Source organism: Pararge aegeria, chromosome 14 (assembly GCF_905163445.1).
Source record: "Pararge aegeria chromosome 14, ilParAegt1.1, whole genome shotgun sequence".
Lineage (NCBI taxonomy): Eukaryota > Metazoa > Arthropoda > Insecta > Lepidoptera > Nymphalidae > Pararge > Pararge aegeria.
The window spans coordinates 470,473-542,561 of NC_053193.1; the positions used below are offsets into that span (position 1 = coordinate 470,473).

At 35.2% G+C, this 72,089-nt stretch overlaps 3 protein-coding genes across 3 annotated transcripts; all 3 read left to right on the forward strand.

The window, feature by feature from the left end:
- The first annotated feature begins 2,121 nt into the window (after positions 1-2,121).
- Positions 2,122-27,478, forward strand: LOC120629162. The gene is made up of 21 exons (XM_039897987.1): positions 2,122-2,269; positions 5,171-5,376; positions 5,911-6,074; positions 6,333-6,470; positions 7,303-7,505; positions 9,574-9,709; positions 13,919-14,029; positions 14,792-15,013; positions 15,296-15,396; positions 15,869-16,037; positions 17,043-17,201; positions 19,347-19,548; positions 19,793-19,947; positions 20,255-20,392; positions 20,981-21,183; positions 21,810-21,945; positions 22,310-22,411; positions 22,797-23,018; positions 23,296-23,396; positions 24,803-24,971; positions 27,161-27,478. The coding sequence occupies exons 2-21, from the start codon at positions 5,174-5,176 to the stop codon at positions 27,328-27,330; spliced, it is 3,204 nt and encodes a 1,067-aa protein (XP_039753921.1). The 5' UTR covers positions 2,122-2,269; positions 5,171-5,173; the 3' UTR covers positions 27,331-27,478.
- An 8,571-nt stretch (positions 27,479-36,049) lies between these two features.
- On the forward strand, positions 36,050-41,945 carry LOC120629247 (15-hydroxyprostaglandin dehydrogenase [NAD(+)]-like). Its single transcript, XM_039898122.1, has 2 exons — positions 36,050-36,141; positions 40,859-41,945. Exon 2 carries the CDS (start codon positions 40,884-40,886, stop codon positions 41,637-41,639), a length of 756 nt encoding a protein of 251 aa, XP_039754056.1. The 5' UTR covers positions 36,050-36,141; positions 40,859-40,883; the 3' UTR covers positions 41,640-41,945.
- Positions 41,946-46,559: 4,614 nt separating this feature from the next.
- LOC120629564 (15-hydroxyprostaglandin dehydrogenase [NAD(+)]-like) lies at positions 46,560-47,457 on the forward strand. The gene has a single exon (XM_039898528.1). The coding sequence runs from the start codon at positions 46,632-46,634 to the stop codon at positions 47,382-47,384; it is 753 nt and encodes a 250-aa protein (XP_039754462.1). The 5' UTR covers positions 46,560-46,631; the 3' UTR covers positions 47,385-47,457.
- The last annotated feature ends 24,632 nt before the right edge of the window (positions 47,458-72,089 follow it).

The following is a 72,089-nucleotide window of genomic DNA, read 5'->3' on the forward strand; positions in this document are numbered from 1 at the left end:
TTGATGTCTGTCTATAGGTGAAAATCCTTAAAACCGTTGCTGGAGAAAGCTTATAATAACGTAAATGACTTCCTAAATAACGCCTTTTGATCTGGTAACAGCGCCCTCACATGGTTCCTACATTTAGATTTTAATGTAAACTTGAAATTGACACTCTCTTTTTGAAATTAAAATAATTATGTAATCTATATGATATTATTATAGAATTGCGATTGAATAAATAAATAAAAAATGGTTGAAATCGGTCCAGTACTTCTGGAGACTATTCGTTACAAACAAACAAAAAATATTTCCTCTTTATGATAGCTGGGGACTCGTTTGATATCAATTATCTATCTTTTCAGGGGTCAACCATCGCTACATTTACTTTTACGCCTATAGGCCAATTTTTATAACTTACGCTAATTATTGGCGAAAATTAAAGAAATGTTGCGCAAACGAATTGCACAATTTCAATCCCAATAATATGTGATTGTTTACCACAATAGTAAATCAAAAAACAACAGCATTTCTAAGTAAATTTACATAGAATAGGTATTAGACTGATAAGAGATAAGTCGCAATTTGATAATTACCACACTTGTGTTCGCTAACATCCTGGTCAAGCATATCAGCTGGCTCACATGTTTCCAGTAGGATTTCTGTCCTACGGTCTAAACCAGGATTCATCATTAACCGCAGTTCTTACATATAATCTTACATATTTGTCTGGTATCTTTGTCGGATGTTGCGTATCAAAAAAAAATAACAAATTGTAAAAACAATTTTTTTACTCCCAAAAGTTCATCCTTTGATAGAAGCAGGCGCTACTTTGCTGAAATCCATGATTTATTATGTAAATTAAGCTTAATTTGCTATACTCCGCGAAAAACAGGAAATGAACAAAGCAGTGAATTTCCTGCTTTTCTCGGAGTATAGAAAATTAAGCTTAATTTTCATAATACAGTCCTTTCTGCCATATAACCAGATAAGTTTAATTTATGACGCAGTTTATGATGGTAACGCCTGACAGGCTAACCTGTAAGGGATAAGACAGTTATATTAAACCCATATCCCTTATCGGTTGCTACTCCACATTGTACCAGATCGTAGGGTAGCAACTTGTCACGGCCGAAGCCTCCCACCATACCATAAAATAATAATAGGTTTTGAAACTTATCTTTGAAGTGGCAAAGTCAAATTTCAATGGATTTGACATAACAAAACGTTTAGGTTTGGTCCTTGATATAGAATAAGAGACTTACGCTAATTTGTTTTTTCTAGGAATAACGTTAAATTTAAATTACAACTACAATAAACTACCCATTGAAATCTTTGGGATGTCTCTTAAAAAGTTCAAAGTTTGTATAAAACGTAAGCTTTTAGAAAAGACCTATTATAGTATAATGATGCTTGGGTTTGAATTGTTGCTCCAACAGGGTTGCTCCTCTAATAATTATGAATGACAATGTGAGAAGGTGAAAACAATAAACTAAACACGCGGCTAAGTTTGTTGGGGGCTTCTTCTAAGACCAGGATGCACGTAGCTTCGTAGCTAGTGCATCGTAGTTTTAAGTTTACGAATATGGATATCGCCATCATCTCACTGTCGTGTAATTCTCATGTAATGTACGCTTCAAAAGTGCCACCTATGGGCCTACTTGAATAAAGTTATTTTTGACTTTCACTTTGACAAACATCTGTAGTGATCGAATGAATGAGTATAGTTTTATTGTACACCAAAAAAAGGATATAAAACGGGAAGACTATCGCAACACAACGTTTACAATTTGGCGGCCTTATCGCTACATAGCAATCTCTTCCAGGCAACCAATGTAATTTTATATAAACAAACTAATGTTATGATCTTGTTTAGAAAAATTTATTTATCTTCACAATAAAAAAATCTAAATCGAAAGAGTAACTTTACTCTGAAATAACGTTTAATGACTAAAATCAGTCGTGTCATGAAGGATTTGCAACCGTGCTCTGAGCTCCTGAACGACTGTCAAGAACAACGTAGATGACTTATAACATTCGAGCACTGGATTACCTTACTGGAATCGTGTGAATCGGTCTTGTGAGATATAGGTACAACAGCGTAGTATGTCGATGAATTGATATAAAATATCAGCCTCCGTTCTGAAGAGACGTATTCAACAGTGGTTGCATGCTTGGTAAACTCTGTTACGATTTGGCATTACAGGTTACTAGTCCTATTTATTTACGACATATACTCTTAGTGCAAATATAAATATTGACAACATTACAGGAGAATTATAATATCGATGTAAGTTTTTTTTAATTTTTTATTTTTAGTAGCTTTTCAGTGGCTTTGCTCGTGTGAGGCTCGTAGAACATGTTATTTACCGGTTTTGTATTATTATGTTTATGCAATAACAATAACATTGCGTCGGTCCTTTTCTCAACCTATACAAAAATATTTAAACGAATCAAAAATATTATCACTACTAGTGGTACCCACTAAACCTTAAAAAAAACATAGATAATTGAAGAAACATATGGATAGGTAAGCAGTGAGCGGTTGAAAGGTAATAACCTTTTTTGTAAAAAACTCTTTGTATTCGTTACTTACCATCCTTACTAGTGGACTGTTATATGCTTCGATGATGACAGTATACTTCCGGATCCTTAAAAACCTAATATTATTTTTTGTAACATACTTTATGCACCATCCACTTTCCACTTTTTTATCGGCTTCGTACGCTCAGGTTGCCTTTAAAAGATCACTTTTAGTGAAAGGCCGCCTTTGCACCCTAGCACTTATTACTATTACTGTTTTCCTTGTATTTGTCCTATTGTGTTGGGTTGCAATAAAGTTTTTCTATTCTATTATATTCTATTATAAATGTGCAACACAAGCGAGCAAAGCCATGGACATTACATTATATTTGATATCAGTGCCTGCTATGCATTTAAGTCATATTTAAATATATGTTTTTGTATGATCACTTAATAACATAATAACAGTATGACAGTTACTTCATTAATATAACAGTTGACAGTCATTATTTTACCTTCTAATGTTTTATACGTTTACCATAAAATATAGAAAATGGGAAAAGTTTGTGAGCTAAAAACATTCCGTGGGTGTGAAGTAAGACGTGCTCGCGGCATGTTCGCTGTTTTTGGACACAATACCTTTTGCAATAATGGCTGAATGAGGATTCTGTATATTCTTATTTGTGTGCTTGTCACCATGTATGCTGAATACCTCACTAGTATAATAAACAATGCAGGTTATATATATAGGTAAAATGTAGTTGTAGGATTCCAAACTACAAATAAACGATCAATCAAACATATGCAAAACATGGATTTCTTAATTAAATAGAAGAGAAAACAGAAGGCTGTTTATCACTACTCTTGAAAATCTCATTTTCAGAAATGAGATTAAGAAGAGAGAAGACTTTGTTTTTAAATTGGCACATAGTATATACACATACTATATTACATCGTTGACTGACATGATATGTGGTTGAGTTGAAATGGAAGTAAGGTCTTCACGTTGACGCTATTATTCAATGAACTGATACAATTGTGGTTGAATGCTTCCGTAGAAATAACCATGTGCGAATTAGAATGAACTTTCATTATTATTGTTTTGTTTTTTAAAATATTTTTTTTTTTGTCCTATTGTATGTAAGGGCAATAAAGTCGTTCTTGATAAACTTAATTTATATAGCATTCATCATCATCTTTATGAACCCATACCCGGCCACTGTAGAGTATGGGTCTCCTTATAGAAGGGTATAGGGTGTTGCCCATCACGCTAGCAAGGTGCGGATTGCTAGACTTCACAGACCTTTGTAAAACATAACGGATAACTCTCAGATATGCAGATTTCCTCACGAACATATCTTCGGTAATGTACCCCCTACGCACGTTTCGCTCCGAGACCGGAGCATCCTCAGGAGACGTTGACTTTACAATTAACATTACCGACTGTACATTGCAGAAGATCTGTTTGGTATGGATTATTAATTACACTATACAGATTCTCCTGCTTTTCACGGAGTACAGCAAATTAAGCTTAATTTCAAAATATATAAAATAATCTAATAAAAATACTATAAGTGGCACTGGTAATGGCAACTTGACCTCTTCCAGATCTCTATTTAAAAAATTTATTAACACAAGGTCAGGTTCATTATAGCCAATTTAGACCTATTAGATCTGAACAATGTTTGATCTCTGCGACTTATAAATTATCTCCATGCGGTTTTTAGATAATGAACAACAAAATATAACAATAACAATTTACACAATTTTAAACAATTTTTAGATAATGATTACAAATTACCAAATTTGCAAATATTCTTATTACTGAAACTGCAACTAAACAAATACGCAAGTTATATTAATATTAATAATATTCAGGACAGTAAAATTTAAATCGGATTATGATAGTCCTCTGCTGGACTAAAGGCCTTGTACGATACCAGCGGGAAAAAGAGGGGTGCTATAATCTAACCTGCCGCTATGCAGCATTGTTGCAATACTGTGTTCCGGTAGGTTGTGGTAGCCGGAATAATTACAGGCTCATGAGAGCACTGGGTGGCAAGTTGCAGGACATGCTTCTTGCACACCCGTGGAGAGTTGCTTTACTTATAGGCTATGGTTTTCTTACTAGCAGTTACCATCCACACCATCTGCTTAGTCTGTCATGTTCTTCGTCGACATTCAATTAGATTTTTTCGAATCCCGTGGGAACAGTCCGTTTTCCTTGGTGGGATAAAAAGTAGCTTATGTTACTCTCCGGCCTTTTAATTTACTCTATGCCAAAAATCAAGTCATTTTGTCACGCGTAAAAGAAGGATCCAATTTAGTTTATTTACTTATTCGCTTATATCATATTTGTTTATATTATACACCACCTAACTGTCTGTCTATTTTTCAATATGTCCTACCTAAACCTAAAGGTCGTCTGGAAGAGATCGCTCTTTAGCGATAAGACCAACTTTTTGTGCAAACCTAGATTTAAGTTTAATATATCTATATCATAATTGTAAGTGTCTGTGGTGTACAATTAAGGATTTACATACACATATAAATAAAAAAAACACAAATTTGCAGGATTTAGGTCTCCTAACAAATCGTCAATATCGATGTTCACACGTTAAATACTTAATTATTAATTTCCTAAGTATGCGTTCCATTTTTGTTGCAGAAAATGATACTGTTAATGATATGGGCAGTGGTGCTAGTTGTGGTGATATTGTTATACTTCCGTCAAACTTACTCAAGATTCAGTGACAATGGTGTGAAGCATTTCAAACCTATACCGTTTCTGGGTAACATGACCAGGATTCTCTTTCGTTTGGAAACCTTCAATGTCGACTTGGACAGGATGTACAATGGATTTCCGGAAGAGAGGTTCGTTTATTTGTTTTTAGGCGCTTTTTTTAGCTTTATACATTGTGCTTCCAGTTCAAAATATTTTAATGTTACAGAGTTTGTTTTGGAAGATAAGGGTAGCATTGAGAAAAATTGATTTTGAGGTGGATTTTACGTACTCGTATGTAATGTCCTCACGAGTAAAGAGTGAAATAATATAAACACAATTTACTTTACAATATATTCTATTAAACGTATCATTAGAATGTCGTGGTAATCACTAAAATAAAAAGTATTCTTCTACGTGCTAAACAGTTTCCTTACTACACAAGCACTTCTTTTACATAAGCTTGCAAACATACTTGGGTCAAGTATGTTTGCAAAAGTGGATACTGCATCTTCCTTGCGATAAACGCTAGGACTGTCAACTTGGGATCCATTAGTTTGATAGGCAAAAGCACTAACATTTTAAAAAGAATAAAGAAGAAATATGTTTACACTACTGCTACAATATACACTAAGCTATAAAGCTGCAATACGTTGTTATTCTGGAATATCAATATTTTCTTAAAGGTTTATCGGCCGATACGAGTTTATCAAGCCAATCATATTGGTTCGAGACCTTGAACTGGTGAAGAAGATTGCCATCAAGGACTTTGAACACTTTCTTGATCATCGCAGTTTTACTGATGACTTGATTGAGCCGCTTTTTGCACGAAATCTGTTCTCTTTGAAAGGTAAGTGAGAGAAGTATAAAGTACTATATGCAGCGACCATGGTGAATGTTCACACTGGTCTACAAAGGAATGCAAAAAGCAGGGAGTTTCACTCTTTGTAGAGTGAAACTCTCTCCTTCTTTCATCCCGCCCAGTAAATTTTAATGAGAAAAATTAAGTTTAATTGTTTCCAACTTACTGCATAAACTACCTGCTCACTAAATAAAGCATCTTTTACCAAATAGCTTAACCTGTAACTTTACTATTCCGAATCATTAGGTCAAGAGTGGAAGGACATGAGATCAACTTTAAGCCCGGCGTTCACCAGCTCAAAGATAAAGTTAATGGTCCCATTCATGGAAGAAGTTGGAGAGCAAATGATTCAAGCTCTCAAGAAGAAAATTAAGGAGTCCAAACGTAAGCAGGTTCTAATTGTTATATTTAAATAATTATTAGAATATATAGCAAAGGCAATTCAAATTTTTGAGGTTTGTGTATTTATTACTATGAAGGTAATATAATTTATAGTATTACTTTTTATTATAAACTATTACTTTTATCTTTTCATTTCATTAACATTTCCTAAAAAAGTTAATTTATCTAGAAATTTATGAGATTAAAAGATCACATAGTATCAATATTTTGATCAAAATTGGAAGAAATAGATCACTTTTATCAAGTTTAATTAGGCGCAGCTTTAAGACTAATAAATAAGCAAACATACCGTATATACATACCTAATATATATTATTATTTGTATAAATTAAGTTCATTCTCGGTTGCGATTAGTGAATGACTCCGCTATTTATCAAGTTGTTGTGATCATTTTTTGTTTTTTTTTTCGTCTCTAGAGGTGTTATCAACTTATTCTTCTTTGAAATGTTAGAGTAGTCATTAAGTATAATTTAATATTTTTTGTTTGTTTACACCTTAGTGACCCCTCAGAACCGATTAACTTAGTATAAAGGGAAAAATGTTTTAAAATGCATATTGCGGAATCAGACAGTTTACGATAATATTATTCACCTCCGAATTGTTAAAGGCAGCAATTTAATCAAATGAATGTCATACAAATACTTGAATTGCCTTTAAGTTTATTAATAAAAACATTCTAAAAGATAAGAAATGATTTGATGTAAAGCTCTTCATTTTAAAGATAAACATGAAGAGCTATGACATCAAAACGTGGTAATAATAGATGGTACTTTTGTAGAAGTGGTTCAAGTGCTTTGTGCTTTTAATTCCATAGATGGGGCCATTGACGTTGATTGCAAAGATTTGACGTCACGGTATGCAAACGACGTGATCGCCTCGTGCGCTTTTGGTCTGAAGGTGGACTCTCACACTGATGAAAATAACCAGTTCTTTGAAATGGGGAAGACAGCTGCCACTTTCAAGTTCAAACAGATGCTAATGTTCTTTGCTATGTCTGCCTGTCCATCGCTCGTGAAGGTTAGTGATGACATAATGAATAATAAAGTTTGAAATTATGCAATAACCCCTTTATACTGCTATTTTAAGCTTAAATCAATCGACTGATAAAATTTAGCAAAGAGATAGATTGTAAGTAAGACGGAAATACTGACGACAATTCCCGCGGCATTTACCATATTATTATGAAATATATATACAAAATTTGATAAATGTTATAACAACTGAAAATAAAATAAATGTTTATATAAATCAAGTTTGAATACTACGTGCTACTAATAACTTTTATAGACAATGCGGATGTAGCCCGATAAACCGAATACGATGCGTAACTCTAGCTGGTGAACAGACTTGACATTGTGTAGCGTGTATGAGTTAACTATACATAAGTATGCGATAACAGCAATCTCGATAGATTTGCTTGAATTTTTTAAAGGGTTCAGTGGTCTGCCTCCGAGACTGATCATCAGATCTGTATGACATTGGTCCGTTTCGGAAAAAAACCACTTTCGAATAAAATATAATTTAGCTAATCCGTTTCGAATAAAATAAATAACGGAATTATGCCCGAACGTAAAAAAAACCTCTGATGTGATAACCCCATCTTTTTTGAAGTTGCTTAAAAATAAACACCAATCTGATAAAATAAAAACAGAAAAGAACTTTTTTTGGTTCGTATAATTTATAAGAAATACATAGCATAATGCCTAAGCTGTAAGAAATTAATTATCATAAATCGTGATTATACTTCAAAATGGCCAGATAATGAGAACACCATAAATTATAGTGCGTCCACTGATAAGAACAACGACCTGCCTGGCGTAGCGTGAACGCTGTAGTTTAAGTCGGTGGTCCCGGGTTCGAACCCCGGCAGGGGAAATTAGGGAATTTATAATTTGGTATGTTGGGTGGCTTCAGCTGTGGCTATATACCACCCAACCCACAATGACGTGCCGCTAAATGATTAAGCATTGCAGTACGATGTTGCATAGAAACCGTACAGCACTTTCCAATGGAAATTTTTAAAATTAATTATTAAAAAATTATTTTTTAATTTAAAATTTAGTTTTTCCTTTGGATATCACCAGTATCGTACTTTAATCACGAAATTATTCGTTTTTGTTGCTCTCATAGTGTTTTTTTGTAGTTACAAGCTCAAATGTCGTTGTAATTTTTACTAAACGGGCTCTCAATGTCAGTTTAAGGCCACTTGGTTATTACTCTCAGTGGACAATTGGTGTCAATGGGTGATTCTTGACTCGAAGAAGCACAATCGAGCCAAAATAAGACTCATAAGTGTGAGCTGTAAACTAAATTGGACGAAACGACGACAATGATTAATAAATAATTGGTCAAGGATTTTCTTATATTATATTATTTGTTTTTGCTGTTTTACGCACCAATGGAGTAACGGACTCACTTGATTGTATGGACAAAAAAGTGAGATGGTTTAATTTTTTATTCCACTACAAGTTAGCCCTTGACAGCAATATCTCTTGGTGATAAGTACCTAATGATGCAGTCTAAGATGGCAGCCAGCTATCCTATTGGCAGTTATATTACATCCATTCCTCTACTCGGTTTGTATCGTACCGGAACAGTGCACCACTTAGCAGTACGCCTTTTAGGTGGGTTGGTAACTAGCCAAGGCCGAAGCCTCCTACCAGAACATATTAAATTTTCACGCCGGAAGAACTCACAGCTAAAGTGATTTTCTGTTCTAATCTCATAATACAGAACATGCAAAGTCAGTCAGTACAAACAGTTGTCACTTTCTTTCAGAGCGAGTATTCAGATTGCTAAGAAGCTTAATCTTATATCTTATATCTTTAAACGACCAATCCTTGTATATATATAATTGGAATCTCGGAATTGGCTCCAACAATTTTCATGAAATTTAGTATACAGGGGGTTTCGGGGGCGATAAATCGATCTAGCTAGGATGTATTTTTAGAAAATGTTATTTTATTAGTGTTTTCCGGTAATAACCGATTTGGTGAAGAAGTGCGAAGTTGCAGTGCGAAGTTGCACGGGTCAGATAGTTTCTATAATATAAGGTGTTTTACTAAATTTTAAATCTTATGTTTAGAGACTGAAACTGCAACTATTCACGAACCAGACCAAGGAGTTCTTCATCGACCTGGTGATGAACACAATGAAGGACAGAGAAGCAAGAAAGATCATCAGACCAGACATGATCCATCTTCTCATGGAAGCTAAAAAAGGTTTTGTTTTTTTTTATAAATATAAAAGTCTGTACGCTTCCCACGGTATTTGTAAAAAACCGTAATAAACGCAGACAAAGAATACGGGCAACAGCCAGTAAGTAAATAAAATTTTGATTTGATTTTCAAGGCACAAGGCCTGTCATAGGAGAGGGAGTCTCTTGCTTATACTCCTCTACGCTGCTACGTATGGTTTGGAGGGTTGACTCTTAATTACACATTGATATCATATCATTGAAGTGGTGATGTGTGGGGGGCCGAGTTCGAATCCCAGCACGCTCTAACTTTTCTAAGTTGTGTGCGATCTAAGAAATTAAAATATGAATATATATATTATTTCCTTGCTTCAAGGAAAAAATCGTGAATAAACCTGCATCCCTGAGAGTTCTACATAATGTTCTCAAAGGTCTGTGGAGTCCACCAATTCGCAATGGGACATCGTGGTGGGCCGGTAATGGGTTGATATGATGAAGATTATAATCATATAATTGTAGTAATTTACGATCTGATAGCGTCGCTAAGTGTTGTTGTTACACATTGTTTACAGATTTTATAACTTACTGGTAACAATGACTTGCGCTTATACTGTTTGTGATGCCATTTAGTTCTATTTACTATTCCATTTACGTTTATTTACTTTCACAAAACGTAAATACTCGATGTCGAGTTAAGAATGTATTGAGCTCACAAAGACTAAGCAATGAACCTGGCGATGTGTTGCGGTTGTAAGTTAGAAGTCCCGGGTTTGATTCCTGGTCGGGGCTATTTGGCATTTCATAATAGGAATAATAATAATAAACTATATTTAGTTTACATAAGTAAACTAATGAAAACTAACTAACTAACTAAATGCATTAAAATTAATCATACATACCAACTGAATACGTTATCGAAAGGCTACTACCTCAGCATGATGCTGCAGTATTAGACAACTGCAGCGCTGATTTTCAGGTATAGCCTTCACTGGCGTCACGGATTTGCTGGGAAAAGTTTAAGAAGATGCGTAGTGAACTTGACAAGGAGAGGGTGTATAATTTCGTTATTTTCTCTGCGTACGATGTTGCGTACAAACCGATTCGGGATATAGGTATATTATAACTGCCATACTCCCTAACAGGTTAGCCTGCTACCATCTTAGACTTTATCATCACTTACCAACATCTTGGCTATCTTGTAGTAGAAAAAATCATTAAAAAAAACGCGCTTCGAACGCGCTATAGTACTGGCATTGGTATTAAAAAAAAAAAAAAAACAGTTGCAGCGCTATTGGGTTCGTCTGGTGCAAAAAAACTGTACGATCAACTATTATGTTTAATTGACATTAAAAAAACGTGAGACTTCGAAACGATTCGTAACTAAGCTCGATAACTTTATGAATAGCAAAACTACTCGCTAGTGGTTAGGACTTCAGCTACACTTTCGGGGGGCCGAGTTCGAATCCCAGCACGCACCTCTAACTTTTCAAAGTGTGCTGTTTAAGCAATTAAATATCGCTTGCTTTAACGGTGAAGGAAAATATCGTAAGGAAACCTGCATGCGAGTTCACCCGAGGCCTGTAATGGGCTGTTGAGACGATCATAATCTCAAAAACAAGTGCAGTTTCGATATAATGAAAATAGAAAGAACATCCAGTAGTAAATACCGTGGATCTACCCATCCTAGCTCGTAATATGTACCTACGTGTCGTTGCGCGGTGCTTATCTATAACCTTGAAACCCTCGGTAGGTATTGTTTTTGTTATCTAATGTATTTTAAATTTGAACAGCTAATTCCGTAACCCCTGGAAGGAAATTTGAAGCCTTACCCATTGGGCTATCACCGCTACGTATTTAATTATTAATCTCAATTGCTGAGGGATGGGAAAAACGGCATGTTTTGAACCTGTCTTCGTAAAATTGTAGATAGCTTCATCGTAGCGTTTTCAGGTTCACATAAAGTAGTACGTAATCACCGAACTCCTTCGTGACGGGCCGCATTATTTATTATAATATTATCACTATAAAATTTGACCGTGAAAACGAAAAGTTCGAAGCATTATAATTCTGCTGATTATTACTTATCGATAATATTTCTGTTTTTATTTGTCGGTTGCCTATGCAAGGCTAAGCTACTGCTTAAATTATAAGTATTTTTGGCACATATATAGCTTAAATAACGAATTTCCTTTAAGACGGCCTATTGGCGCCGTAACGACTCTGCTTTCTGAGCCCAAAGCTCGTGTTCAATTCCCACAACTGGAAAATGTCTGTGTGATGAACAAACATTTATAAGTATTTTATCATAAAAATATTCATCAGTTATTTTTGTACCCATAACACAAGCTACGCTCACTTTGGGGCTAGATGGCGATATATGTATTGTCGTAGTATATTTATTATTAATATTTGTCGGAATTCGAACTCCTCCAAAAGTGAAACTGAAGTCCTAACCACTAGGATATTACTTTTTTTTTTTTAAATAATCACAATTTATGGTAAAGCTTATCTTCAACAAGATTGCTGGTACATGATTGTAGTTTGGTCACTACCGGAACTAAATTCTACATAAATTGAGGCATATTTCAGGTCTCCAATTCAGAAATAACGACACCAGAGCAAAATCTGTGATTAACACGAAATAGCGGAGCATTTACAGCAGCATTGTAACGTACGGTCAGGTCTTACCGGATTGAGCTAGTAATTGCGACCGCAAACGTGTAGGCCAAGTGACCATCGACAAAAACACATTCCCGAAGCGTTCTGGACACGGACATAGTATATTTACTAGCCAGGACACAAAAAAAGATTTAAATGCGGACAGTGTCGCGAGCAATATCAAGTGAATCATAATATATTTTGAGTTACCAATAAAACAAAAGAAGAGCTTTCAAATAACTTCGTTTTCTCGTTAAAAAAATCAAAAAAAACTCTTTAAAAACGCTGTTTTGCCTTTTATGTCAAATTCGCATAAATAGACAATATATGAACATAGAGTCGCTAAAATTGCTCAACAATATGATTTCTAATAGCGTGTTTGGTCGGGTAACTTAAAAGCGATTGTAAAGTTTCTTAAAATATTTCAACGTTGAAATATTTAAAAAAAAAGCCAAAAATTGGACATGGCTAAAAATTTGAGAATCAGATTGAGAATAATGCAGATTAATTGATTAATTAAGTGTAATTGCATTATGCTACTTTGTTTATTTGGATAACACACACTTTCGCATTTACGCCAAGTTTACAATGTTCCCCTGTACGTAAGAAATTACATTTTGTAACGGTGGTCTCTTGAACAAACGAATTCGTAGAGTTCAGCGATATTTTGGAATTTCTGTTTTGTCAGGATGCATTTAGTGAACTGTGGTATCGGCATGTCATTAGTTTCCAGCCTTGCAATTATCTGATGGACTATAACGATATAACTGGTGTCTGGTACCAAAACTGTCCTATTTGTAACACGGGTTGTAGGAACTTACTTATCATGCACAAGAAATAAGTTTCAAGGCAATTTTATTGTGAATAAAAAACATGAGAATTCTTATAATCATTGCAGGACTCGGGTCTCCTCTCAAAATGAGAAGGGTTTAGACCGCAGTCTACCACGCTGGCAAAGTGCGGATTGTAAACTTAATATTGTACTTCATAAATCGGAAAATTATATTTTTCGTTTGTAGATAGATCACCATAATAACCAAAACTGCTATATGTTTTTGGTGTATTGTCATTTTTAAACATTTCAACATATGATTGATTGCTCGATTTATGACCTCTTCATCAATTTCCATATCCAAACTCAATCATATTTTTTAAGAAATTAATCGACTCTGCTTTATCATTTGTATACCAAAATTATACCAACCAAATCGTCATCATATTTACGCAGAAAGAAGATTGATAAATGAACATACATGAATCGAAACACGAGTCACTAAGTAATGCTGTATTATGGTATTACTTATGCATTAAGTTAATAATATTCATAATTATAATGAATTCATTAAAAGCCTACACTCCACTGCTGGACTGGAGGCTTCTACCACCAAGAAGGTTTGCCCATACTGACCACGCTGGGCAGACGAGTAGGTGATAGGTGGTAGCACAGAGTACGCTGCTGCCCGTTTACCGTTATACTTACCCTCGAAAAGAGTAGGCCCGTCATCACACGGCAAAAACGTAAAAATAATTTAAATTCTAAAAACTATGGGTGAACAATATATTTATTTTTTAACAGGTCAACTATCTCATGATGACAAACTAACAACAGAAAATGGACATGGTGAGCGAGATGCTGGATTTGCGACCGTTGAAGAGTCTACAGTGGGCAAGAAGAATACAGATAGAGGTAAGGGTTATTTCATTTTCTCACGTTCCATTTCTCAGTAACTCATCCAGAATATGCTAACATAGTTGTTAAACCATATAATATGAGAAGTTAATAGAATTTACGGAATCGTATACTTTGATTAATCAATAAAAGGCGTATTGCTCACAATATGTTTCAATTGTAACAAAGAATGAGACGGGCTTGCTTTATAGATGCATATTTACTAAAAAAAAACAAGTCGTATTCTCACACATAATGAAAGCAAAGATATAGGTTTTATCGGAGCGTTTCTATTGAGGCTAAAGTAAGTAAGGTGGAAATAAGCAGGAATATAGTATTAGTAGTATACCATTTTTATAATTGAAACCTAAATGAAAACACTTCGACGCACTCAAATTTGTTACATATTAATGTCACGGATAACTGAATAATAAATAAATAAATATACTACGACAATACACACATCGCCACCTAGCCCCAAAGTAAGCGTAGCTTGTGTTATGGGTACTAAGATGACTGATGGATATTTTTATGAATTATATATACATAAATACTTAGAAAATACATATAAACACCCAGACACTGAAAAACACTTAATGTTCATCACACAAACATTTTCCAGTTGTGGGAATCGAACCCACGGCCTTGGACTCAGAAAGCAGGGTCGCTGCCTACTGCGCCAGTCGGCCGTCAATAATGATGTAATTAAATTATGTATAATGAACGTAATTAATTATCAACTAATCAGGTTTTTGAAATATATTGTTTTATTTACCGCAGTTTGGTCAGACACCGATCTCATCGCCCAAGCAGTCCTCTTCTTCATCGCTGGCTTCGACACCATTTCAACAGCCATGGCCTTCGCCTTACACGAGCTGGCTGTAAACCCAGACATCCAGGATCGCTTGTTTGAAGAAATTAAGGAATATAATGAGAAACACAATGGAAAGCTCAGTTTTACTGCTATTCAGAACATGACTTATATGGATATGGTGGTTTCAGGTAAAAATGAATATGTTTTAGGCTATTTGCTTTTTTTACAGTTCTGGGTCGGCTTACCCTAAGCCTGCTAGTTTTAATTAATAATTATTTGTCTAGAAATTTTCCATAAATTAATACGAATAAGTTATACGACATGTAAAGAGTTAATTAGTAACGCTTGCAGTGTTACTAATTAAAAAAAAAACAATATTAATATTTGTAAGTCTTTAACATTCTATGCAAGACCAAATGACGTGATTTGTAATGTATTTCTTACTATTCAACTTTGTTTTGCACTTGCAGAAGTCCTCAGACTGTGGCCTCCAGCGATGGCCTTGGACAGAATCTGCGTAAAAGACTACAACATGGGCAAGCCCAATAGCAAAGCTACCAAGGACTATATTGTAAGTACTTATACCATATCCTGTTTATTTGTTTAATAATTGCAGCCAGTTTTATCGTTAAACCAAGCGTAACAAGAGTGTAAAATCTGGGCAATAACTACACAGATAAAATTATAGTGCTTACAGTAAGTTACTTTTGTCTCGTGCGGATTGCCAGATACTTTGATAAAGATTATTACCAGGTGATAGTGATATGACCAAACTTCGGTCCTTAACGTGCACTAGCTGAATGGACTCACTAAGACCACGAGAAAATGTTATGGACAAATGTGAACTTAAAAAATACATCAATCAACTAAACCAGTTCTTAACTAAACCTATAATAACCATGTACCTATTAGGAAATGTCCAAAATAGAAGCTTTCACAAGTATAGTACAGTTTTTAGAATTGTAAAATAGTGTTGTTTGCTAGAATAATCTTCGGAAGTAGAGTTTAAAAAATGATTACGAAACAATTCTTCGTCTTCACAGATACGCAAAGGAGAGCTCGTGTCAATCCCGTCGTGGTGCTTCCATCATGATCCTGAATTCTTCCCAAATCCCCAGAAGTTCGAACCTGAACGCTTTTCAGACGAGAACAAGCATCTTATCAACCCCATGGCATATATGCCTTTTGGTCTTGGACCCAGGAATTGTATTGGTAAGTTTTCATTATGTATTGATTTATACGTTGATAGCTTATTAAACATTGATAGCCTAGTGATTAGGGCTTCGGCTTCTATTATGAGCTGACCGAGTTTGAACCGCGGCACGCTCCTCTTACTTTTTGGAGTTTTGTGCGTTTATAATTTAAACTATTTAAGGACCACTTGCTTTTATGGTGAAGGTCAAAACGTGAAATAACCAGCATACCTGAGATTTCTTCATAACGTTCTCAAAGGCTTGCGAAGTCTACTATTTAGCCAGCGTAAGTAGTGGTAGTCTACGGCCTAAGCCTCTGTGAAAAGATCTAGATAATGATAATGATGCTTCAATTAATAAATAAAAAAAAACGTAGAATAGCTGCATAAATAAATACGTGAGGTAATGTTGTTTAAATCATGCAATTTTTGATTCAAATTAAGTGGCAATTTTGAATATCATGTAAAATTATAGCTTGTGATAACAAGACGATAAATAAGGTAGTTCACACGATACCGAACTTCAATTACACCTCATAACTGATACTCATGCATGACTATCTGTCATCAATTAGAGAGTTGCCTACACTTTGATAATTTTAATGAGCTCAATTATTGACTTATTATGCTTGAGACATTTTTATGTTTAAAATATTTGACATTTTCAAAAATGAATGCAAAAACAACACGGTATTTCTTAAAGAATACTAAAACCTTTTTAAACATCTTATACTCACTAGTAAAAGAGCTTTTTGTGACTGAGCCAGATCCAGGGAATATCGCAATGCTCAATAAGCTTATTTCTGCCAAGAACCTGTTATCCGCACCATTGTTGCAATGCTGTGTGCCGGTCTGAAGGGAATTATAGGTGCAATTACGGGTATATCTACGCCTCACGATAATGTGCATAGGGTGGAACGTTTCAACTCGCGGTCCTAGCATGCCCAGGGTCAAATGCATGGACCGTCAATTATCACGATAAAATAAACTATTCTGAAAATCATGATTTATTCCTTCATCTCCAGGATCCAGATTTGCTCTCTGCGAGCTCAAGTTCCTTCTGTACCATATCCTGCTGCATAATGAGGTGTCGCCTTCAGAGAAGACGCGTCTACCCGCTAAGTTGTCGACTGAGTCTTTCAACCCTCGCCTCGAAGGCGGTCATTGGTTGACGTTTAAACTACGCGCCTAAGTTTTTAAAGTAAAAAAACACTCTATTTAATAAACTATCTCTATGGGCGCACTTCGGAGCAGCTCGACCGATTTTTATAGAATAGTTTATGTATAATTAGTAGATATGAAATTGGTCGTTAAGTATCTCAATTTCATATCACAAGTTTATTAGGTTGTCTATTTACAGACTTTACTATTTAAAGTTATTTAACAAAACGTTATGTTATTTTTTTTTATTGTAATTAAAAAGACCTTTAACCCTATTGGATATTCTACAAAGAACCAGCCAACCAACCAAAAATTAATAATGTAATTTTATATAGGGAAAAAAAATCTTGAAAAATGGCATATCGAACAATAATTTATGTTACAGTATTACAGGAGATATTTTATAATGACAGAAAACACTTTAGAGGCTTAATATTATACAGAGGTAATCAGAACTTAGGCTGTTATGTATTTCATAAAGATTTACTTCTTAACACGATATTAACAGTGACTTTAAGTGCAACTAGAAGTCCTCGTGTGTTGTTTGTTATTTAAGCGAAGAGTTCAGTTACCGATTTATTAGAGGTAAAGTGGACTTAACTGAGAAAGTTTACAGCTTAACTCGCTAGCTAATGTGTTTGTACATAGGTTAGATATCAGTTTCTTTGAGAATCAGTATCGGATTAAATTTATCAGTCGGTGTTTAAAGGGCTTTTTTAGTTTAGTTTTAAGTTACTTTTTAGAAACAGTATGTCTTCTAATGAAAAAATGTTAGTTTTAAATGGATTTGTATTCATAAAATTTTATTTATTATGGTATTGTATTTATTTATATACCTACCTTTAATTAAAGTAAAGCTAATACTATTTAAGCTATTAAAATTATACAATAAATATATATAGCCTAAATAAAGAGTACCTAAAGTTATTATCACATGCAGATAAAATGTACTGATAACAAAAAATATTTCCGTGGAAATCGTTAGTTTCTAGGAATAGAAAACAATGTTTATATGGAAAATTCAGGGTCGTCAAGAGGTTAAAACGTCCACAAGGAACAATTTTTAAATGCTCTATCCCACGGGATTGATGCTCATTTGAATTTCCGGGATTAAAAGTATTCTATAAACTTCTCCAGCGTGCCAGCATCTCTCTGCTAAATTTTATCAGGATCCGTGCAGTACTTGAGTAGAACAAACAAATAAATAAACAAACAGACACATTTTCGTATTTATAATAAGAATTGGCATCTTTAAATATATTATACAAATCTGAAATATATTATACAATATTAAAAACATACTTATTTAAGGCATAGCGTTACCTTGAATTCTAGCGCTGGCATAAACTTATTGGATTTAACAAATAGAGTCGTATGAACTGGCCACGTACGATAGAGGCACAAACATAATATGTTGATAAATTGATATCAAACATCAGCTTCCGCTGTGAGGTGACGTATTCAGCATTGTATATATGTAAAAGCTACAATCATTTAAACGGAACTATAACTGAGCATTCTAAGCATATTTTTGGTGCCATAATTTTTTACGAACGGAACAGTTTAATCGAGGTACGTTTAGTGTTATAGTTTAATCCTTACCTACTTATTTATGTTGCAAATGCAAAATTGAGTTCCATTTTCTTAACTTCCGCTTCACTTGCCTATCTTGGCGAAATAACATAACCTTTAAACTATTCATCGTTACACAATCAATATTGTGTTTTGGTGTGGTGTTATAATAATATGGCATTTTGAAAAGCAGCTATAACGCTTTGAAGGGCAGTACAGTCCAGTTTAGTGCCATCAAGTACAACAAATAGTACAAAATAGAGACAATAACAATTCCTCTCTCGATGTTAGCCCTAGCTAGTGATTACTGTATGTAGTTGTGCCTAATGTAACATTACAGAGAGGCATATTCGCCCAGCGAATCATCTCTTACAATTATGATTCAAAATAACACATTAAAGAAAGGAGTCACATTCAATACTGTTTCTAATGCAATCCGGAGACATTCCGCTAACATATGATAAATTTCTCTGATAATGTTGCAGTCTGAGCCCAAGGTTCGCGAATTTATTCGTAGAACGTACCTACAACTAACGTGTATGAAACAATAAGAACTATCAATTCCTAAGCGGAATCTTGTATTCTTCCACAGAAAGTGTTTCTGCTAATGCTTTGGGTCGCGTTGCTTATACTGGTTGTTCTGCTATACTTCCGTCAGACTTACTCCAAATTCACCGTCGATGGCGTTGCGCATTTCAAACCTGTTCCATTACTTGGTAACATGTCCAGAATCTTCTTTTGTGTTGACAACTTTAGTAATGATCTGGATCGGATGTACTACAATTTTCCGGAAGAGAGGTTCGTCAATTTTAATATACTTGTTCATGATTTTTGATCTGATTGTTGATCTTAATATAAGCTTTATTTTAATCTAGCTTAGCTATAAAAAATAAGGATATATTATTAACTACTTCATAGATATCAAGCCACTGGAAAGCTATTTCAGATCTAAGAAATGCAAGGTGTTTATCTTTAATGATAGTATTTGCTGTGGACCGCTCATATTAAAAATAGCTTTCTTTGAATAAAGTTGTTCTTAAAGGTTCGTCGGCCAATATGAGTTCGTCAAGCCAATCATATTGGTTCGAGATCTCGAACTGGTGAAGAAGATCACCATCAAGGACTTTGATCACTTTCTTGATCATCGCCATTTTACTGATGATGTGCTCTTTGCAAGAAGTCTGTTCTCCTTAAAAGGTACGTGAGTTATCTTATGAAAACTTCCACTTCATTATATTGAGCCTGTAATAAGTTTATGCCATTCATAAAATATCATTCCATTAACTTTAACATGAAGTGATTTACGTAATTCCAACTAAAATCTACAGTTTACATCCGGACTTTTACAGCGAAAAGCGAAAATTGATTTTAGATTTTGACAGGGACAGTTCAAGATGTAATTTCATATCAGAGGCACAAACTGCCAAATATAAATTTAACTTTCTTCTTTAATGTTTTTACTAACCTATTTAAACTAGCTACAAATAAATATTTCTGAACCTAGGTCAGGAATGGAAGGACATGAGATCAACTTTAAGTCCAGCATTTACCAGCTCTAAGATAAAGCTTATGGTTCCGTTTATGGAAGAAGTTGGAGAGCAAATGATTCAATCGCTGAGGAAACAAATAAAGGATTCAGAACGTAAGTGGGGTTCAAATATGCGACTTTGCAAATGCATCATAAATCGACATGGAATATAGAAATATCAGCAGTTGTTGGTGTATCAAGACTTTTGTAAATAGTTTTGTACTGAATCTGTCTCTTTTAAATCTCCTCAACTTTTTTTTGTTTTTTGTGTTAGTTTGCTTGAAAGTTTCCAGTTAAACATTGATTTAATGTTTTACTTTAACCTCATTGATTTGAAGACCCACTAATACACTATAAATTTTGATCTTATTTAGTTTGGTGGAATCTTTCAACTTGACTCAAACTTCACACTGCTTTTGAAAAAGCTTGCATCTTTTTAATGAATGAGAATGTAGTCTATACTAAAAGTGCGCAATTCAGTTTTATCTTTAAATTATATTCTAGCATTGTGATAACAAAAGGATTTATTTGTCGTCATTTTGTTTATTCATGACTTTAAAGACGAATGATATATTGTAAATAATTATTAAGTTAAAACAATATCGAAACGGTCTTCTTGATTTCTTTAACTTTTGATCGATCCCAATAATAGTTGACTAATGCTTTATTTGGGCGATACTTTAAGTGATTAAAATGCCGTAGATGGTGCAATAGACGTTGATTGCAAAGATTTGACGTCACGGTATGCAAACGACGTCATCGCCTCATGCGCTTTTGGTCTGAAGGTGGACTCTCACACTGATGAAAATAACCAGTTCTTTGAAATGGGGAAGACAGCTGCTGTTTTCAAGTCTAGACAGAAACTAGTGTTGTTTGCTATGTACGCATGCCCATCGCTAGCAAAAGTAAGTCATAGTATAGTGTTATAAGGAAAGGCAGTCTCAAATGGTAGCGTTGTAGCCTATTAGGGTTTAATGCAGCTACATTAAACCCATACGCGTTAAATCGCTTAATGGTACGTCTTTGTCAATTTTTAGATATTTTAATTTTATTTACAAATTATAAATTCACAAAATTTCCCTACTGGGAATCGCCTAGGACCTTATGAGGTGCCAGCGATTATAACTGCTACAGGAAGTGAACAAAAAGGATCAAATCATCTAAAGGTTAGGGATCTTTAGATGATATAAAATACAAAATGGGCTAGTCTAGACAATTCCAAAAGTAAGGCTTACTTTAGGAATTGTCTGACTTAATAAATGATTTAGCTAAGCGATACTGAGAGAGACTGACTGTTAAAAACGACACCGGATCGGTCTAATCTACTTCTCTTTATCAGAAAATATACTCAGCTAAGTACTAAAATTTTATTTGGAATTTTTATTGAACAGATGTCAGTAGTATCTAAAAAGCACTAACTTTATCTTGATTTTTACAAAAGAGTGTTAAATAAGTAAGCATTTACGATTAAAGTGTACAAAAAATTAGTAAAATTACCTAACAAATTAATAATTTTCTTTAATTTTTGTAGAGACTAAAATTAAAACTATTCTCAAACGAAACGAAGGAATTCTTCGTCAATTTGGTTATGAGCACCATAAAGGACAGAGAAGCAAAGCATATCATCAGACCAGACATGATCCATCTTCTTATGGAAGCCAGAAAAGGTTAAAATTATTTTCTTCAATTTAACCCCTTCCCAATTTTGCGTCATTAAAGTTTTTGTTATAATATCTGTATCACTATCCGCGAAACTCAACACGGAAGATTTCTGGTATATTGCGATATGTTATCCGACTCGCATTAAGGTTTATGTACATTTCGGCTCTCCAAAGGCACAAATAAAATCAGCAGGAGCGTTGTAATGTAGAACAAGTATTACTGAATTCCACTAATTGGGCCCGCAAATATGCTGACCGAGAAAGGTAATAAAGAAAAGTATCATGCAAACATTTCTAAATATTTGTTATAATAGGCACAATCTCGTCACTTAAAAAAATGTATGCATTAAGAGAAAATATTTTTTAACAGGTCAACTATATCACGATGATAAACTGACTACGGAAAATGAACGTGACACTGGATTTGCAACCGTCGAAGAATTTACTGTGGGCAAGAAGACTACAGATAGAGGTCAAGTTTATAAATTTATCTTTACTGCTATTTATGTTTTAAAAGCTTGTAGTCAAGTTTTACAAGGTGCTAGAACATCAATTGACTTTATTTTTCTTCATCAATTGCTTTACAGTCCACATTAACTTAAGGCTTCTAACGGCTGATGGGTCTGATAGATTGTAGTAGTAAGAGAGAGGGCGCTAGTGTCCATTAATTTCTCGTCTCGTATCATACCCGCAGGAAGATTAGGCGTTGTGATTACTGTTTTCTTAGTTGTCTGTGTTACTTTTCTTAGCAAATTTTAATAGAAAGAGGTATTATAGATATGTATTGTAAAAAAAACATATAATTGATTTATTTTAAAGTTTAAGCATTTTTAGTGAATATTCTATCATTAACGCAGTTTGGTCAGACACCGATCTCATCGCTCAAGCAGTCCTCTTCTTTATCGCTGGCTTCGACACCATTTCAACGGCGATGTCTTTTGCTTTGCACGAGCTGGCTATACACTCAGACATTCAGGATCGACTGTACAAGGAAATTAAAGAATATGACGAGAAACATAACGGAAGGCTCAACTTTACTTCTATTCAGAACATGACTTACATGGATATGGTGGTTTCAGGTAAGAAAAAATCTGTATAGAATAATATGATAAAGCAAGATTTGCTAATCCAGCTTTTCAGTTTCAATTCAACTGTCGTCAAGATTTTGTAATTGTTTACAGTTTGATAACCAATAATTTCCATTAATAATTTGTAGACACAGAAAAAACAGTATACGAACAGTTTAGAGGTTTACGTTGAAGTATAAAAGTTGTACCACAATATGCCTCGCTTTAAAGCCATAAACAAAAAGTGGCATAACATGGGATTATGTGATGATTTTTTTGATACTTCCAGAAGTCCTAAGACTGTGGCCTCCAGTAATGGTCTTTGACAGGGTATGTGTAAAAGACTACAACATGGGCAGACCAAATAACAAAGCTACAAAGGATTATATTGTGAGTTTTGTTCTCTTTTTAAATTTAAATTCAAATATAAAATTCATTTGTTTCAAGTAGATCTAATATAAGAACTTTTGAAACGACAAGTCAGTCTGTTTGTAGTGACTCTACCACCGGTTCGAAAGGCAGCTCCACCTTGAAAAGCCGGCAAGAAATTCAACAGATTGCTCTTTATCAACATCATTTTACAGTTTAAAATTTTTAAACTTTCCATCTTGTGATGGAATACGAAGAGATGAGAGTGGAGCCTGCTTTAGCACATTATTAAAACTAATGCATTGGTAGGTCCAAAATTACCTTGGGAATCATATTATAAAAGCATATACTCAATGGCACAAATGACTTCTACACCATTCGCAAACGATATGCAGATGTCACTAAATTATGTCCATTTCGAGTAAGGCGGTTGTTTACATCCACTTTTCGTTTATAAAGAGTAATGTTTGGTCTCACAAATACTATATTGTTATAAATACATTGTGAAGCTACCGAAGTATACATATTTCCTTAAATTTTTCGAGGAGAGGTTGACGTGTTTTAAGTTTATAATGTATTGACCGTCTGGCTCTTTTCTGCAACAGGAATATTGTTTCATTATTTTTATAGCAGCTTAGCAGCAACAGCATAGCAGCTTTGCCCCATAAAAAATCCTGTAAGGCATCACAATAAACGTACGTACGCAAAGTAAACAAGCCTAGCTGTTTCTACGTCAGTAATCTGGCTAATTTTTCAAGCCGAGCTTAGCTTAACCACTGTGTATCTATATATATATATATATTCTATACCATAGTTTTATTGAATAATGCGTAATAAGAGTTAAAAATTTGGACAGTTTACTGCATATAAGATAAATTAAAACTTCTGCGCGTAGCGTTTTGAAGGTTAAAATCAGCCCTTAAACGTCATCAGCCTAATAAAAGTCAATTATAGATTTATTAGACGTTCATAATCTGCTATAGCTATTACTCTGTACGTATGCGGGTTGGTGGGCTTAAGAAAATAACATTGACAAGTCACCTTCGTTTCAACCGAAAGACTTGCACTACTAGACATAGATGGTGATAGCAAAAAGAACACCCGGCTAAGTTTGTTGCGGGCTTCTTAAACCAGGGCGTGCTTGGAACCCTCGTAGCTTTAGTTTTAAGTTTACGAATGTAGTTATCGCCATCACTACTCACTGGTATGTACACATTTTGTATGTAATCAACGCATCAAAAGTGCCATCTATGTGCCTATTTGAATAAAGAAATATTTGCTTTTACTTTGACTACATTATTTGTATCTAGCAACTATAGTGCTATATATATATACTCAATGCGCTACCACATAAAAGCATTTCCTTTAATTTCGCAAATTGTTATACAATTTAAAAAATTAAACCTCAGTTCCATTACACTTTACAGATACGCAAAGGAGAGCTCGTGTCAATCCCGTCGTGGTGCTTTCATCATGATCCTGAATTCTTTCCGAATCCCCAGAAGTTCGAACCTGAACGCTTTTCCGACGAGAACAAGCATCTCATCAATGCCATGGCATACATGCCTTTTGGCCTTGGACCTAGGAACTGTATTGGTAAGATACTGTATTCGTATATCAATTAAATAATACCTCGGCATGACAGATAATTTATCAGGAATTAGGTATTACTTAGAAACAAAGGCGTGTCTATGAATTTTAATTTAGTAATTTTTCTCAGACCAAGGCTACGATTTCTTTATATTTATATCTTGACACAAAATATATTTTATATATTATAGTACGAATTGTTTCTTATTGAAGTAAAAATTCGATAATAAATTAAACGGACAGAATTAATTCGCGCAAAATCGTGCATTTGTGCGTATCCGTGTAACGAACTTCTACACAGCATAAAAATCGAGTATTGGTCAACATAATATACTATTTTCTAGAAAAAACTAGCAAATATTATTTGATATTAAGAGGCCAAACTCTGTAGAATCTTTTTTTAATGTCCCCTTTTTATAGGAATTGAAAACCTAAACTTAACTTAAAGTATTTGAAATACATAAAATGGGTATTTAATTACTAGCGAACCCGCGCGACTTCGTCCGCGAATGAGTCGACTTAAAAAATTGTCGTAAGTTGTCACAGACTGTTTTATAGAACTTTAAAGAAACAACAATTCCGAATAGATTATCATCATAAAGAATCAAGCCTCATGATATGAAGCAATTCGAAGTAGCTCATGATAAAGAAATTAAATTTTACTGTTGTTACAGTAGATAAGGTAGTTCCCCGTTAGTTCATTGACACAGAATACGTCACAAACCGACTATCAGTTGTTATCCGATTTTAATCAGAGTGGTACGCCTTTTGCGACAATGAAGTCCCAAAGCATCGTCAACCAGTCATTGGATGGCTGACTAAGATGTGAGGTTTATATTTGACCTTTACTTTAAGGTTTTCTGGTTATGTGTGGGGATAGAACTCTACAGTACATCTTTCAGTACGCGGTTGACATTCCAAACGTCTTGGGACCCAGAAGGCTATGCAAATTTACCGAAAGTAGCAGAGAGGGCGACCGTTTGACGAACCGCGTAGGTAACATTAAGGTGCCAACTATGCCAGTGCATTACAAACGCAGTCACGATGGCAGCGTATGCGCTCAATTCTCCTAGTTTTGTCTCGCTTTTGTATCCCTTATAGACTCCAGATGTTAAGGTTTCTCTGAGTTGTATCCTGCCTGTTGCCACTTCCCTTTTAAAACCCGTTAAACTATCTCGATAAGTCAGGTTCTTCAAAGATTGCTTTAATTTGTTTGGTAAACAAATGCAACTTATGAATTATTATTATATACATTCTGATAGTATACCTGAGGAGTTTCCACACAAGTCATACTCTGGGACCAAACGAATTGTCAAGAATTAATTGCTGAGAATTGCGGTTTCAAAGGTTCGCATAATTTTTTTTTCTGTGGTGTAGACTCTAGGTCTAGGCGGAACTATTGTCATTGGTCTTGTTAAACAAACCACAACCATGGTTTATCCTAAGTTGACATGGTCGAACCTAATCAATGAATCTATGCAATTTAATTTATTATTATTGTTATGACAAATTTTATAAGTACTCCTATCTGTTTTAACTACGAGCCTTTTCAATGGTAATAAAGCTGGAAACATACAGATTATACTCGTATTATGTAATGCACTGCGAGTACGATATTGTCATATATTTCGGCTTCGTGCTATGTAGTAGAGGCAGTAGAGGCGTCAAAATACATATTTGGTTAGGGGCCTGATTTATTGCTGCAGATAAATTTCACAAGTAAAAACCGGTTGGCGTGTAGGATTTATGTGTATGAAGAATTTATTTTAGTTTAGACAAGTTTTGTAGGTTTAACAAAGCTAGGATGCAAAAACTACTTTAATTTAACTGGGTATCGGAGTACAAAATATGTAGGGCTTACTACTATCCCTATTACAGGATTCACTGCATATAAATTATCATTTAGATCGCTAAGTTGTTCATCTATATAAGAAAAGGTTATAAAGGATATTTTATTTCATATCCCGTGATAATGGTTTCTTGAATCTATTCCAGAACAAAAATTGTCTATAAAACAAGATATCAGTCATATCTTGTTTTGTGTTCTGCTTCTTTAGGATAAAAGCTATCTTTATGCCAAATTTGATCGAAATTAGTTCAGTTGGTGAGCCAAATTTAGGCAAAAAATAAACACGAACATAATTACGCATTAAATATTATTTTTGTTTGAAGAAAATAATTCTTTCTGCCTTCAGGATCCAGATTCGCTCTCTGCGAGCTGAAATTTCTGCTGTACCATATCCTGCTGCATATTGAGGTGTCACCTTCAGAAAAGACGCGTCTACCCGCTAAGTTGTCGACTGAGTCTTTCAACCCTCGCCTCGAAGGGGGTCACTGGCTGAAGTTTAGACTACGCGCATCTTGATACAAAAAATATATTTTCTAAAATATTCACTGGATTTTGATCACATCATACATTGTATTTTTTTCGGGTAAATCCTCGTGATCGTCACTCGGTGAGGGGCAGAGGTCATGTCAGACTCCCACTGACTTAAACCCCTCACTTGTTCTGCTCATCGCCTGACGACAGAGCCAGCGTTCCTAGGGTTTTGAATTTGAGCAAGCCCAGTTACCTAAAGGACAAATTTAACTCGTCATGATCTCTAAGTCACCATTCTTGTTGTGCTAAATGACAAACCATATCAACAAATCTTTGAAAAACACTACAGTTAGGGTCAGCACGCGAATTATGATAAAGAAGTTTCTAGGCAATGTTTGCCAAAATTAAAAAAAAATCATAGTAATCCCAAGTGTTTCTTTGAGTTCTGCTCTCTTTAATTCTTATGATGCCTGGTAATTTATGTCGTAACCAGCCGCGTTCCAATCATTATTTTCATTAGAAAAAAATATGCAAAAATTTACCTGTTATTCGCCAATTATTTTTTGATTTCGCCACAGAAACAATTTGCACACAAATTGAGCTCATATTTAACAATATTTACTATAATTTTTAAGAAAAAAAAACCAGTAAAATGCACTATTCAACTCAAAAAAACAATAATAAACTCCTAACTAAGTCGTTACTAATCAATAATAATGAATCTGTCAAGTGTCAACTAGTTGTAACGCAAACAACACCACGCGTGAAGATGTTTCAATTCGCTCGCTAGTCATCTTCACTAACTTCAACTCGCAATCTGGCATTTGATCTCCATACTAAATTATTAAATAATCTAGATTGTCTCTGCTAAATACATTGAAATTTCAATGAGAGAGAGCAGTAAAATAAAAGCCCCATATAAGCAAATGAGTCTGAGCGAGACAAAGCGGGGCCTCCGATCGCGTACGAATACACGCGAAGAGCGCGATAGTGATAGTTCGGCGCGACGCCGCGCCGTTCGGCTGGTTGCTACCACAGACACTACCTGCCAGAGTAACGTAGTGCTTGCAGTAAAGTAGACAAAGAGTATATAAATTATTAAGCAAAAGTTAAACCATTGTATTTATATCCTCATTGCTATCAAGTTTGAATTATTTTGTTAATTTCATTTCGGAATAGTCGAGAAAAATTTAAAAGCGATATTTATTGTAACGCAAGCCCGGCTTTTCGGCTTGTATGGTAGTACCGCCACTGGACAGAGCCACGGTTGTCTTCTGAAGCAGATTCACCTCGAGTACTTTGAGCCCAGTCAAAATAACAGCACACCAGCCAAATCCAGAACCAGGAGTAGTAGAGTAAGAGGAGAAACAGTCTCCCGCCCCCATAACCAACGGGAAATGTAGTAAATTCTTTTGCACACAACGGACATCCAGCCAGCTGCGTTCACTGATGAGATCCTCTTCCAGCACCTACTGGTACCCTACGAATCGCTGAAGACACACAGGTAGTGCCACCCAGAACTCATTTTTAACAGGCGAAAGATTCTCCTCATCCATCGGCCGTAATCCTCATGAAAGGTACGGTTGTTGATTACTAGTGAGCGAGTCGCCTGAAACAGATTCTCTTACAACGGATCAGTTAAAAGTCCGCTCCGCTTATTTATGTGACGTTACTCGTGCTTAGAAAGGTACCTTCTAAGAATCCACCAGATGCAGAAAAAAGTTTGCTGATGCTTGATGCAGTACCTAATCCAATTTAAACTTATTAAATTCAGTTTAAGTTGGTATAATGACCAAAACTGTCTCCTGCCAATTTAAATTGAAATTAAAAACTATACAATCCCAACTTGACAGGAGCCGAAAGCTAAAACCATACATCCTCACTTATAAGGCTACTCAAGCTACGCTAGGATGAGCTAGGTATCGATTGCGAGTGGTGAATGGCAATCGCACCGGAGGCGTAGAGAGCTTTCTTCTCCTTCAAGAGCACAACAGGCGCAGGCACTGGTAATACGACGAATAAAGATCAGCCCAGAATGTTTGCCTTGCCAGCCGCCAATATTGCAAACATTCACATTGTTTGTATCGGAGCATATTAAACAGGTTACAAAAGCAAGAGTTATTACGGAAATTAAGCTTAATTTGCTATACTCCGGGAAAAGCAGGAGAATCTGTATGATGTAATTTATAATTTCTTCAATCCTTATACTCCACACCAAACAAATCTTCGGCAATGTACCCTCTACGCACGTTTCGCTCCGAAACCGGAGCATCCTAAGGAGATGTTGACTTTACAATGAATTATTCTTAAGTCAACAAGTCATTGTAAAGTCAAGATCTCCTATTAGGTCAAGTAATTGTTAAGTCAGGAGTTACTAGTTATTTTTCTGAATTTGTAATATTCATTAAACCAACATATGTAGGTTCTGTGCAGTGTAACTCATCTAAAGCTTTTGTTTAGATGGTGTAAGCGATCGGAACTCCTAACCTATACCATAATTTACAAGATATTTTGCATTCACATTTATTGGGAAAGCTGTCACAGATTCTTCTTTTAATGGCTTTTAAAAGTAAAAGTTTTTGTCATTAACAGTTTCCTAGACTTTTTGACTTTTAGTTTTAAGCAAATATCAGGTTGTGCGTTTGGCTGTAACTTTTATATCAGGATAAATTGTACAATATTTGGTAATACAATAAATTGTAAATAAATGGAAGTTGGTATTTTGTCATACGATATAATGATTGATCATCAAGCTAATCGTTACCTTTAAATAGTTAGGTATAGTATCAAGAACCAATGTGAATGAAAAATATCGTTTGAATTTTATATTTACAGCAAGCTTTAAGAAAAATAAAGTTAATAGAAAATATAATTTTCTGCATGTTGCTATTACTCTCACTGCAGATGTATTTTATCTTTCATCATCATCATAATGTAAACCCATTACCATCGAAGCAAGTGATATTTTTAATTACTTAAAACTTCTCAAGTTAGAAGTGCGTGCTGGGATTCGAACTTGGTCCCCCGAAAGTGTATGAGGGATCCTACCCACTGCGCTATCACCGCTTCACTATAATATTACTTACATGCAAATAAAACATTTATGTAAAGCGTATTTGTAATGTGTTAGGAAGAATATACAATTTTGCGCTAAAATCGAAGAAGTGAAAAAACTAATTGCAAAAACTTCATTTTAAAAAAATTTGGCGGCTGACTGGCGCAGTGGGCAGCGACCCTGCTTTCTGAGTCCAAGGCCGTGGGTTCGATTACCACAACTGGTAAATGTTTGTGTGATGAGCATGTTTTTCAGTGTCTGGGTGTTTATATGTACATTCTAAGTATTTATGTATATAATTCATAAAAATATTCATCAGTCATCTTAGTACCCATAACATAAGCTACGCTTACTTTGGGGCTAGATGGCGATGTGTGTATTGTCGCAGTATATTTATTTATTTTATTTTTATAAAAAAAATACATGCTTTATAAAATTTACATAACTTAACTTTATCATCACCATCATAAACAACAGCTTATACAGTCCACTGCTGGACTAAAGGCCTTTCCCGACAGGAGGGTTTTCCCATAACCACCACGCCATCAGTTATATTTCCTTAGTCGGCTCCTACGACGGCCACGGGGGGAGTTGGGAATGTGACAGCTGTATTTTGAACTGCCGTCACTCACACGGCAAACGTATCACACGTCTTGTAACTGTGAACACTCTTTCTGTCTGTATGTGTTCAATAACATTGCATTATCCGAAGTGATTAAGCTATTAAAAGCGTGAGAGTCTTGACCATTAGTTTTCCAATATCCAATATGGTAATAGGCAATTATTTATGCATTATTTCTTCGTAATCCTTAATGATTTCTGACTCTGTATTAAATAAATTTTATATGTATTCCAAAGTGTTTATAACTTAATTTTAAGTAAATATCACTATAAATAAGTAATAAAAAAATATTTAAAACATTTTGGAAATAAAATAAAGCCTTTGACTTCGTGATAGCTTCCTTTTGCCGATAAAATGGTTAAAATCGGTCCACTACTTTCGGAGCTTATTGGCTACAAACAAACAAAAGCATCTTTCTTCATTAAAATATTTGTATAGATATAACTCAGTAATCTCTACATATATATGTTTCTTTCATAATTTTTCTTTATTATAAAAAAAACAAAATCGGTTCATCAGTTCGGGATATACGATGCCACACACACATGCACACATGCACACACACACACACACGTACACACACACACGCAAACACGTCACAGTAATAACATTCCGTCGTTTTTGCGTGTGGGGTTAAAAAAGGGCAAGAATAACATACTCGTATCTTTGTCATCATAGAGAACAACTTATATTTTAATTGGTTTAAATTATTTCAACCTCAGTATACAGCATCTTAACGGATTACTAATTAAAATACGTTTATCCAATTAAGATGGAGTTGCTTAGAATGGTATTCGATCCACAATCATTTGCTAAGTAGGTACAAGGTAGTTGTTGTTGTTATGTTAAAGAAAAAAAGTACAGTATAGAATGAGGCCATTAGTTTTTTCTTATGTAAACGTCATACATGCTTTGCCGTAGGGCTGCTGTAGAGCAGTAATTTCATTTCATCATTAAAAAGATGAGCAAACTAAGTATATTTCATTAGAATGTCCCTGTTTAATATGAATTATGCTAAAGTGTAGCATGAAGTCCTTACCTTTATATATACCCTTACCTATAATGACAAGGTTGCTTGGAAGCATCTGGCTTCGCTTTTATCTCTACCAAGATAGAAAAATGAATGTTAAAATGTAAATTGTTGATGTTGGAAAAGAAGGTGGTGGAGTCACTACAAGCAGACCGACTTGACGTTTCAAAAGAGCTTATATTAGGCATACTTGAAATAAATGAATTTTGAATTTTTTAGAAGCCTTTATATTCTCTCGCATTTATAATAGTGATAGTAGGGATGAAATAGTTCTTATTTAGAAAAATAGTTTTCTATAAAAAATTGATGTCAGAATTCAAAATATCAGGGCCAAGTGACAGGAACAAGCCCCCCTCCCCAGTCCCTTTATCTGACGGATGAGGTTGATAAATGGAGGGCGCGATCCTCCTAAATCTTTTTACAATTTTTTACCTTTCTTCCTTCAATGCGGTGCGAAACGATGTCGGTGTCTTCCTGCTTAATTAGACCAGATAAAAGTTTGGTAGGACATCATTAACAGGTAAAGAATTTAAAACTGAAGGGTGTGGTTACCGGTGTAATTATAGGCACATGAGGCTAAACGCCTACGTCTCAGGTTGATGGACACAGGGCAACACTTTGCAGCATGTGTTCCTGGGAAATGTTGCTCTGTTTATTGGCGATGATTTACGACCTACCAGCCGGTGGGCTTTCTGCTTGGACCATCAATTAATATTTATGAAAAAAAACTTGCTATATATAAAGATTAGATTTTTTAACCGTTAAACTCCGAAGGTTTTCACCCATGTTTTTAACTGTAAAAAACTGATAAGGGTAGATATGGGCTAGATACCCCCCATAAGTAGCGGGCTAATCTGTGAGGCGTAGCAAACTTCACTTGTAGTGCAATAGAGAAAGAAAAAGAAAAGAAAGTCGATATTAAATTTCATTTAAAATGAGTACCACAATTTGTGACTTGATAGGAAAATGATTGGGAAATGAAACACACTTGGCGGAAGTACATAATTAACCACGAAAATAACATATACCAGTCTTGAAGAGTAGGATATCACATAACACATATTTTGCACGAATGTCGCAAATATATTGAAAACCAGTTTCAGTTTGATAAAAATCCTGACCGAATCTCTCAAGAGTTCGTTTTCAAGTATATCAATGAAGAATTTCTACCGAGTTTAGTGGATTAGCCATCCATAGGTACCTGACAAAGATTAATATCTTCTTGGGCCACTGGTGGACCGAGTTGATAGGTACGACCAGGGATAGGCGATTATTTTTTCAGTATGAGAGCTTCTGTCAAATACCGTCAAGATCTATCGAGCTAATCAATCGGTTGTCGTCCACAATAAGTCGGCTGCGTATCGGTCACGCCTGCACTCCAGTACATCTCAGTAAGTTGACAGTGACTCCATGTGTGAATGTGGTCCTGCCCGAAACTCTTTCATAAGCTTTACGACGTCCTTCCTTCTAATATTCCCCGTCCATTAAATGTCCAAAGTTTTCTTATGCTTGTTTTTAGTCACTATGTAGAATTTGTATGTAAATATATTCAATCGGACGAAATTAAGCTTTAAATATATCCCATTATGATTTATAATAAAAAAATTCTTTGAATTATAACACTGACCAAAGACCACACTCCATTACGAACGCCTTATTTTGGAATACTAAGATTAGCTATAGTTATATAATGTTTACCTTTTGACAATCACCTTTGTGGATCTTCCAAGTATACGTGACATTGGCAAAGAACATCGTGCCGATTTGGCACACCTAAAAGCCAGAAAAGCAAAAAAGAAGAAGAAGAACAATCGGTAAAATCGCAGTCATAATAGAAGGATGGAACATTGAAAAAAATAATCTAAGACAATATATAATTACGTCACAACGTAATTAAAAGCAGTCTTAGCTTATTTTAACATTGCCTAAACATAATGTTTGTATCTTCAATGAGGTTTGTATGAAGATGTAAAAATTGTTGCTGTGGGCTTATGAGTTGTAGGTCGGTGGCATTCATCAGTACTCACCGCCAGGTGAGATTGCAGTCAAGAGCTAGTGTAGTGTCATAAATAATGCATTTCGTATGCAGTTAATAAATCAGAGGATCAGAGTCCTGATCTTTTTGCTAACATTTGTAATTTAATTGACCCATTATGTAAATTGAGTAAAAGGATGCGAAACCGTTATCTTAAAAGCCTGCCAAGTTGCAAGTCGGTACTTAAAACGCAAAGCATTTCCATAACATCCGATAAGATATCGGTTTCAAACGGCGATCCGTTATCACAACATGTATACGTGCAAAAGCACATGACTATAATATTAGATGCTTAAAGCGAGTTTTTGAACGAGTGCCAAAATAAACCAGTTGCTACTACGAACATTTAAAAAAAAAAAGTGTGTGTACTTATGTACACGCGTTAGAAGTTATACTTACAAGATAAAAATCTTTTCAAAATTTTTATCTTAAGCCTCTCTACGCTTGTAGAAAAAACGACACCGGCTATAGAGAAATGGCTTTTAATATATTGAAAGTTTTATTATACTATCTAGTTAAATAAAGTTTATTTAAATATCACACAATAGTATATTGTATCACTCATGCGGGGAAAGTAGTATCTTATTGACGCTCGCTGTTGCGCTTGAAAAAGAACCGTTTGCCCATTTTAAAATTTGCGACAAGAATAATTTGAGTGCGACAAGTAAACTTGTCGCACTCAAAGTTTAAAATGGGCAAACGGTTCTTTTTCAACCGCAACAGCGAGCGTTAAGATACTACTTTCCCCGCATGAGTGATACAAATATATTTCTACATAATCACTGACGTACGAGTAGGTCGGTGGACATAATTAAAGAAATGGACATAATAAACATAATTAAATTTGGAATAAGAAAGTTTACCTTAACATTAAAGAGAGATTTTTGAGATTTTTGCACAATTGAATCAATTAAATTACCGGAATGAGCCAACTGTCAAACCTTATAACCTAACTTCAGGGTGTCGGTTTTTGTGACGGTGGGTGCGAGCATCTTAAAAATTACCTCGCATAATTTTTCCCTAACGCGCCAAAAGAAGTAAAACTTCAAAATGTCTAATAAACGCTCATCATAATAATCCACTGGGCCCACTGCAAGGTACGGGATCCTCTCAGAAGGAGAAGGGCTTAGACCACCACCTTACCGACAAAGGCGTGCTAAGCGATTTAGTGTTCCGGTGCGATGTCGCGTAGAAACCTATTAGGGGTATGACTACGATACTCCCTAACAGGTTTGCCCTCTACCATCTTAGACTGCGTCATCACTTACCGCGAGGTGAGATTGCAGTCAAGGGCCAATTAGTAGTAAATTGCTTAATAAAATCGCACATAGAAGTTAAAAGTTAATGCTGGGGATTGAACTCGGTCCCGGCGAATGGAAATCCGGAGTCTAGGCATAACATAAATAATAATAATAATTATAGTCCCACTAGGCTATAACCGCTTGCATTCATATCATTAACTAATATTATAAATGTGAATGTAAGTTTGTTTGTTACGCTTTCCCGCAAAAACTACTAAACCGATCCTCATGAAACTTTGTACAAGTATATAGGATACTTTTAATCCCGACATTAAGCTCGGTTCCTTTGGGAGACGGGATGAGACGATTTTACACCATAACTCCGACAAATTATAACCGATTTAAATAATTATTTTTGTACTATATAGGTATATGTGTTTAATTTTGCTCATAGTTTGGTTGGAGATAGAGGACAGAACTCTTCAGTGGACATCAGCAAACCCCTCATTTATGGCTTATCAATACTGAATACTTAAAACACACACACACTACTTTTAGAACTACAACTAAATTTAATGTCTCATCAAAAAACAAACGCAGACGAAGTCGCGGGCAACAGTATCATTAATAAAATCTAGTGGTATGGATACGTTTAGTGAATCTTTGTTTAAATTTAACTACATTATTTTCCACAGCATTAAGTATCGCATCGGATAATGTAACGCGTCAACACACGCACAGAGAATAAAACCGTGCTTATTTGGACATAGTGTAGCTCATACCGTATGATAATACTTTAGATTACCCGTTGCGATTTCAGTTTCACCACGTTGCTTGAGGTGTGTTGACTTAGTCGCGGATATCTATATTAAGGTATTTATCTTTTGTACTCTTGTAGTTCAAAATTGCATTATAATAGCCTAAATACATTGATAACTACATAAATATATATTAAAAATTCATGAAAGACGTAAACAGAGTACTAAAACTTTTAAATACGTATCTACCTATTTGTTTTCGTAATAAAAATGTTATAGTATATGTGCTAAAAACCATAAATTTACATATTTCTAGCTGATGTCCAATACTTCATCCGCGTGTTATAAAGTTTTTTAAATCAGTGAGAATCGTTTTTTTCCGGGTTAAATACCCACACTACAATCTACCACCTTATTTATACGGACTGAAAAAGTGACAGAAAGAAGCTGTACTTTTAAACCTAATAGTAAATATTATATATTAAAATATTTAAGATTTATAAATAAACTTACACTATAAAAGAAAATTTGTAGATAATGTATGGGAATTAATACTAATATTATAAATGTGTTGCTGTTTGTGTTTGTGCTTTTTGTTTGTAACCTACGTTTAGCTAAACGAAAGCTGCATTTTTGTTGATGAATATTTTTTTATCCCGGCATAATTAACGCAGGCAGTTTGAACCTCTGGAAAAAACGCAGACGAAGTCGCTTGCAACAGCTAGTTTGCATTTTTGTCATCCGCGAAAATCGAAAATCTGTGTGGAGTATAAATTATAACAACATATTAATATATTTTATTTAAACACTGTGTTATATATTTACATATAATGTTTATAAGTATTATAAATTACACTTACACAGCGAAGATTATTTAACCGTGAATGGAGAGTAATAACCTATAGTTAAATTGTATTTTGTCCGTCTAATCCGACAGAAATTAGTCCATCTACTCGTCTGTACATCTTTAGAAATTTCTGAATAAAGGATCATAGTAACAATTTTACAACAGATAATATTTAAACGAGCGACTGAATATTTAGTAAAGATATCGCGATCAAATTGAACTTATTTATATTTATCCCTTAATGACTCTCTTGGGGCCATTTTATATATCACATGAACAGCCCTTTTCTGCAGGACGAAAATAGAATCTATATCAGCAGCATTACCCCATAAAAAAAATACCGTAGGACATAATACTGTGAAAATAACTAAAATACATAAGTCTAGATACGCGTTTCGTAGCCTAGGTAATAGTACCTACTAGTAATGCACATAGGTGCATGTCAGTCTTTTATCTTCAATAGGGTTGTCACAAGTAAACACTTAGAATGTTTTGAATTAATTTGTAAGAAAAAATAAATTTACTTCTTTTGATTTAATATTTTTACAGGGTGATTCCTTATGAAATATGCACAAGCATCCTTCAATATTATTTCGTTTTTCTGTTACACGTTGTTACACTACGACAATACACACATCGCCATCTAGCCCCAAAGAAAGCATAGCATGTGATATGGGTACTGTTGAATATTTTTATTAATATAATGTACAAAAATACTTATAAAATTCAGATCAATACACAGACACTGAGTAACATATGTCACACAAACATATTCCAGCTGTGGAAATCGAACGAACGGCCATGGTCTCAGAAAGCAGGGTCGCTGCCCACTGCGCCATTCCGCTGTCATAGTTACTAGGCTGTATAGGTACTAGGCGAACATAATCAATTAATCATCACGGGTAGAATACCTATCTGATCTGTAATATAAGCGACGTAAGCAGTGTTTTGCATAATTATATCTGGAAGTCTACAAAGATTATAAATGCGAAAGTGTATGTTTGATTGGTATTTTTCCGTCACGTCACGGTATTTGCTCTTGAGAAATTTTGCATTCTGAAGGACACTTGACAGACCTTTTTAGGTCCGATAATAGGACCGCTGATTTTACAGTAATATATCCCACTTGTTTTTAAACGATGTTTCGTAAGACGTACACTTTGCATTATTGCTAACAGTACGTCAAATTTTCAACCTATAAAAAATCGGTCACCGTTTACATCCGACGAAATAATGCGTATGAAGTCGCGGGCAAAAGTTAATCAATAATAATTGTTCGTTATTACATGGATAAGATAATAGTTGGTAATAGAACGTTATCTGCCGCTGTATTTAATACAAGTGTTTAATATAGTTAATTGATATAGTTTCATGTTTTTTATTAAAATATCATAAATAACAGACTCTAATCGGATGTTTAAATATGGGGAATTGTTATGAAAAATATATATGCATAACACTTTTTTTATTTATTTTGTGACTATACTACAGTTAAAGATGGTAGCGGGCTAATCTGTTTGGGAGTTAAATTAAACAACATCGTCATAACGGAAATCTAATGCCAAGCCTGGTTTTTGCTAAGCCTAAGCATCGTCTACAGAAAAAAATGTTTCACCAACTCTTAGATGACGCCTGTGAACGGTTGATGTATGCCTAGGAACCTTCTTAGATTACGCGTTACTTATTTAGGCATTGCGTTGTTAATTCATAGTGGAAACGGGGTTAAATCGCTTAGAGCCTTTATCGGATTTAGTCTGCCACCAGACAAGGCTTTAAAATCGCAGAGTTCTAGGCTGCACGAGGGAGGTCGTCGCACGTTAAACTATTCATATTACCAGTCCACTACAGGGCACGGGTCTCCTCCCACAACGCGAAGGGTGTAGGCCGTAGTCCACCACGCTGACCCAGTGCGGATTCGTGGACTCCAACACGCCTTTGAAACATTATCGAGAACTCTCAGGCATGCCGGTTTCTTCGCTATATTATCCTTAACCGTTGAATAAAGTTATTTTTTAATTACTTAAAACGCACATATAATTCATAAAATTTAGAGGTTCTGGGATTCGAACTCGGCCCCCTAAAACTGCAGCCGAAGTCCTACCCACTGGGCTATCACCGCATAATAAGTAGAGTTTATTTTATAGTTGTTCATGATTAAAAAGATGCTATTGATATTGGAATAGATAAAAAAGTTCTCAGTCATTCCAAAAAGAAAATAAAATATAATTTATTGAACTCAAATCTTTACTGATTATCAGGGCGCAATTAATCAATTGATTAAGAGTTAGGTAATTAGATTGCCAGCAATAAAAATTATAAAAATAACCTACATACTCGTACGTCATCCCTACTAATATTATAAATAAACACGCGAAAACTATTAAACCGATCATCATGAAACTTTGTACACATATTCTTGGAAGTGTTAGAAGTAATATAGGATACTTTTTATCCCAAAATTAAGCTCGGTTCCTTTGGGAGAGGAGGGTGAAAGTGTTTGACGGTTTTACACCATCACTTACACAAATTATAACCGATTTAAATAACTATTTTTGTACTATAGAGGTTATAATATGTGTTTAATTTTACCCATTGGAGAAAGAGGACAGAACTCCTCAGCGGACAGCAGCAAACCCCTCATTTAAGCTTAGCTTAGGTTTAGCGATACTGAATACTTTAATTTTTTTTAGATCTACAACTAAATTTTATGCCACATTAAAAAAACAAAATCAAACGCAGACGAAGTCGCGGGCAGCAGCTAGTATATATATATATATATATCTCGATCTGCACGAGATGCGCCTTCGTTTTTAATTGTGTGATTTTCTTATTTAAGTTTAACCTTAAAAGGTTGTTATAAAAGTCTTGTGAATAGACGTTTCTTATGTTACTCCTATAAACATACTTTGATAGATTTTCTATTATGTAAAGAACCATAATATCGATAATTATCTATGTTTAAGGTATATAAACACATACATGTTACTAGCAATAGGTCGTTATTATATTAAGTATGAATACATTTTAACTTTCTGCTCTCCATCTTTATAAGCAGTTAAAAATCACTTGTTTTCACTCTCCATAATTTCCTCGAAGGCGTCTGAAGTCTATCAATCCGTACTGGGCCAGCGAGGTGAACTACGCTGTAATTCTGAGTGGAGAACAGTGCCCTATAGTGAGCCGATAATCTTAACTAATATCATAAATGCGAAAGTGTCTTTGTTAGATTGATTGTTTGTTTGTAAGTCCTTCATTCACGCCCTAAGTTCGCAACCGATCAACTTGATTTTTTGCATAGAGTTAGTTGAAAGGATGCATAGTCAGTACATATATGAAAATTTAATTTATGTCCATTAAAATATATCAAAATTTCAAAAGAAACTGTAACAATATAAATATTAGAAGCAAAAATAAACTCGTTGTGCAGTTTACTAGGCTACACAAAATTGCAAATTCATTCAAGGGCAATTGTATATTATTTTATAACAAATTACCAAATGAAATCTTTGAGATGTCTCTCAATAAGTTCAAAGTTTATATAAAACATAAGCTTACAGAAAAGTCCTATTATAATATTAAGGATTATTTAAACAGTAAAAAAGCTTGGGTGTGAATTGCTCTAGCTCCATAGCTTAATTTAAATTTACTGGAAGATGGTGATAACAAAAAAAAAAATTACCCGGCTAAGTTTGTTGTGGGCTCTTCTTAGACCAGGGCGCGTTTGGAACCCTCGTAGCTTTAGATTTAAGTTGGCGAACGAAGTTATCACCATTCCGTTACAATTATGTAAACAAATATGTATGAACGCTTCATAAGTGCCTGTGATAGGCCTACGTGAATAGAGAAATTTTGAATTTGAATTTTGGAAAGAAAGAACCATAGGCTACTTATTATACAATTTAAAAAAAAAAACCGTAGTAAACGTGGCCAAAATCTAGAGTGTTGATAATGATAAAGATAATAAAACACGTTTCATCTATTTCAGTTGCCAAGTAACATCTACCGCGAACATGGATCGTGACGTGAAGGGAAAAGTTGCAGTCATAACTGGAGCCGCCGACGGTCTCGGCTTGGCTATGGCTAAGAGCTTTCTGCAGAAAGGTGCTAAGCTCGTGGTGGGACTGGATGTCAACGAGGAACAGGGAAAAAAATCAGAAGCATCCTTGAGATCAGAATTTGGGAACGACAGGGTTGTCTTCTACAAATGTAACGTACAAACGGATCTGGAAACTATTTACAACAAAATCATTAGTGAATACAAAAACATCGACCTGCTCATAAACAATGCAGGTGTACTTGATGAATTAAACATCAGGCGAACGATTGAAGTAAACACCATAGCCCTGATGGAATGGACTGTGAAATTCTATGAGTACATGAGAATTGACAAAGGTGGGAAAGGTGGAACCATAATAAATGTATCATCAATCTACGGTTTTAGAGTGCTTCCCTATATTCCTTATTACCATGCATCCAAGTTTGCTGTTATCGGATTCTCGAAATCTCTCGGCCATGAGGATAATTTCAAGAGGACGGGCGTTCGCGTAGCTACTCTGTGTCCAGGTTTGACATACACGAATATGGCTAACCATCCAAAGATAAAGGAAGAAGAAATGATGCCTCAGCTGGAAGTTTGCTTGATGGCACACGATTGGCAGGATCCTGAAGATATCGGTAGGGGTACGGTCGAGATTTTTGAAAAAGCTGATAGTGCGTCTGTATGGCTTGTAGAGGGTAGGAGACCGGCTGAAAAATTGAAGTTTTGAGTTGGAAGTCGCTTAATATCTTTCTTGTATTAAAAACAAAAAAAAAATTACTGACTTTTCTTTGTCACTGAAACTAATTACCGAGTAATTGGTAATTTACTACAAGATTTATGCAGAAATTAGTTTTGCTACATACACGTAATTTATGTGCATTTATAAGCGTATTAAGTCTCTACCGATTTAGGTACTCGTATGTAGTAAAAATATTCACAGAAATTGTTGTTAACACAACCATAATATTCTACAATTTACGTGTAAGACAAGTTTGTTTTCCTTTATCTTTAAATACTTAGCATTTTAACCTTTTTATCTGTTTTTAATTTACTTTAACCCATACCGTTAAAGTGCTAGTGCAAGTGCTAGTTACTTTAACGGCGTAAATCTTAAGAAAGTAACATCCAGACAGAATAGGCTACTTTCGCGAGGTAAATATTCTATATTATAAACTGTATATCTGTGATTTTTTTTTGCTATTTACAAATTTTGGTCAAATTAGTGTGGAACCACCTCTTAGGTGTGACATACTAAACAAAAAAGAATCATCAAAATCGGTGTATAATTGGCGGAGTAATCGCGTGACAAATATATTGCTGAACTGAGAACCCTCCACTTATTTAAGTCGGTTGAATGAAGTACCTTTATTAGGTGCCTTGAGTTGTATAGTACCTAATGTTCTTGAAGAGAGGTACATACTCTCATTTCAATAATATAGTTTCATCTTTCAATATATCATTAAAATTGCGTCTAAATGTTATTTACATTTTAGCTTAACAATGTAGGTACCTACTACAATGTTTGCTTTCCGATAAAACAGTTGATAGTGATTTCTGCCAAAAATTAAATTAATAACAATGCGATTATTATAAATAACAAAGATAAAACAAATTCACAGTTTCCCTTCATTGTTTCAATGTTAATAACATACCTACATTACTTTAGATTATTGAACATGTAAACAGAACGTAGTGACCTTGAAGTGTGATGTACCTCAGCCTCATCATCTCAACCGACATATCATCATCATCATATCAACCAATTTCCGGCCCACTACAGAGCACGGGTCTCCTGCCACATTAAGACGGTTAAGGCCGTATTCCACCAGTGCAGATTGGTGGATTTCACACACCTTTGAGAACATTATCCTACATATCATGAAGCGACAGATATCTACACGTACCTAATCGGTTTTAACCTTAGCACTTAAGTATATTGAATTTTTCTTTATTATGATCTGAGTTATTAATTTATTATTGAAATGAATATTATCTATTACTATTTACACTAATAATACAAATTTTAAATATTGTCCCTCAAAGCCCCAGTATAAAAATGAAAATAAATCTAGTCAAAAAAGGTCTCCGACCACCACGTCGGAGGAAAGTAGACGTTCCATGAAGTTGGAGTATAAAAAAAAAAAATTACAGGCCCAAGAGGCTTAACACATCGCAGGTTGATGGTCTCAGGGTGGTACTTCGTAGATTCGGTTCTTTGCAGACCGCCCATTAACAGTGCCACACTTTGAAGGGCATTCAAAGTAGTGTAGTACCTACTATTATTTTACGTGGTATTTCAGTTAATACATATATACATCCACCCTCACAAACTTTCACATTTATAATATTAGTAGGATGGTACGCATGCATTCGACCGTTGTCCCAAATGCCTTGCGACTAACAGTTATTGGTGAAGAGTTATGTTCTTAATCTCCGACAATATTTATCAGATCCTTATTAAAATAAGACCATACATGCTAGGTAGTCTACACATTCAATTAAAAAAAAAATAATTAAAATCGGTTCAAATTTAACAAAGCTATGCATAACTAAAGCATCCCATTTCCCGGAGGAAACTTATTGTTTATCGGGATAAAAAGTAGCCTATATATTGACCCGAAATATCAACTACCACTATACCAAGTTTTATTTGAATCCTTTCAATAGTTTTCACGTGATGCCCGGACAGACAGACAGACAGACAAAAATTAAATAAAAATCTGTTTTGGACTCAGTATCGATTATAAAGCGGTCAAAATTTTCAAAAAATATTAAATGTACAGAAATCATCCATTTACAGTTTTATTATAAGTATAGATTAATATTCATTTTTATTGTTACATACGAAATATAAAAATTCAATCATATAGCGTGGCGATGCGTTGCCACGGCCTTTGTCGCCACGCCAAAAATCAGGTTTACCCTCCGTATAGATGTTTCACATCAAAAAAATTCAGGTTCACACACAAACATTTCCCAATCGTGGGAATCGAGCTCACAGCCTTGGACTGAGAAAGCAGGTTCGCTGCTCACTGCGCCAATCGGCCGACAATAATACAACACTAATTACAATATTAGTAGACTTTGTACCCCTTTTTACGAGAATTGCGCGGATGAAGGCGTATGAAATTTCCAACACCTATAGCTTATATAGAGAAGGAAAGGAGCACATATTTAAATATGCATAATAAACACATAAAATCAATAAAAAAAACATTACATACACTACACGCATATATACTCTTCTGTAATCACTTTCTGGTTTATGATTTATTTGAAAAAAATACGCAAATTAAGTGCCCTGGTAAAATCTGTAATAATAGAAGTATAGTGTTTGAAAATAGAACCTTAACAATATTCAAACTTATTATTTAAATAAATTATGGTCGAATTTAGACAACGAGCTACCAGTTGAAAATTTAATTAAAAACTACGATTGCTAAAATTTGTAGTTATTGCAACTGGAGGTAAATAGTTTTACATATGCCTCCACATCACATTCACATCACAAGAATTTTCCATATTTAGTTTATTTAACTGTCTCGTCGTTTTAGTCACACGCTGCCAATGCTAAGTGAAACAAATATAATCAGTGCATGTGTAATAAGTTCAGCAATATTGACCTGAAGCGATATTGCTGATAAAGATAATTAAAGGCGCCGTTCGGCAATCTAAAAGTAGCAAAAAGTATAACATAGTATGCAGTATTATATTTATAAATCTCCATTCCAAGAGGGATTTAGGACTCAGACCCACTAAGCTAATCCAATACGGTTTGACGGGTTTAAGGGATCATTATTATTAGAGCTTAGTGTTAAATATTTTAACTTAAAAAATGATAATTCAACGTGCATTCTACAGGGCTAATTTTTGAAATCCTAAATTAATTGGTAATTTTGTAAAGGATTTATGCTAACAAAAAAGTACTTAGGTACAGCCCTACCGCATGGCATAAACGCATCGCAATAGGCACGTGTACTCTAAGTGTTCATCTCCGCCTCATGCTGTCACTTGGTATGATTTATCTTCAATCAAGCACTTAGCTATTTATGTCAATTGACCGTTTTGCGGTGCACTAGGCGGCCACGACCAAGGGCAGTCACAGAACTCACACAGAAGGTCAGCTGTTGAGGCGCAAGCCACACATATTATATCGATTGTTTATATCCATAAACTTACTAGAAACAAACGTAAATTCAAATCAAATTCAAAACTCATTTATTTCAAGAAGGCCTAGTTCATAAGCACTTGAAAGGTCAAGTCACTATGTTTGCAGTGACTACAACCGGTACATTTTTGATATCAGTATTATATAATCTGAGAAAGCTTTTTGGAGATGAGTATATGTTTTCATAACATTATACTGATAGTATACTTAGATTTACCTTTGCATAAGTTTAAAGAACGTGTCAAAACACATTTAATACATTGAGGATACTATACCAGTGATGTATTTTTTAATGACAAGATTCCTTGGAAGCAAGCTTTCATCTCACACAAGATATAAAATCGAACGAAAAATGTTAAATGATTCTGGAAAAACAGCAAGAATCGTCTTGGTAGTTTCTGCCTTCCGAACCGGTGGTAGAGTCACCAAAAACAGACATACTTGACTTTTCACAACTGCTTATATTATCAGGCCTATTTGAAATAAATGAATTTTTAATTATTATTATAAATTTTAGAAAAAAACGGCAATACGTTCTCGCCATGTCAGTGCCAGTCGTCTTATCTCATGTGGTTTAAGCCTTAAGGTCTCCATTCACGGACTTACAATCTCGGCGATCGATTGCACGCAAATCGCAACGACTCCTCGCTTCAAATTTGGAGCTTTTGTTTAAGTTATATAGACGTAGACGAGCGTTCATAGAAAAGAAAGTACAAATGTCTTGCAACAACTGTTTTGGATAAGAGCAACTGCTGAATTTCTTGCCGGCTTCTTCTCTTTAGAAACTGCCTTCCGAAGCGGTGGTAGAGTCACTACAAACAGACATACTTGACGTTACAAAAGTGGCCTACTTGAAATAAATGTGTTTTGAATTTTGCAACTAACTTTCTTAAGAGGCCCATAATTAGCAATCACTGTAATATATAGTAATATCTATGTAAATATATATTTATATATATATTTTTACGTTTTGCTAATAGTATATGGATAATACACATCGTATAGCTAAGCTTGCAATCAATACCTTCCATTAGCGATGTCATAACGAAATGCCTACACACCGCTTACAGAAATAAATAGCCATCTAGTTATCTTCATATTATGCTACCGAAAATCGTGTACGATATATTATCGACCAAGTTAGTGCTACTTTGTGTAGCGAATGTTCCTCAAAGATTATGTGTAAACAACTTGGATTGTCACTTTTCTATTCGATATTGTAAGCCGGGTAATAATCGTCGACTAAATTAAATAAAGGTTTTTATTATGACGCTCATGTAATATTGTCTTAATTTCTATCGATCAATAAGCATTCTTATGATAATTATGCTAATCACATATTGTTGTTTGTTATGGGTCTAGCAAAGATGTACTTAAACGCAGTAAGTAATTACGTTTGTTAGTAAACATTGGCTTGTCTATTAAAATAAACTCGGCTTATTTATCTCCACATCGAGTATATAATAAGACCTTTGGCACAGACTCGACTGCATTTATAGAGCATTCCTGTTACATTTAACTCAATCTTGAACTGCAGTTTGTGAAGGCAACATGGCTAGGGACTTGAAGAATAAAGTTGTTGTAATTACCGGGGGTGCGGTGGGCATCGGTTTGGAAATTGCCGACAGATATTTACAGAAAGGTGCGAAAGTGGCTGTTCTGCTTGATATTGCTGAAGGACAAGGCTTGGAGGCCTCCAAGAACCTTTGCGCCAAACATGGTGCAAACAAGGCAGTTTTCATGAAGTGCGACGTCACAAGAGATTTGGATGCCGTATCCCGAAAAATTATAGACACTTACAAAACAGTGGATGTGCTGATAAACAATGCTGGAATTTTAAACGATCAGCTCTGCAAACTGACTATCGACATCAACGTTCAGGCTTTGATCGACTGGTCCATGAAGTTTTGGGAGCACATGAGGACCGACAAAGGTGGTAAAGGGGGTACGATCATAAACTTAGCATCGATATATGGATACAGAGTCGACCAGTATCTCCCGATCTACCAGGCGTCGAAGTTCGCCGTGATGGGTTTCACAAAATCCCTGGGTCATGTGTACAACTTCAACAGATCTGGAATTAGAGTGGTTGGAATCTGTCCAGGATTTACTGAGACCAAACTGACGGCAGACCCTAAAACGTGGGACGACGAATGCTTATCCAAAGATTTTGCCGTGTTCGTGAAGAAACAGGCTTGGCAGAAGGTGGCTTCGGTCGGCCAAGCTGCGGTCGATGTTTTTGAAAAAGCGAACAGCGGAACAGCCTGGCTCATAGAAGGCGCTAAGCCTATTGTCGAGGTTTAGTGCGATTGTATAAAAGTTGCCATATTTTATGTTATCGGTTGTTAATATTTAATATAAATACTTTTTACTTTTACAGTGTTGTTTTTATCTATACTCATGTTATATATAAAGCTGAAGAGTTTGTTTGTTTGTTTTCTTAAACGCATTGATATCAGAAACTAATTGTCCGTTTTGAAAAATTATATCAGTGTTGGATAGCCTACTTATCGAGGAAGGCTATTTGTTATCATGCTTAGACCAATAAGAGTCAGTTAAATCAGTGAAGAATGTTCCAAATTCGGGGTTTCTTTTTCTCCTTTTGAGAGCATCCGCTGCGTGCGTTGCGTTAAACTTTTGATAAAATCATGTATGACAAAGTTGTTCCCATTTAAATGTTCTAAAAAAAAAAGGTTGCCACAACCTATGTCTATCTTTTAAGATTGACTTATACGCGGACGAAGCCGCTAGTATTATCTTATGTAGATAAATTTGTATTTTTTCAAAGGAGCAAAATTCCTCCAAAGAGGCATATTTTGTTTGTATGAAGTTATGTTCTGGTGGCTTAGGCCTTGGCTAGTTAGTTAGCGTAACGGTACGATGTCGCGTAGAAACTGATTAAGTTTATGGGTTCAATATAACCGCCATACTCCAGCTTCTACTAACAGGTTACCCTGCTACCATCTTACTATCAAAACTTACGACCAGGTGAGATTGGAGTCGAGGGCTAATTGTAATGGAATAAAAAAATTGACGAGTGTTATTTCTGAAAACGTTTTATAAAACTTTTAAATATTATGGAGAGACATTTTTATTAGTAGGTACTTTACCGACTATTCTTTACATCATCTTACTATTTTTTAACAAGTCTAGTTCTTATTAATATATTTATATAAGAACTAGACTTGTTATTGTTATAAATGCGATAGTATTCGTTTGTTTGTTTGCTTGTTACCTATTTTGGGCAGCCCGCTGCACCCATCTTAATTAAATTTAATATACATTGAGTTCATATCGCTTTTGAACTCTGTTTTTAACTTTGTAGTCTTTGACCATAAACTTTGTCTTGCTTTCGAACGGAGTTTGTGCGAAGAATTTTTGTTTGTTTAATTTTATAAAATCTAAATAGACAAAGAAGCAACGAAGCATTGAATTCGGGACAATACCGTTACCAACATTCATCCAAAAGCGTCCAGAATACATTTTAATATAAAGTAGGTCAACACTGCGACCCGCGCTAAGAGTCTTAAAATATTTCAAAAGCGTGAAAATTTGACGTCGCAATGAAATGACAAGGTGGGCTCTGAACACCCGCGCCGCGAGACTTTAAAGACGTCCTTCGCAAAAGGTTTTACTGACGTTGCCACCTCATTAAATCTACAGTTTTAGATATGAAATCGTAATGTTAAATCACAATAAGTTCTTCGTTTATCTTTTAGTTTAGGAAGTCGTTGTCTACAATCCACGAGGGGAGCTGTCTTTTCCGGTTATTAGAATTGACATGCCCACCATCCTGCATTAGAGCAACGTGGAGGGTCTATGCTCCGAATATCTTTTTCCTGGAGGAAGCTAGCTTTTAGCTCACTATAATAAACGTAAGTATCTTGATCAGGCTGTTGAGGTAACCACCATGTGGTACGCGGAGTCCACTGAATCCACCCCTTGCGTAATATTTGCGAATAGCTAAATCCCGGTTAGCCTCGCACACCATCTGAGGCTACTGGGATTCCGTGGTAGTTTACTCGTAACAAAGATTTTTTTTTATATATTCTACGACAATACACACATCGCCGTCTAGTCCCAAAGTAAGCGTAACTTGTGTTATGAGTACATCTTGGTACTCATAAGTTATGAATGTTTTTATGAATAATATACATAAATACTTATAATATACAAATAAACATACAGACACTGAAAAGCATTCAACACACCAACATTTTCTAGTTGTGGAAACGAGCCCACAGCCTTGACTTAGAAAGCAGTGTCGCTGCCGACTGCGCCAATCGGCCTTCAAAATATGCAGGAATTTGGTTGCTGGACTCTGCTCGAACCGTCCTGTCTTGAACTGCCGCCCTGCCCCTCGGCTGTCTGGTCTGCCGGGGTGCAGATGTGTATTTATGTAATGCGTCACAGATGAGTACATCAATCAAGCATCTAATAACAAGAAACATTCGTAGCTTCCGATGTGTTTCATGATTAGAAGAGCGATATATCTGTGCAGCGTAACCACGTAATGAGGTATTGTTGTGGCAGGTAGTGGGGAGGGGGGGGGGGGGGGCTAAAAGCTTTGCAACATTAGTTCACATCAACTGTGCTTCAGACTTAGCGGGGCGAGAAAACAAGGGGTGAAAAAACATCAAACTTGATTTGTTAAATTTTAACATTATCTATCCTGTGTAGAAACTTTTATCAATTCGAAAGTGACTCTGTCTGTTACCTTTTGACACAAATCCACTAAACAGATTTTGAAAAAAATAGGCTAACAGAACATGTGATACTTTTTATTCTAGATAAACGATCGGTTTCACTGAAATGGAAATGATCTTTAGGCTTCTATTACCATAAGCAAAATAGAGCTAGAAGATGATCTATATTTCGTCTAACCTCAATGGGAAGTCGACCAACGCTACGTATTCCAATGTGGAGTCGTAACTCCAAATCCTAAGGACTCCGATCTGTTGGTCATCCACACTAGATTCCCAATCTTTTGCCTGTGCCTGTTTATCATCGACGGCCGACTGGTGCAGTCGGCAGCGCCCCTGCTTTCTGAGCCCAAGGCCGTGGGTTCGATTCCCACAACTGAACAATATTTGTGTGATGGACATAAATGTTTTTCAGTGTCTGGGTGTTTATCTTTATATTATAAGGATTTATGTATATTATTCATTAACATATTCATCAGTCCTCTCAGTACCCATAACACAAGCTACGCTTACTTTGGGGCTAGATGGCGATGTGTGTATTGTCGTAGTATATTTATTTATTTAGTATATTTATCATATTTTACAATGTAGAGATACTCCGAGCATAGCCGTTATATATTACCCATCTATTGCCCGCTAAGTAACTCTAACCTACTTTATATGAGGTGTATAGTTAGTGAACACGATTTGGAGGTATGGGCCCACTTCCATGATTTAAGCCCTCGTCTAGTGTTGACTTTATTTTTAGGTGTCTTTTATATCTTCTAACTTACTTACTAACTCACCGATATAAGAACTAGTATAGCTTTTTGTGACAGAGCTCGTCCGGGGAAGCATTACCACCATGCTTATTTCTGCAGATAAGCAGCATTGTTGAAATGCTGTGTTCCGGTCTGAAGAGCGTGGTTGCCGGTGTAATTACTGAAGGCTTAACACATTCATGAACACAGGGTGGAATTTTGCAGGACGTTCCTTGCATGCTCTGTTAAAAGTTGCTCTGTATATTGGTCACGGTTTACGGGCCATCTGCTTGGTCCGTCAACTATAAATATATATATGTACATTTATCTGAAATGAGAGTAAGTGATACTTAATATAAGTAACGCTCAAATCTATAAATTTTCTTTTATTCGTGCTGTTAAATTTTGTTGCTAATTAGACAAACCCAGAGAACGCCGGTCAACTATGCAACTGATGATGGTTAAAAATAGAGTATACCCGGCCCTAACCCCCCTCTTTGTGGGAGGAGACCCATACATTGTAGTGGGGAGGTAATTGGTTGATATGATGATGAATATACTCATCATGAATATACTAAGAAAATGCCATTTGAATTTCTTTAATGACAATTGAGAGATTGACGTGCGGTCTAAATTGGGTGATATTGGATTTCGTCGCTCTGTCGTCCGCATCTCGGACTTCCTTTCATCATTCAATATTCTTATAACCACTCTAACTCGGGGATTTCCACTCTCTGATCATCATCTGATAACCAATGTCAGATTCAAATTATTCTAATAAGCCAGCTATTATAATTAAAGGCTATTTATATGCGGATATTTAAATATATATTATCGATTCGTGGTGTCTTTGAAATGTGTTGATAACTACATTCGTTAACTTAAAACTAAATCTACGAGGGTTCCATACGCGCCCGGTGCTAAGAAGAGCCCACAAAAAACTTAGCCAGGTTTTTTTTGTTATCACCATCTCACAGTCGAGTTAATGTTAGCTAGCTATTAAAATTAATGTATAGCTATATATTTGTGTTAAATTTTGTTGCTAATTAGACAACTCTAGAGAACGCAGGTCAACTATGCAACTGATAATAGTTAAAAATAGATTAAACCTGACCTTGCGCTGACGCCCTTGACGTTGTGTAGAGGTTATAAAGTGTAGGTAGAGCGGTCTGCGGTAAGTACATTGTTTTGAGCTCTATGGCGCAGTGGTGATAGCTGTGTGAATGTATAGGTGGGAGGCCCCAGGTCTCATCCCGCTAGAAATTTGGGGATTTCTATTTTCCGAATTTGTTGTTTTGAGTTTATTCGACCACGGCAAGTTTCCAATATTTTGGTGGCTCCAAAGTCAAAGTCAAAGTCAAATATTCACATACAAAAAAATAGGCACATAGATGCACTTTTGATGCGTTTATTACAAACAAAATGTGTACACAGTAGTGAGTACTGTTGCGAGGGTTCCAAACGCGCCCTAGTCTCAGAAGAAGCACTCAACAAAGTTAGCCGGGTATTCTTTTTGGTATCACCATCTCACATTGTCATTTGAAAATATTTAAGAAGCAACCTGGGTAGAGAAATAATTTATACCCAAGCTTTTTTATCGATTGCGTAGTCCTTTACACTACTTATAATAGGCCGTTCTATAAGCTTACGTTTAATACAAACTGAACTTTTTAAGAAACATCTCCAAGATGTAAATAGGTAGTTTATTGTAGAATTGTATGCAATTTCCTTTAAGCGAATTATGAATTTTATGTAACCTATTTATTTTTGTATACTAGTAACCTATTTCACTGCAACTATTATATTTATAGAATAACAAACAAAATTGACACGTAAAAGAGTTTTCCAAATTACCTATCTGTGAATGTGTGTGTGTCTTTTAAATGTAAGGCTCTAAATTTAATGTCAAGAGACTTGTCTTGGGATTGTTTCAGTGGGTTGGACCCTTGCCGGAAAATCTAATTACACCAGTATAAGTATATGTAGAGTTTTTGTGACAGAGCTCATCCCTGTCAGTACTATTCTTTGCTTACTTCTGCCGCCAAGCAGACTCTGTTCCAGTCTGAAGGTAGTGTAAGAATTTGTTATTCTAACACATATTTCTTTTTTTTATGAATGTTACAATTAAATGCTGGTGTGTCTTATGAGTAAACAAATAAATATACTACGACAAAACCCAGAACGCTTCTAGCCCCAAAATAAGCTTACTATGTGCTGTGGATGCTATGACTGATATTTTTTATGAATATTTATAATATACAGATAAACACCCAGACACTGAAAAACAACCAAACACACACAAACATTTACCACATGAGGCAATCGAGCTCACAGCCTTGGACTCAGATACCAAACGTAATATTTCTTAAAATTTCATGCCAAAAATCATTCAACTAGCTCAGTTTTGGATGGTAAAAACAGGGGAATTCGTATTCCCCTGTTTTTACAATAAATGTATAAATACAGTAAAATGGTCACAGCTGCAACTGTCCCACTTACTTTCGGAGGATGACATGAAGATTTCAGACTCAGGCTCAGACGAAGGCAATAGTTTTTCAAATACCTATTCGTCAAACTCTTCGCTACTAAACTATGTCATAATCTTTTTAACAAGTTAAAAAACCCTGACATTGACATTTTTCATGACACTTAATTAGCTTTAAGGCGAAATTAAACTTAGAGTAATATTTATTAATTTTTTTTTATTATTGTTTTAATATATTTTTTTTTATTTGAATCATTATTTTCATTTGTTTAATATTAATTCTTTTATTCTTACTATTTTTGCTTGTGACTTAATTTAATTATTTTTAACCAGTACGTGATAACTGTACTCGGACAATAAACTATAATTTAAAATGATTAATGATAATACAGTGTATCGTTGGTATATCTGCAATTACTAAACTCATTTATTATGTAAGCAGGTATTAATTTTTGGTTTAAAGGTCGCTGGTACTTATAAAACTGTGAAACCTTATGAAGGCACCAGCAACCAAATCTTATGTTTTAAGAAGTATTGTTTCTTTATAAATCTTAAACGCAATGTTTTTTTTTTATATACTTAATCTAGAACTCTGTGTACAAACTATGTTTGGCCTAAATAAAGTTTATTATTATTATTTGTTATCTAATGAAATAAATATACTACGACATGAGCTGGCCTCGTCTATCAGAGAGGGGGCCTGTACCTAGCATTAGCACATTAATTACGGTAATGAAAGTAAATATTATTTATGAATCCGAATTAGCCCCCGTATGTACTCGCACCGTAAGCAGCCCGTTACACCGAATTCGTGCTTACACTTTTATTACGCCTGTATAAGTGTGGCGGGATTTTTGCCGTAATTCCAAAGTTATACAGGCGCAGACATTTCAACGCTGAATTAGTGATAGATAGGACAAAGATGAAAGAAGCGGTGATAGCCCAGTGGGTACTTCGACTTCACTTTCGAGGGGCCGAGCTCGAGTCCCAGCACGCACCTCTTTTAAGGTTATATGCGTTTTTAGCAATTTAAATATCACTTTCTTCATCGGTGAAGGAAAACATCGTGAGGAAACCTGCATGCCTGAGAGTTTTCGAAAATGTTATCAAGGGTGTGTGAATCCACCAATCAGCACTGGGCCACCGGTGGACTGGATTAATCTAATTAGCCAGCTGTTAACATTTCGGGCTATTTTAATTCGAAAAATAAGAATATTATAAATGTGAATATGTGTTTGTTTGTTTGTTACCTTGGTTTGGCTCAACTTTATTCCAATCTTGATAAAATTTGCATTTGAAATTTTTTGATCCGTAAAAACTAAAAGTTTTCTCGGGATTTTTCAAAACAAAAACAATTGCAGGCAAACTCTCGTCACTATTAAAATTTACGATATTGTTATCATTATTTTATTTACATTAAAAAAAAGATAAGAATATCATAAATTTTAAAAGTTAACGATAATATTATCCTTTATTAAAAAAAATATTTAAACAAAAATTTCAAAACAACGGCTTTAAAACAAAGTACGGGTTCAGTTTACTTTAACATTGAATGTCACCTCAAACGATAATGAACTTTGCTGTGGTAACAAAACGTGCTTATCAAAGTATGCCGTCCTATGGGTACGTATAACGTGTAATATAGACAACTTTTTAATTTCAACAACTACTGATACTATCGACTGATATTTAGAATGGATATAAAACTGATAAATAGAGATTGTTTAAGAACATTATAATTATTATATTAATGATTTTATAATTTAATGATTCATTAGTAGATGCGCATTCGGTAGGAGCTCGATTTCACTTTCTGGGGGCCAAATTCGATTCCCAGCACGCATCTCTCCATCTAAGTTATGTGCGTTTTAAGTAATTAAAATATCACTTGCTTCAACGGTGAAGGAAAACATCGTGAGGAAACCGACATGCCTAAGAATTCTGCATAATGTTCTCAAGGGCGTGGTGGAATCCACCAATCCGCACTGGGCCAGCGTGGTGGACTACGGCCTTAACTCCTTCTCATTGTGGGGTCGATGTGATGATGATGATGTGATGATTTTTTTTTTTTTACTACGACAATACACACATCGCCCCCTAGCCCCAAAGTAAGCGTAGCTTGTGTTATGGGTACTAAGATGACTGATGAATATTTTTATGAATTATATATACATAAATACTTAGAAAATACACATAAACACCCAGACACTGAAAAACACTTTTGCTCATCACACAAACATTGTCCAGTTGTGGGAATCGAACCCACGGCCTTGGACTCAGAAAGCAGGGTCGCTGCCCACTGCGCCAGTCGGCCGTCATCCCGGATGATGTGATGAATGAGTTTCATTATCTAGGATGATTTTTATTTCAATTCTGTACTTACTAACTTGAGCAATAAGAGATTCCAAGCATGTAGTTACAATATATGTTGGCTGTTTAAAATAAGAAGTCCTTATTGGATGATATATCTCCTTTTCTATAATATTTTCCGCTCTATTATATTATAAATATCTCTGTATCACGCTGACATTAGGGATGGTGCTAAGTGGACTGCTTAACTTTGTAACTGTTAGGTGCAAATAATGTGACATTTTCATTCCCCTTTACTCTAAAGTTATTTTTGTTCCGTCCCGACTTTTTCGAAACTGTACGCATCTGCACGACTGTTTTGGTTTCAGTAACAAGTGGTTTACTATTCTTCTTCTTGCAGTGCCGACTCCTATCGGAGGTTGGCAACCATTAAGGCTATCTGGTTTTTAGTCGCAAGATCGGGTACTTTTCCCGAACCATAGGCGTAAATGTTGTAGCCACGATATTTTCTTCGGCGAAGTGGTCTTTTTCCGGCTATGTTCCCCTGAATAATGAACTGAAGGCGTCCATATTTATTGTTTCTCGTAATATGACCAAAATACCCTGACTACTCTAGTGTTACCACAGGAAAGGCACTAGTACATTTTTTTTTATTTTTAAAGTGCATTTAAAAATAACGGAATCGACACGATTTGAACCTACGAATCTCTGGTAATCGCGGCCTAAGCTACGGTTTGTAATCTTGTCTGTTCTATATATAACAAAATTGATATTTCCTCAAAGTGTAGCTTAAAACTAATTACGTACTTATTTTCTAGAAGCGGACATAAATAAGTGATATCTGCATATTAACTATAGTTCCCCACCAAAAAAAATTGCGTCACGTTATTCCTTGGCAATAACTTACTGCCATGCTCCAACACAGAGCTGAAGAGGTGACCGATTGACCACAACATCGCAACATGCTTGATAATTATTGTGTTTTTTATCTTTTTTTTTTTAATTTTTTCTATTTTGTTATAAAAGTTTATTGTGGTCTGTGACAAGCAAGCCCGAGCTCAAATAAATAAAAATACTACGACAATATACAAATCGCCATCTAGCCCCAAAGCTTAGCTTGTATTATGGGTACCAAGATAGCTGATGTTTTTTTTTATTAATATAATACACATAAATACAGATAAAAACGCAAACATTTTCCAGTTGTGGGAATCGAACCATACAAAAGCCCAATATTGTTAGTATATATGATGAATCTAAACCTAGGAATTGTACATTAGACTGCCAGTCTCGGCAGTCGTTATATCGACCAAACTAACAAACACTTAAAACTCCAGCTATTTTATTAATATCATATATACAGAGGTAATAGACGAGCAAGTTATTTATTTAACTCTACGTAAACTTAACGCGGTGCTGTAGGTATTTGACTCGTTTATAAAGCAAAATATTGGGTTTCTTATTAACAAATTTTAGCCTTTAATCAGAGCTTCCAAAATGATCATACTTTATTCCCTGCCGGCAAACATCGACTGCTTTCTATAGGAAAAAACATGTTTATTGCAGCTGGCAGACAACGGCTGTTTTATACTACACGACAAATTATTACGACATTTGCATCAAAGGGATACTTTTTTTTATTTATTCCATCTTTTATTCTATCATTAATTCTTTTTTTTAAATTCTTAACAATGCTTAAAAATGAAATAAAAAACACTATTGAAAATTTATAAAAAAAACATCCACCCTCCGCTTGCGGGGCTTTTGAATGCCCAAGCAACCGGCGGTCAGGGCTCCAGAGTGAGAAACCTCCTCACAATACGCGCCGTTTCAAGAACTACTGCCTTCTGTATCCGACCCTTGATCCAACAACCAAGCGAAAGCTTCTTAAGATGTTGGTCGAAGCTTTTCGCGAGAATTGACTGAAACGAAGATCGAAACATCTATACTCCGCCAAAAGCTGAGGAATCTGTGCCTTGTAATTTATAATTGCTTCGATCTTTATAAGCCTCACTAAACAGATTCGTAGTGTACTATAATGATTGATGCTTTCCGATGTTGTTAGATGGTGACGTAGATAAAGCTAAAGATAATTGATAGCAACTGGTAATTTGAAGTTCAAGCGGTACAAAACTATGTTTATACAGACGTGACTTCATAATTTTAAATTCGGCATTTCACCTGTCATGGCGGATCGCTAGATTTTGTTGTTATTTGTTTATTGAAAGCATCAATCTTACTTCGAATATGAATAAAAATAAGTATTTCATAATAGATGAATCATATATCCTTACACTATGTGTACCCATCTAGCCTAAAAATGCATTTATGGCCCTTTATATTATTCAATAAAGGAACATAGAGAAGATAGTATTGAATGGCTTGAGGGCTCGACGGATAAACATCAGTAAGCATTCATTTTAGTAAACGCGGGGAACTGGTACTCACCCCTCTGATTGTTTAAAAATAGTAAAGCATTCTACTTCTTGTCTTTATCCCAGCTTGATTGACATTTAAATGCAGCCTTACATTTTAATAAAGTTGCATAACTTATCTGAGTCGTACTCCTGTCGTTAAGTGTAAAAAAAGCTTTTTACGAAGCACTAATTATTTTCAGGGAAGATAATGAAAGTTGATTAAAAATAGCGAGAAGGTCAGGCAAAGTTACCGCTGTTAAGCGCTTTGGAAGGTTTTTGTACCGGTATCATTATGGGCGGTCCTGTTTAGAATATAATATCGACCGTTCCTGTATATATTAACCTCAATAGCCTATAACAGCCTACTTCTGTAATAAAGGCCTATTCCAGCGCGAGGGTTTGGATATAATCAAAACGCTGGGCAGACTGGTGATTGCAGAATGCAAAAGTAGTAGCACATAGGACTGCTACCCGTTCTTTGTAATTTTACCTAAGTCGTCTCGTACCACACCCGCGGGAAGAGGAAAGGTCGTGACTACTGTATTCTGATCTACCTTCACCACACGAATGTTTATTATATACCCAGGAAGTTGTAGGTTTTGATGTGGTTTAAGCTATGTCCATTTTTTCAAATGTGATTTGTTAACCAGGTTTGTAATTTGCGTATGTTATGTTTAATATTCATTAAATATTTTACAGCCGATTGGCGCAGTGGGCAGTGACCCTTTTTTCTGATTCCAAGGCCGTGGGTCCGATTCCCACAACTGCAAAATGCTTGAGTGATGAACATGAATGTTTTTCAGTGTCTGGGTGTTTATCTGTATATTATAAATATTTATGTGTATTATATTCATAAAAATATTCATCAGCTATCTTAGTACCCATAACACAAACTACGCTTACTTTGGGGCTAGATGGCGTTGTGTGTATTGTCGTAGTATAATTATTTATTGTTTTTATTCCATTGTACTACACTGCAGTTTCATCTGGCGATAAATTATGAAGTCTAAGATGGTAGCAGGCTAACCTTTTAAGGGTATGGCAGACCCGAACCCCTATCGTTAAAATGATTAAATGTAGACATATCTCACGAGTGAGATGCGGTCTCAGAGTGCCTAATGAAAACTTGAGAGGAAAATCTATAAAATGCTCATCCTGCTATGTTACGCATGAAAAAAGAGTACACGCCACCGAAATACCAGTGCGTGGTGTGCCATTAGTGGTAAGATAAGAGATGATATGGAGCAGTTAAAAGTAGTGCCAGTGACAGAAGATGAGGATGAAAGGTATATTAAAACAATGTATAAGAAACATTTATTACAGCAAGGATACGATAAAATCGATGAATTTCTTAATGACAAGTAAGCAGCCCCGCAAGATAGAAAAATGATAATAAATGTTGATGTTGGAAGACAGCCACTACTGAGTTTCTTGCCTAGTTCTTCTCGGTAGAATCTGTTGTCAGAACTGGTGGTAGAATCACTACAATCAGAGATATTTGGCGTTCCAAAAGTGCTTATGAAGTAGGCCTACTTGAAATAAATGATTTTTAAATTTATTTGGATGGCTAGCTGACAATTCAAGTGCAGTAAAATTATTAACTCGCAGTAAACGTTCATAATATGATGGTAATGATGATGATGAGTCAAAGACACGATGTAAAGACGTGTTAATGATACACCAGCGCTATACATGTACTGATTTTATTCTTATAACTATGCACCTCATACAATATTTATTATTCACCTACCGTCACACATGAAGATTAAACATAGAGTCGCTCGAAAATGAGTTATATTGGTATCGAAGATAGGTATAACGACAGAATAACTCACACCGTTAAAGAATAGATTTTTAAAAGGCGTCCGGTGTTGGGCTATCTCTTTCACACAATTTACGCTTGAGCGATAAAATACGAAAGAGCGATATAAATCTATTTTTAATAGCGGATTATACATGATAGGCGTGATACGTCTCGCTGTGTACGAATAAGAAAAGTTTACCCACGTTTTCAGTTCGGCTAGTAAACTAATAACATCGTTATTAGCTTATTTAAGAGATATTAAGAATTAAGAGAAGAACTGGAGTTACTGATACAGTTTAGCGAGTCGCGTAGCTGAAGTGGCAGTGGGTGGGGCACATAGCTCGCAAACAAGCACCGGTAAACGCAGCACAGGTCAAGCGAGTCGCTGGGAGCCGCTGAAAACAAGCGGCCCAGAATCGTGGATTTTAGAACTCCCTATAAAGACCTATTTTCAGAAATGGACGTCAATCGGTTGAAGTAATGATGATGATGATGATGACCTATTGATATCACTGGTAAGTTGTTTTCGTGTGTACATTATCAAGTTATTGCGAAGTTTCGCAATGGCATGAAACTCTTTATTTTATTAGCAATTGTCTTAATCGCGCTCCATTCGAATCGCAAAGTTTCGCCAATCTCCCGAGTTAGGCACAACTCCACCGGGAGCAGTTATAGTACATAAGCTGGTGCAAATTTTCCGCTTTTACTTGATAAAATAATCATGATGGTAAATCTCATCTTGACTTACGCTAATCCTCTAGGTAATTTAAATATTAATAGCGCATTAAATGTACTTTACGGAGTCACAAATTGTAGTTACATTAATATAAACAGTCTGCTCAGCTATCGTGTGATTTGGATGTTAGCATGATGCTATTGCATGACTGCTGCAGCACTGGTTTTTAAGAATAGTAGTAGTCAACTAAGAAAAAACAAATTAAAGAAAAATTTTAGCCATTTAAGGAAAATAGAAAAGAGTTGTTTGTATACAAAGTACAATTAATAGGATGTAGTAATAGTATGTTTTATGTTGTGTTAAGTGTAAATTAAGGTACATATACACTTAACACATAACATAAAACATACTTTCATAGCGATCGTAAAGCTTTATTTTGTTTTCAGTTGGCTAATTAGTAACTGGCTATTTAAATTCAATTAGAACTAGATTTGCTCGCTTGCAATCGAGGTATCGTTTTCGCATATCAAACTCCGTATGATCAAAGTAAAGTCGACCTATTAGTATATCTAATAGTTAGACGGACCTGCATAGCTTTTCAGAAGAAAATGTAGAAAGTATTGGAACATGAAGTTTTCTTTTCATAGTGATAATCAACGGACGAAGCAGATAGACCACTTGATGGTAAGTAGATGTCCTATAAATAGGGCAAAACTGAGCAGGGCATGCAAGGATGGACACAGGGCGTCCTAAAACGTGCCGCTCTGTCTCCATCCACCTGAGGCTAAATCTCATGTGGCTGTAATATAAAACACCGGAAAACACGCCTTTCAGAACGGAGCACAGAATTGCAGCAATGCTAGTTTGCGGCAAAAATAAACATGGCGGTAATACGTCCCCGGACAAGATCTGACCAAAAAGCTCTACTTCTAACAGTTTCGATTTCATTCTTTACCTACCAGGTTAAATTTTCCCACCACCTCTCGCACTAGATCCCCCGGCCCTTAATATCCACATTACCGCGGATTTACGTGCTTTCTTTTACTTGTTCGCAGTGATTTAGATACGAGTTCCTAAGTTTACGTGAGGTATTGCACAGGGATCGATTTTATGGTTTTGTAATAAACTGTTGATATTCGTATTCAATATGAATCTAACAAACAGATATATTATGAAAAATAATCCTTATACTGCACACCAAACAGATGTTTTGCAATGTACCCAATTGTGTAAACAATTCAACATCTCCTGATAAAATAATCATGATGGAAAATCTCATCTTGACTTACGCTAATACTCTACGTAATTTCAGTATATTGATATAGAACTTATAATATACAACTAATATATCATGGTATTCCGCAAAGTAACGCCTACTTCTATCCAATAACAAACAGATGTTAAACGTCTCTTTAAGAGATTATTAAAGGTTATAAAATTAAATGGCACTATGGGCTGGAACACGAAAACAATGATAATTATATAAAATTGTTTTTTTTTATTTGTGAACCTTTACTATAACTGAATGAGTTATTATTCTTGAAATCTCAGTGCTTTTAATTCAAAGAGCTATGTAAGATTTGTGTCTATGACCTTCACGTTTATTATATATGTTAGATATCTAGGTATTAAAATATACGTTAATATTTAACAATCAAGAAAAAGTCAAATATTACTTTATCGAAATAGGCACATAGATAGAACTTTAATGCATTCATTACTTATAAAATATGTACATAGTCAAAGCCAACGTCAAATACTTCTTTATTCAAATAGGCACATAAATGGCACTTTTGATGTGTTGATTACATACAAGATGTGTACATAGTAGTGAGTAGTGATGGCGATAACTACATTCGTAAACTTAAAACTTAAGTTACGAGATTTCCAACACGCCCTGGTCTAAGAAGAACCACAAAGAACGCCCACAAAAAACTTAGCGGGGTGTTCTCTCTGCCATCACAATCTCACATTGACATTTGAAAATATTTACCACTCTAGTTAGAACAATAATTCACACCAATTTTTTTAATGGGTGTTATATATTTAGCACATAAGTCTAGTATTATACCTAAAATATAGGTAGCCTAAGTTAGTCCTTTTAACATCAACTATTTGCCGGTTTATTTTTCGTCTATATCGTTCCCGACATTTCACAAAGTAGCTGGGGCAAACAGACAGACGTACCAACTTGACGATTAATTTTTTCTTTAATAAGAGATATTTAACCGTGACTTTGTCTGTGTTATATAAGATAACCACTGGGCTATAATTGTGGGTTTTCGTTAATATTGCTGTGACAGCGTATTATTCATGTTGCATAACGTCGCGAACAGACTGACGTATGTTATTGGAAGTGACGCGGATTAGCGTGTGGTGCAAGAAACAATTATATTTCATGGAAAATGAATTTTAAATACCTTTATTCAAAGTTTGGCTACGGTGATAGAGCATTGGGTAGGAGCTCGACCTTACTTTCGGTGTCCGAGTTCGAATCCCAGCACGCACTTCTAACTTTTATAAGTATTGTGCGTTTTAAGTATTTCAAATATCACTTGCTCCTTCACGATGTTCTCCTTTTGTGTTCACCGTTGAGTGAAGGAAAACATTGTGAGGAAACCTACATGCCTGAGAGATCGACATAACTTTCTCAAAGGTGTGTTGAGTTCGCCAATCCGCACTGGGCCAGCAAGGTGGACTACGGCCTTCTTCTCCTTCTGTTCCTGGGCCGTTTCCTGGCCGAAAGAATACATAGCAAGGACAAGGGTACTGCCAAAGAGATTGTAACATAAATGAATGAGTAAATTATTAGCAAGAAAACAATTATAGACCGTGGTCTGAATTAAATACTTTATTATTATTGGTTATTAAATAATAGCTTATAATTAAGCTCAATAAAAAGTCCTATTATAGTATTAAGGACTGCGTCAACGATAATAAAGCTTGGGTGTATATGTAGCTATTGCCAGATAATCAGGTTATTCCTCAAATAGTTTTAAATGAAAAAATGAGATGGTGATAATAAACAAAACAACCGGCTAAGTTTGATGTGGGCTTCTTCTTAGACCAGGACGCATTTGGAACCCTCGTAGCTTTAGCTTTAAGTAGACGAATTTAGTTATCACCATCAACTCACTTCTAATGCATATTTTACGCTTCAAAAGTGCCATCTATGTGCCTATTTGAATAAAGAAATATTTCACTTCGACTTTGCATAATTACCTTGCCGCTCAGCGCTTATGACTTGCGTTTGTTATATTTTATTAATATTTGGTTTACAATAAGGTCGCTACGCTCACTGATTTACAGAATTATACATTATCTGATATTGGAGAAGAGAACTGAAGCGAGTGTTCGACATTGTTTAAATGGAGGAGATTTTCTAGGGTTTTGTAACAAAATGGTAAAACGGGTAGTTTTCATCAATCAGTGTGTCTAGTTCGTTTAAGCGGCGTCTAACTTGCATCTTGCATCATCATCATCAATTCAACCAATTGAAGTTCACTGCTCTAAAGGTCTGCAGGGAGTTCCAAAATTAACGGCCCTGGGCCGCTTGTTTTTAGCGGCTCCCAGTGCTTGCTTGATGTCGTCGGTCCACCTAGCTGGGGGCCGACCTTCGCTGCGTTTATTGGTTTCCAACACATTAGGACTCAAACGTCCATTGCCACTTCAGCTTTGCGTCTCGCTGAGCTAAGTCGCTTACTCAAGTGCTTCTATGATCTAATTTGATCTCCTAATTTCTGATTTGATCACGTAGATATCAAATAAGAACTGAGGAGAAATATTAATATATTTTGGAAATTTTGACCGGGGGATGCTTTATAATCGATAATGAGTCCAAAACTGATTTTTAGTTAATTTTTGTCTGTCTGTCTGTCCGGGCATCACGTGAAAACTAATGGATGGATTTAAATACAATTTGGTACAGTGGTAGCTGGTATTCCGGATTAACATATAGGATACTTTTTATCCCGATAAACAGTTTTCTCCGGGAAACGGGATGGAATTTTTTATCAATTTTACTTCATAGCTCCGTTAAATTTGAACCGATTTTAATATTTTTTTTTGTATTTGAAAGTGTATACTAACAAGTATGTATTGTATAATTTTAATGAGGATCTGATGAATATTGTTGGAGATAAAGGACATAACTCTTCACAAATAACAGTCAGTCGCAAGGCAAATGGGATAACGATCGAATGTATGCGTACCATCCTACTTATATTATAAGTTTGTGAGGAGGTTGTGGATGGATGTATGGATGGATGTTTGTATGTATGTATCAACTAAACTAATCTTACTAACTCTGTATTCCAAGTAAAATAATAATATGTAGGTACATATCATAATAGGATTTTTCTATAAGCTTATGTTTTATGTAAACTTTGAACTTATTGAGAGACATCTCAAGGATTTCATCTGGTAATTTGTCATAATAAGATATACAATTACCCTTAAATGAATTACTAATTTTATGCAGCCTAGTAAACTGCACTACAAGTTTATTTTTACTTCTAATATTAATATTGTTACAGTCCACTTTCTTTTTATATTTTTATGTACATAAATTAAATTTTCAAATATGTATTGATTGTGCACCGTCATAATTTTAGGTGCTTTAAATTTATCTTTTGGGCCCATTTTATATATTGCTCGAACAGTCCTCTTCTGCAGTACAAAAATACAATCAATATCAGCAGCATTACCCCATAATAATATGCTGTGAAAGTAATTAAAATACACAAGCCTGGTAGTTTGTACATCTGTCATACTACGTATCTTTTTAACCGCGTATTGAGAAAATAAAAAATGAAATAGGTATGACTTGAGCTTATTGCGAGTCACATACGCGGCGTTTGATTTTTTTATATTTATAAGATAAGTGTCTTGAGATGGAGCTCTATATCTCTGTTTACCTCAAGGATATAATCTGGAGGTCAGGATTAGGACATTAATTGTAGAAATTTATGCTAATTCATCAATATCCAATAAAAGTCCACTGGTGGACTAAAAGCCTCTCCCAACGGGAGGTTTTTCATACTATAACCACGCTGGACACATTCCGTACAGAGGACGCTGCTGCCCATACTCCGTCATATTCCATTAGTCGCCTTATACGACACCCGCGGGAAGAGGTGGGGAGGTGACAACTGTTTTCTGGTCTGCCGTCACTATACTGCAATAATGATTATCATGATGATATTTATCCGTTACACATAATCTAAAACACGCTTGCAATATCATCACATAAACTTCGCTCATCCCAAAATTTTCAGGCCAATTACGCCGGGTAATCAATTACAGTGACTGAGGATAAATTATCAAAGCCTTTTAAAAATCTTGTTGAAGTGAGTTTAATTCGGCCGGAGTGAAAATTGTACGCTTAATGAGGTAACAATTTAAGTAAACCGGTAATCTGTTTCTAGCTCTCCATTTAGACAATTGAAGACCGCTATAATTGATCTAATATTAAAATAAAAGACGATATCTTGTTTATATAACTACGAGTTTTTGTTGCGTTTGTTTTTTTTACAAATCCCGTGGGAAACGTTTGTTTTCTTGATATAAAAAGTAGCTGACGTACTCTCCGTCCTTTCTACTAACTCTATGCTAAAAAGCAAGTTGTTTGATTTCTTAATTAGGGCGTTAATAAAGGATAAACAAAGAAACAAACAAACCCTTTTACATTTATAATATTAGTAAGGATCCGTTTGTATCTCGGAAAAGATATTGATGAAGTTTTCTAATTAAATAAGGTTTGGCATTTTGAGTTTACTGGCAATTTTTTAAAAATTTAAACCACGGCATGGTTTTTAGTGTCACAGACTTCATCTATAATAACATAAATGCAGCTTGCTAATTTTCATAATAATATAGACTATATCTCTCCTATTTGGAAAACAGGTGTAACTAAAAAGATTTGGAATTATAAGTTATTTTTAATCAGCTTTATGCCTCTCAAGTTAATCTGAAAAAGGGGTTCGGGATGATCCCGAAAAAAAATACCAGATTTTAAAGATGAACATAAGGCAGTCTAAGAAACTGGAGATATTTTTAAAGGCTGTAAAGGCTCATTATGTCGCTTCAAAAAGAAGACTATGATTTTTTTATACTAACTCATATTTAAGTATTTATGGTATACTAAAGCATATATCAGTTTACTTACTTGTTATATTTATTAGTAGTTTGTGAAGTTTGTTTATGTATTTTTCGTATATATGTGTTTAACAGTTTACGCCCCACCCCACCTTTCTGTTACGTTTCTTTTTCCTAATCCTAAGGTTGCCTGGCAGAGATTGCTACTTAGCGATAAGGCCGCCTTTTGTATCCAACTACCTATTTGAAGTGTCTGTTCTTATTTTTGATTTTATGAACTTGATGTGGAGTACAAATAAAGAGTATAAATAAATAAATACAATTAACTAAGCAAAAAAAACTCTGGGCTAAGCTCAGTTGCGGGTAGAATAATTTGAAATATTTTTGATCAAAAACAGTTTAATCAATACAGCTTATATCAAAAATATATAAAGCATAAAATGTTTTATATATTTTTGAAGGCATTCAAATTACTGTGCACTAATACGTATTGTGACGTACATTATAACAACTCCAAATGATGTTACAAATTGTGCTTAAGTGTGCTGCGAATTGAATACATTAGAGAATCAAGACTCTCCTCACTGGTGTAGATTTAATTGAATAAATCTAAAATGCATTTAAAGAAAAGAAAAAAAACCATACTCTTAGCAGGGCATGAAGTGTTAGAGCTGTTAGAGGGATTCATACATTTAAAGTCAAATAAGCCAATTTATCTTCGACGTAGTCGAGTCGGGACAAAAATTTAAATAAAGCATCTATTCCTATCTGTTTTTCTGGTATGAAATTTATTGAGCCAATTCTGACTTGAAAAGTGGTGTAGTTCACCACCTTGCCTCGGATAGCACCTTAAAACATATGTCTCGGCTGTTAAATGCCAATCAGCATTGGACCAGCCTAGTGGGCCTAGGCTTTAAACCTCTTCTATTCTTTAGAAGATAATTTAGTTCAATTGCTGTTGTACTTATTACGTTATTACTTTATGGTCACAACGCACTCTGCTGCGCCAGGAAAGTGGTCGCAAACGGTAGGTTGAACTACTCTTGCGGACTCTATATTCAACATCATCTCACTCTAACAACAAGACGTCAGTATATCTTCCAATAAAATAATAATAAATAAATTAATATATAAAACATATTTCAACAATACACATAAAGCCATCTAGCCCCAAACTAAGCGTAGCTTGTTTTATGGGTACTAGAATGATGAATAATTTTTATGAATAATATACATAATACTTATAATATACAGATAAACACCCAGTAACTGAAAAACATTTATGTTCATCACACAAACATTTTCCAGTCGAACCTATAGACACAGAAAGCACGGTCGTTTTCCACTGCGCTAATCGGTTGTCAAAGTGGGCCGGATGGGCTATTTAACTAAACCAACTAGGTCCTTTTAAAAATCTCTCCGTAAAGTTTCATAGTTCCTTAAATAATACTGACACATTATCACCTAAAGGCTAAGACCCCAACCTTGTGGTCTCATAATAACTTAACACTTTTAGAGCGCCAGAAGCAACGAGTTCACAAGACCAGATTTCCTTAAATAGCATATAGATAACCATTAGATCCCTTTATCAACATCATGTCTCCTTCACCTCATCATTCAATACATCATAAGGCCTAATGCATATATTAAAAATTTAATCTTTTTAAATGTATTTATTTTACAATGCCATGTTTTAGTATGTCTCTAAACTTAATTATTGAGCCAGGTTTGATTAGATTTGGTTCAGAAATAAAATTATGAGGTCCGATTTGCTCTCGACATTACGTTCTTTAAAAATATTGTTTATTTAGCGAGTAGGGTAGATTTGTTACAACTACTCTTGTGTACTCTATAAGTAACTTCATCTCACTGTCACAGCAGGACGTCAGTAAATCTTCCAATTAAATCACTAGTCCGTAACCACCGCTATCGATTCAGCATGCAAATCAGTTTCACGGAGAACTAAGGGCTTGGGCAGGCTTAAATCTTTTGCAAATTTTATTGAAAATTTAAAAACTTGAACGGTTTAATAATCTTTGAGGAGTGAGGCTCAGCTGAGAGCACGGAAACTTAAGCCGATTTTGTGTAATCCACAAAAGAGAATGGATTTGTATATTGGACACTTTACAAATTCAGTATTATTTTATTAATTTACAGATCTTTGCTGTTTTCAAACAGATGTACCTATGAGAAGGCTATCAGGTTTTTCGTTGATGATATAGACCGTTGCGGCAAATCTGATCAAATTTTGGTCTTCCGTTAGATTGATCCCAATTGAATGATAAAAATAAAGTTGATTAGTTTATTAGTTATGGCGTGAACATAGGCCAAACAAACAAACATAATTTCGCATTTATAATATTAGTAAGAATTCTAAATTAGGTAGGTAGTTATTAGTTTTGCTAAGTCACAAATCACGATAGCAGCAAGTAATCGAGGCTGCAATTATTTTTACGTTACAGAGTTCGGTAGCAGCGCCGTTAGAAATGAGCTCACGGTTTAGATAAGCTATTTCCAATCTTTTGTTTCCATTCCACTATCTGTCCTCACTTAAACTTGTTTAAAATTCGCTAACTCAGGTGAATCGCAGTTTAAAACTCGAGATTACCTGAAGGTATTCTGCAGGGGATATTTCGAAATGCAATCTCAGCAGAAACATATCGGAAAATTGACTCTGAGACTTTACACAGCCAGGTGAAGGTCGATTTGATGAAGGTGATAATGATGATTTCTGGTGGGAGTCTTCGGCCGTGGCTAGTTACCGTCCTACCGACAAGACGTGACGCTAAGCGATTCAGCGTTCCGAAACCGATTAGGGGTATGGATTTACCCATACCAGGTTAGCCCGTTACCATCTTAGACTGCATCGGTCGAAATCGGTCTTTTGTCATCATCATCATCATATGAATCCATTACCGGCCCACTACAAGGCACAGGTCCTGGATCCTTTTCTTAAAATGCACATAACTTAGAAAAGTTATAGCTTAAGGTGCGTGCTGGGTTCAAACTCAGCCCGGCGAAAGTGAAGCCGAAGGCCTAACCAATCAAATGGCTATCACCACTCATTACTGGCTGTTGTCGGCGGCATTTGGTTTTCATAAATCCCACCGGACCCGTACATTTTCCTGGGATTCTATCTCCGTTCCAAACTATTAAAAATTACGTAGCAAATTTCATTCGGTAAATTTTGCGCGAAAGAGTAACAAACAACCATCCATCCACTTATCCTTACAAATTTAATCATCTATAATATTTCTAGAAAGTTGGATAGTATAGGTAATACAAATAGTTTTTTCCCCTCAGCTAAAAGGCTTAGGCAAGATGAGAATAGAACTTTATAAAGACGCAAACATAATATGTTTAGCAGAGTTTAGGCAATTTACTTCTGAACTTTCTTGTACACAGCTAACTTTATACTTTGTGAAGTCGATATCTGTGACAACTTTGTGTTCTGCAGCTTAAATATCAGGTTTTGTTTTTAAGTAGGTACTTCAACTTTTCTCTAGATGAAATACAGTTGGGAAATACAAATTTCACTTCAAAGTCACAACTTTGAACGTATAAATTGTTGCTCGAAAACGTTTGCCGTTTACTAACTGTGGTTTAACGATCGCTTGTCAAAGGGCGAGCTGGAGTTTCTGAAACAACTAATTACAATGTATTGCAGAAAAATTGATAACTGAATGTTACTTTTTTGATACATCTACAACAAAAACTAGATAGGTACTTCAAATTCAAAATTCAAAATTCTGTTATTTCAAGTAGGCCTAATACAGGCTCTTTTGAAACGTCAAGTCTGTCTGTGTGTAGTGTCTCTACCAATTATTATGGCATGTTATATACGACTGTCACCAACCCTCCTCTTCCCGCAGGTGTCGTAAAAATCGACTAAGGGTAAAATTGAGAAAGGGCAGCATCATCCTCCGTTCTACTACTACCATCTTCTACGAACACGAACCCGTCTGCCAGCGTTCCTATTGACAGAGGCCTTTAGTCCACCAGCTAACGGTTAATAAAGCTTCAAAGACCGCTACCTATTAAAAAGCTGATTTGCAATGTGCATTAAGATGTTCAACGTGTTACCACAAAATATACAGATTTTACCATTGTGAAGATACAAATCGGCTTTGAAGAAATGGCTCTTACAAAATTCATTTTATTCAGTCAAGGAATTTTTAGTGCACAAATATATTTGACTACATATAACTTCACTCACTTACTACTTACTGACTTACTTGACATTACCTATACTGACTTTATATTTAATATTATGCTTTTTAGTTTACCTCAATATTTGGACGACGATGTGAGCAACAAAATATTCGTGAAACAAAAAATGATAGATAGACATCAGTGTTTAGTACCTACCATACTTTTTCCCAATAATGAATTTGTATTTTTAGACTATGGCATCATCAAGGCTACTAAGAAATAGGTCATACTTGGGTATCTCTGATAGAAAGCATCACAAATACTTAATCTGGAAAACATAAAATAAACTTGTTGAGTAATTTTCCAGGCTACACAAAATTTGTAATTTATTTAAAGGTTATACTTTTATAACAAATTACCAAATGGTTACTCCATTTGGAAGATGTCTCTAATCAGCATCACTGTCACACACTTAAATTCTTACGATTGTAAAACAAAACTTACTCAATGGTTTACAATCACTAACATATGAAAAAACGGAACTCCTTTTGCAACTGCTAAAATAAGAGTCATTACATTTATAAAACAATAAGGTTTATTACTTTAGTAATAATCGGCCTCACGCATACACACACACACACACACACACACACACGTACACATAACATAATCGCACTCACACTGCATGTTTTACTCGCATGTCAGAAATAAAAAAAAAATGATTATATAAATAAATTGAAATAAAAATGTGTTAATGTGTTTTGTAATGGAAGAGCGAGATCTTCTGGCACAGGTTTTATACTTAACAGAAGTTCTCCGCCTTATCTGCTATTGTTTTATGTGAACAAATAAATTTTCATTTTCATTTTTTTTCACTGTCAACTTTTTACCTGCCTTCTGCATGTCTAAGCATTCTGAGATAGACCTGTGTAATGAAGTAGGCTGGTAATGGGTTATGATGTTGACTACGTTGGCGTAGTTCAAATGTAACAAATAAACTAAATTATTTTAATAAACATGAAAATATTAAGAAGTGGTTATAGCCTAGTGGGTAGGACTTTGATTTCACTTTCGGGAGGGCGAGTTCGAATCCCGGCACGCACCTGTAACTTTTGTAAGTAATGTGCGTTTAAAGTAATTAAAATACTGCTTCAATGGTGAAGGAGAAAACCGTGAGGAAATGTTCTCAAAGGCGTGTGAAGTACACCAATACTGGGCCAGCGTGGTGGACTACGGCCTTAATTCCTTCTCATTGTTGGAGGAGACCCGGACTCTGTAGTGGTTAATATGATGATGATGATGATGATGATGAAAATGTAAAAAAACAATACTTCGAAACTTATTGGATTAAAACTTAAAGAATTTTAAAATATATGGTTTCTTTGCGCAACTATTGAATTAACATGTGTATTATACACGAGAACGTTCCGTTTTATATAATGAACCATTTAATCGCAACCAGTAACGCAATTAAACATATAAATAAACGCTATTCAGTGGAATTGCTTGATAATATAATATTAATATTATATAATGTTGTCACACCCCGGCGGGCGCGTATGTCGTTATCTATATAATTATCTATTCCGCTATCTTTTCCTCCACTGTCAATCTCCGTTATTTGCT

Coding starts and splice junctions, on each gene's coding strand:
- LOC120629247 (XM_039898122.1), top strand. CDS start 40,884: ATGGATCGTGACGTGAAGGGAAAAGTTGCAGTCATAACTGGAGCCGCC.
- LOC120629162 (XM_039897987.1), top strand. CDS start 5,174: ATGATACTGTTAATGATATGGGCAGTGGTGCTAGTTGTGGTGATATTG. Junction 6,471..7,302: donor GAAAATTAAGGAGTCCAAAC/GTAAGCAGGTTC, acceptor TTAATTCCATAG/ATGGGGCCATTGACGTTGAT. Junction 7,506..9,573: donor CCTGTCCATCGCTCGTGAAG/GTTAGTGATGAC, acceptor TCTTATGTTTAG/AGACTGAAACTGCAACTATT.
- LOC120629564 (XM_039898528.1), top strand. CDS start 46,632: ATGGCTAGGGACTTGAAGAATAAAGTTGTTGTAATTACCGGGGGTGCG.